General features: G+C 42.4%; 1 long non-coding RNA gene across 7 annotated transcripts; it reads left to right on the top strand.

Annotated features, from left to right (window-relative positions):
* Positions 1-35850: 35850 nt before the first annotated feature.
* On the top strand, positions 35851-55710 carry LOC131396711 (uncharacterized). 7 transcript variants are annotated; one of them, XR_009216665.1, is made up of 6 exons: positions 42976-43288; positions 49425-49527; positions 50245-50366; positions 51454-51595; positions 54517-54624; positions 55389-55710. It is a non-coding gene; the product is annotated as an uncharacterized LOC131396711 (long non-coding RNA). The 7 variants fall into 7 exon arrangements; XR_009216668.1 differs by lacking the exons at positions 42976-43288; positions 49425-49527 and adding an exon at positions 35851-36229; XR_009216667.1 differs by lacking the exon at positions 49425-49527 and having other exon boundaries at positions 42980-43288.
* The last annotated feature ends 16379 nt before the right edge of the window (positions 55711-72089 follow it).

The following is a 72089-nucleotide window of genomic DNA, read 5'->3' as shown; positions in this document are numbered from 1 at the left end:
CCAGAGGCCCACCGGGCCAGCCCCTCCCTGCACGGGATGAAATGACATGGAGGTGGAAATTTAAGAGGAGCTTTTCTTTGATGTCAAGAGATGAGTAATGAAAAAACATAATTTTATTAAGCAGACTATGTTTAAAAGTAACTTGAAGCTGCCTACATATTGGAAAAGAAACAGGACAAGGAGGCATATCCATCAGTGTCAGTCAGAAAATAGAAACCTCTAGGTGTTTCAAACAGAAGAAATTTAATACAGAGAGTCAGTTACATTGGTGATAAAAATACTGAGAAGGCACAGAGAAACCCAGAACTAGCAACAGTAGGAAGCTGCTTCTTCCCATAGAGCTGGCAGAACAAAGAGAAGTGGTGGAGGCCTGGAGTCAAGGCCACCTAGAAGGTGCTGAAACCATGGTGGGCCTGGCGGATGGGAGCTGAGAACAAGGAGGAGACACAGCTGTTGAAGGAAACGCCTCCCAAGGCAGAGAGAGAGAAAATACCTTGACCTCTCCCTTGCTCCTCCCCTCCGTTCTCCTACCAGTGCCTCCTACTGACCAAACTTAGACAGAAGATAGTTGGCAAAGGAGACTGGGAAATTTACTTCCGGTGGTACGAAGCATAGTGAGGGAAAGAACAGAACAAGCAGACAAATGACCAGCCAAAGGGGGAAGTTAAGGATCCTCATTGAAGAGAGGAGTCCAAGGGTGTGTGCCCAAAGGTGTGGGGCTCCTTGTTTCTGAACAAGGAGAAACCTACACCAGTTACAGCCATGTGTGGGGGTGTGTGGAAGGGTTGGGTGGTGGTGGTGGAGCTCCTGGAGTATCTACTGCTTTCAGGCTGTGCTGGTGGTATTACCCAATAAAGGGAAGAGACAGGGAGTGATTGGGTCACCCCTTACCTTCTTCCAAGAGGTCTCTGGGCACCATGTGCAGATCCCCACACTGTTGGCCAGCCTCGTCACAGACAGAAAGATTCCAGATGCGTCCATCCCTCCCACAGCCCTCAGGAGCAGGTCCCATTCCTACCACACCTGGAGATACTGGAGAAAAGACAGCAGCACAGGAGAGTTGGGGTGGGCGGCCAGGGGGGCTTTCATTTCTTAACAAGTTCAGCTGTGATTCAGTTTCCTCCATCCAATATGCGATGATTTTCTCTCCTTCCACTCCGTACAGTTCCAGTTTGCAAAGCTCAAATATCCATGTCTCTTATGAAAAATGTGTTTCTGAAAGATAAGTGTAAAAACAGAAAGGAAAACAGAATTCTTTACCCAGTTCACATCGGAGCAAATTCCAAACTGGATTTTAAGGTGAATCAAAAATGCTTTGGCCCTGGGGCATCTGCTCCAGGGTGCCTGCAGGAGGTCCCACAGTTCCGCTGGAGAAGGAAGACCTTTCCAAGAGCAAATCCTGGGGACAGAACGGCCTCCTGCATGCATACCAGTTGGAGAGTGCTGCTAAAAGTCTGACCCTTTGTGCCTCCTCCAGTCCCTTAGTCCTTTTGGGGCAGTTTTTGTGGCACAGGAAATTTGCTCCATTTAGTTCAGTACATTTCATATTTCATGAGACGACCCTGTCCTCTAACGTAGTGTCAGGCCCCAAGCCTTGAGGAGCCTCTGGGGCAATAGATTCAGAGCGTGCCTGGTAGGAAGAGAGCGGAGGCCTGGAGCCGTCATGAGCTCTCCGGGGGCACTCTGGACAGCGCACCCTCAGCGGCCTTGGTGTTGGAAGCAAGCGGCTTCAGGCCACTTTGGAGAAGAGGATTCCACAGCCACCCGCTGCCAGCCATTCCTTCCCAGTGCTCAGCCTTCAGCATGGGGCTCACTCAGCCCTTCCTAAGTCACACAGGTGCCTTTCCCAGCCCACTCCTCCACAAGTTTGCAACAAAGCCCCATGTTCTATCTGACAGAAGAGTTCATTTAGGAATGAAAGGCTCCCACATTGCCTACAGCTTTGTCCAAAACAGAATATTCAAGGATCTTTACCAATCTGCTTCAACCTACCGTTCTTCCATCCAATGGGTGTCCCTCAAACACGCTGCGGACTTCGTTTCCCTCTCACCTCCCCCAAGCCTCAGACTATTTCATTCCCTAGGAAATTTTCCCCAGGTTCCCATCTCCACTCTTGTGTTTGAGGAATCCAACATTACGTGAGGCTTCACAGCAGACAGGGCCTGCCTCTCTCCACCAAGGCCCAGAAGGCTGGACACTTTCTCCCTCACCCCACAGCTAGGTATGCTGCCGTCCAGATCCTTGAGTCTGGAGGGTGACAAAATGCTCAGGGGTAGCTCAGAGCTCACCCTAGTATATGTGACATCCTTGAGGTATGACTGTTGTCACCTCCAAGCTTCCTATCTATTTTCTGCGCCTAAGTCTCCAGGCTTCCTGTCAGTTCTGGTAAATGTCATTTCTGCTGAAGTCAGCTGGATTCAGTTTTATGCAAGCAAAAATCCAAGCATGACTGGAAGGTCCATCTGAGAAGCCATCCTCTCCAGGAAGCTCTCCCTGATACTGCCAGCTGTATCAGTTGAGGCCCTGACTCCTGGCTCTGTCCCGCTCTATGTTGGCTTAGTTCTGGAACAGCTCTCTCCTGGCGGAGGACGCAGCTCACAGCTAACATCATCCTTGCAGGTGACCTCCTAGCAGTGGCAACTTGAGTTTCCCAGCAGTTCCAATGAAAGTCTTGAGACTGAGATTTCTTGGATCAGCTGGGTCACATGCCCATTCCTAAAGTGGGAGTGAAGAGCAGGTGAGTGGAGCCAGTCCCGTCTCAGCCAGACGGCCTGTGAGTGTGGAGACTCACAGCTCCCGGGTTCCCCAAAGGGGAAGCAAGGAGCTGTGTCCAGAAGGAGAAATGGACTCTGGGCTCACAGCCAACAGAAGCTCTCCGCAGTCCCCTTGTGTGTCTCCCTGAGCGCTCAGCCTTGCCTGCAATGAATTAGTCATGAGTTTCTGTCTTACTCCGTCTTCTGGCCTGAGAGTGCCTTGAGCACCGGACCCGGAGTCTCCTGTGCTCCTGTCTGCCCCGCTCCAGCAGCAGCAAGCACGGGGCCTTGTACCGAGTAGGATGCTGGAAATGCCTGCTGATCAAACAGCAGTGTTCATGGTCCTCAGTTCTCCTGTGAGACACAAAGTCTCCTGAAGACAAATGATGTGAAGAGCATTTTCAGCTCTTCCAAAATGCCCTCATCATACACATGAGGAAAGTCTTGGTGAGGAGCCAGGCCCTCATGAGAGACAGTGACAGGAGTACGGAGAGTGGGCGGTGGGCAAGCAGTGCCAGGGACAGGCCTGCACTCCGTCTCCATTTGAGTTGGGGGAAACCCAGCCAGGACTGTTCACCCAGCTGTCTGCAAGGCCCCCAGCCACCAGCTGCACAGTGAACGTGTGCTCCCACCCATCTCCTCAGGCTGGGCCTGCCAGGTGCCGCCCAGTCTGCTCCTTCCTCAGCTCATACCTCCACAAAACGCCTCAACTCCTGTTCTCTACACTATGCAGGTATCAGACGAGAAAACTTGGAGCCTCGCTCTCCCTCTAATCATGCTTTAATTTCCCTCCAGTCCCAGGACAAATACCTTAAGAGGTGGTTGGCAGTTCTTACACTGGATTATGCCTAAGGCTATTGACATTGAATCAATATTCAGTTGTGTTTTCTGCGTGAGCTCTGCTGTCTGCTTCTATTTCTCTTCCTTTTCTGCTCTTCTAATCTCCCAGGTCTCCTCACACCCTGGTATTAACTTTCTCCCAGAGATGGCTCCAGGCAACTTCCCAGTGAATCTCCCTCATTTTTCAACACCTGCGATTTTTGTTCCTGTAAAAGTCCCAGCAAAGACCCTTAGAAAAAAATCCCTGGGCTGATAGTATGTATTGAACACACACTGCTCTGAGAGAAGGGAGATAATAATATCTTGCTGCACTGCAAGCTGTACAGTTTTATCAAGTAGATTTCCACACTCTGTCTTGTACACTCCTTGAAAAGGCCGTATAGGGCGAGTATTCTTGACCTCTTTGCAGATGAAGAAAATGAGCCAGAGGTGGTAATGCCTTGGTCACAATCGTGTAGCTAAGAAGTGGCAAACTCAAGACTAGTTCCTCCCCTTCTAATGCTAGATCTCCAACCTAGGTGAAGATAGAAGGGGAGTATGCAGAAAAGAGGACAAACCAAGCAGCAGTGGTGTTCAGAGGAAGGCAAGACAATAGGATACAAAGAAATTAGGAAGGGCTGTGAGGGATGAGGCTGCTCAGGGACCAGGAGACGGCAAGAAGTTGTCTCTGGGAGGAGAAGGGGGTGGGTGTTGCAGGTAGCAGTACATTTATTCTAACCAAGAGTTGTACGTGTTTGGGTACAATCTGACCCTTCTGAGAGAGAGAGAGCTGCATAAATCCAGAGGAAAAGTCACTCTGCTTAAAACTCAGAGGCTGAATGCATGAAGAGATAACACTTTTTTCACAATTACGTAAGACTTTGTGGTTTACCACATATTTTCACATAAAGGATCTCATTTGTTACTCACAACAACCCCAGTAAAGTAGGCCGGAGTGTTTTCCCAAAGCCTCTCAACTTCGTACATGAGGAAGCACTCCTGAGTTTGGGTTGATTTGTAATTTTCTTCTATTTTTCCACCCTACAGAATGTCTTGACTGAAATGGCTGACCCTCTCTCTACGGCAATGTAAAATCTCTGACTCACCAGGTAAAGGGAATGGAAGTCATTTCCATCAAGTCAGGGAGACTGGTGTTTTCATCCATGAATGAGATTCCCAGAATGGTGGGATCTGCAGGCCAGCAGAAGCAGCATGGATGGCAGATTTCCATTCTGGAGACTTTCCCTGGGATTCTGCAGCTGGAAAGGAAGAAGAGGGAACAGTGGGGCTTTGTAATCAGGAGTGTTTCATGGATATCATTTGGATACTGGCTTATGAGTTAAAAAAGCCAGCTGATGTCTCTGGACAATCTGCTCCACAGAGGCATCCTGACTGTGCCTTGGCAGATAATTGAGGCCAAGATAAAGCCAGTGCCCTCTGAATGAAATTTTAGTAAGCTTGAGCTGAGATTAGTACAGAATCTATCAGACAATAGATAGTGGAGAAGATTCTTCATGGAGCAAAATTCTCCCTCTGTTCATGCAATGACTGATACCAAACACTCCAAGCAAAAGCCTTAGAACAATTGCTAGAGGGGCCCCCTGCATGCTGTCATTCCAGGCACTGCCCATAGCCCTCCCCAGGACCAAGCATCACTGATAGTGAGAAGTGTTGTTCTCTTCTTTGCATCTGAACTTGCCCGAGACTCTCCCTGTAGTCCAGCCAGAAGCTCCCTTTACAAGGCAAGGGCGAAGAGGAAGAGGGGAAATTAGGAGCCTCCTAGTCTGATGAGTAACAACTCTTAGGGGGCAGAGAATGCTCTGGGCTTTGGAGGTTGAGCCTAGAGCCATGTTGTTGGCCAGATATGCTGGCAGTTGGAGTGGTCACAACAGCACAGACTCAGCAATGTAATAGGCACTGCCAAGGCAGGCCCACTTACAGCTAGGGGAGAATCCTTCACATGAAAAGGAGAATGAAGAGGATCCTCATCCCCCTGCCTGGATACCATAAAGCTGTTACCAACTTTGGCAATCCCAGGCCAGGGCTAGATCTCCATCAAACAACTCTGACCTTAGAAACTGAGATCAACCCATCCCCTCTTCCCCAAAGCAAGTATTGCCTGGTTCAAGCCCTACAGCCTGACCGCCCACCTCCAGTTGCTTTACATCTCCTTCCTCTTTGGTGTGAACCAGCTCGGCACCTCACCACCTGCTCCTCTTGACTTGGCACTGAAGCTTGTAGCCTCATCTCCAAGACCATCTCTCCAGCTCTGCTAGGTACAGTAATGGATGTTGGACCAACACGTTTCTTAACTTTCTTCCATTTCCCCTCAACTACTAAGGGAGATGATATGTTCTATGTTTCCTTCTTGTAATTTAAACCCCCTGCATTACTTTCCTACCACACAGATGCCCCCTTCATCCAAACTGGACTCCTCACCATCATATTTACACTTGAATTTTTTCCTTCCATGTTTTTGAGCAAGCAAGATCTACACTTTGATCTGTCTATAAAAAAATCTGTTGAATCTCAACATTCCCTCAAAGGCTTCCCTGATTCCAGCAGCATGAAGAAATCATTCTTACCTCGAAGTCCTTGTGGTCTGTGAGGTCCTCAGCACTCAGTCTTCCCTGCATTGAACGGCCTGATCATAAATCTGTCTGCTTCTGGCTCTCACACTACCCTGGAAGTTCTAGATGCAGAGATCGGCAGTAGCACAGGGCCAAGCAGGGAACAGAGACTCACCAGATCTGTGTGGGCTCTGAGGAAGAGGAGAGATGATGGCACTGGGTCAGTCTGATGCTCGATTGATTGAATTTTAACTTTGCATCCAATCACATGCACTTTATGCAAAACGCAATATCCCAGATGTTGCAAATTTCCTTTCCCTGTCATTATCCACTAAACTCATATCTGTTTCATCTTGAAAGCAAGTGAAGGATATATGGCAGTTAATCTACAATATAATCCCTGCTTTGGTGTTTATTTTTACTGCAGAGGCAGGCAAGATGACTCATGCAGAGCAGCCACCTTGTAATTCTTCTTATAAGAGATTAGCCAGGCCCCTTTCCTGGGGCCACAATGCATCTTGAAACACACTGACTTTTTAATTTTTTGAGTCCCACCCTTCCACCATGATGCATTGCTACGGAGTCCTCCCAATCCACAGTGCAGTGTCTTTGAGGCTGTAAACTTGACGGAATGTTTTAGAATTGATCACTGCAATTCCCGCATTTGGAAAAGGTGAGATGCTCTTGGCAGTGTATAATGCCTTCTTCTCAAAGGCAATTACCTTTTATGCACAGATCCTTTATACGTTTTGCAGCATCCTACTATAAATCTCTACATTTTTATTATTCTACTCACAACATACAGACTACTGTACTTTGTACATAAATAGCTATGATTTTGCTTTGAGGTTGGATCATGTACCAGGATAAAATAATTACGAATAATGTAGAAGCAAAACTGCGAGAATAACGAATGTCAAAGCGACCCATTTCTTCTCTTTCTTCCATTTCTCCTTAATTGCCAAGGCAGATGAGTTGTTCTCTCTGTGTTTCTCTCTGGCTCGGTGTCTCATTCTCTTGCTTTCTCCCTTGCGATTTGAACCCGCTTCATTACTTTCATGCAAGTTGCGGTCAGGCGTCACTTCTGAATTCACTTCTGAATCTGCCCTTCAGGTTGGTGTAAATCATCACTGATTGCCTTGCCTGAGGACAACTTCTGGTTATTTATAAAAAATGCAGTAACAGCAAATTTGCTGTAGTCTTCTCTAATATATATGCATGTCGGACCAGCCTGGTAAAGAAAGGAGACTGTTCTGAGGGCAGGAGGAAACTGTTATTAAACGGATTGCACAGCTGCATGGTGTTTGCCAGACACCCAAAATATTACTCCAAACTAACTCTAACAACAGTAGGGAAGACCACAGGGCAAAGGGGCATTAAAAGTGACCTTACCTAGAACTTTTTATATGGATCAGGAACAATTCAAAATCAATCTGTATTTAAGGGAGAAGGATAAAGTGAGCCCCATTCCAGGGAATCACCATGTTGCTAAGTAATTCAGATTAACTTCCGGGGAAATGGCTCTGTTGAATTTGTTGAAATGGCTTTGCAGCACTTCAGAAGGAGGCTAAAATATTTTGCTTTGATTTATTAAACTGAAAAAAAAATTGAGTTTGAAATGTCTATGCATTCAAGTGGGATAAATTCTAATTTATCTGCAAAAGTCCCAAGAATTCTACAGGGCTCAGTCTTCTCAGCTGTAGGCGCTCATCACTGGTGTGGGCTGTGTCTGGAGAGAGGCTGCAGGACCACTGCCTGCCCACCTGCCCGTCTGTCCATCTGCAGCTGCGACTCCAGACTAGTCTGAGGATGAGCACAACCTCACCTTTTTCTCAAATCAGCTACAAAAGGGTTTTACCCTTGGTTACTCTCGTGTGTTGCAGCACTAGGCAGGCTGGCCAGCAGCTGTCCTTCCCCGGTCCCTCCCCTGTAAATGCCCTGCTGCCCTGGTTCCCCATCCCTTTGGTAAGGACAAGGTGATGGAAGTAAATGACACAAAGAAAAGAACTCTGGAGTCAGGAGGACTGACCTGGGCTCAAATCTGTAACGTAGTAGCTATGTGGCATTCATAATGTTACTAATTCCTCTAAACTTCAGTTCCTCAAACAACCTTGAAGGATATTTTTGTGGATTGCAAGAGCCAGTACATATAATGCTCCAAATGAGACAGTGCCTGACGTGGAGTAGATGTTCAATACATGGACAACAAAGTAAACGTGGAAGGGCACTGCTCCCCTCCGCTTCTGGAAAACTGTCTTGGACATTGCCAATATGTCCAGACAGAAACTTTGTCTTGGATTTTTTTTTTCTTTTGCTTGTTTGTAGGTAAGAATTTGGGTTATAACACATGAAATGATTTTTTTTTTCATTTTCTAGTTCTGCTATAATGCACCTAAATCTGGCCTGAGCACAACCACACTTGCATTTGGAGATATACCATATATAAATTTTTTAAGTTGAAGTGTCGTAGAAAAATATATGATAAAATTAAAATATGAATGTTTCATTGTTGTTATTGTATCAAAGTTACATGCATGCTTGCTATTAAAGAGTTAAATTGTCCTCTGGACTAATCATGAAAAACAGAAATCCATCCTGTCCTTCCCTCCCAGGTTCTCTCTCTGGCAGAGACACTCCTTTCAATTTTTAGCTATTTATTTTGGTGTTGACACCCACACTTGTAAATAACATGTTCCTATGTTCAGCACCTCCCCTGACTCCCCCTCTGAAAGGTCAGTATTCGCCCTCATTCATCCTCCACCACATGTGCTAACACACTTCCCATTCCTCATCTCCAAACACAGATACACGATTCCTTTTAGTCAAATCTTGAGTGATTATGGGCTGGCCTCGTGGCTTAGTGGTTGGGTGCGGGCGCTCCACTGCTGGTGGCCTGGGTTCAGATCCCAGGCAAGCACGGACGCACCGCTTCTCCGGCCATGTTGAGGCCGCGTCCCACATACAGCAACTAGAAGGATGTGCAGCTATGACATACAACTATCTACTGGGGCTTTGGGGGAAAAAATAAATAAATAAATAAAATTAAAAAAGAAAAAAATCTTGAGTGATTATGTAAAACCCATTGACAAATGGGCCATTTTGTGACTACTGTGCCTTTCTCATGCAATCTGTCCCCATCACCTTCCTGGAATTTATATAAGTTCTTCTTTCTTAGATTTCTATGTAGTTACCACTAATGCATCCCCCCAAATATCAGCCAACTATGTAAATCTCCCCTCGGTATGATTCAACATGTCAGGAATGTCATCAGTATTGTTGGCTTGGAGTGAACTGTCCCAGTGCAAGCACAGCTCCAGTCTGGACAAGCACAGCTTGTCTCCTAGGCCTGGGGCACAAGCGCCATCCTAAGCCCTCCCTTCGCCATCATCCTGTGGATCCTTCATCTCTTTCTTGAGTCAGATCCTCTGTTTTGGAGTCAATGATTTACTGTTTTTTGATTTACCCTCTCATTTTGGATTTTGTTGGAGTGCATTCTCCATTAGCTTCCTGGGGAAGGGGGCAGGGGTAGTTCATTCTTTGAGATCTTATGTCTGAAGGTAATTTAATTTTATCTTTGCATTTATGGATAGTTTAACAGCATATGGAATTCTAGGTTTCATAATTTCCTTCATAATTATAAAGGCATTTCTTCATTGTCTTTTAGCTTCCAGGCTTGTACTTGAGAAGTCCAAAGGCATTCTAAGCAATGACTTTTTGTATGTTATCTAGTTTTTTCCTCTCTGGAATCTTCCAGAATCTTCTCTTTGCCTCAATTGTTCCAAAAATTTTATAGCCTTTATGTGAGTCTATTAACCAGGGGGCTAGCAAACTTTTTCTGTAATGGGCTGTATAGTAAATGCTTTAAACTTTGCAGGCTGAGAGGCAAAATCAAGGATATTGCATAGACACTTATATAACAATTTAAAATGTAACCATTTAAAAATAAATATCCTTCTTAACTCTGAGGAATACAAAAGCATGCCGGGGCCAGATTTAGCAGGGGTTTGCTGGCCACCCGACTAGTTCACTCTTTTTGCTGGGCACTTAAAAACTAGCACCCCCTGTTTTTCACTTCTTTTTCTACTGATTTTCTCTCCTCCAATTTCTCTGTTCTCTCTTTGGAACTCATTATTTGGATATTAGGCCTTCTGGATTCGTTTTCTTAGTGTGTCTCATTTTCCCTCCTGTTTTCTACCTTTTTGTCTTTTTTTCTTTTGATTGAATAACTCGATAAATATGCCGATAAGTACGTAAGTGCATGAATAGATATTTACTCTAATAATTTTGTAATTTGAGTGCCTTCTCTGACTTCCCACGGCTCCCTCGGGAGTTAGTTCTTCTCTGTCTAGTTGTCAGATTCTAATGTTTGCTTTTTCTAGTCTCCTCTCCTATTGTCTTTGTTGGTGGGGGTTTGCTGCTTTTAAAAAATAATCCTTTCACTATCTTGAGGGTATGTGGATAGGATGGGTAATTAGGAAGTAAAGGCAAGCCATCTCTAACCACCATCTCTAACCAGAAGTCTGTAGATTATAAATTATTAAATAGGGGTAAATAAATTACAGATTTAATTATCTGCTAAATTAGTGAACCCTAATCATTAGAATAATATAGATAGCTAACACTTATTGAATTCTTAGTATATAACAGGCACTGTGCCCAGTGCTTTTACATGCATTATCTTTTGTAATCTTCCCCACCTCCAAGATAGTCATTACTATTATTATTATTATTATCTCATTTTCCAAATGAGGAAACAAAAGCTCATAGAGATAAATAGTTTGCCCAAAGTCATATAGCTAGGAAGGGGCAGAGTGGGATTCAAGCCCAGATACTCTGATCCCAAACTTAAAATTAATCATCTTACTACACGGTCCACATCACAAAAGCAAACAAATAAAAACTTTTCTTGATAGATGCCTCTAGCTAGGACTCTGAAAGTTAAAGATGTTGTTCATTGAAAAGGAATGGAGTCTGATTTTTAAAAAAATAAAAGAATTATAGATTAAAAAAATAAACTTTTAAAATATAAAACAGACAACGAAAAGAGAAATTTAAATCGTTTTACTATAAACTTTTATTTTATTATAAGCTGAACAGTTACTAATTTTCAGAAGGCCAAGCATGATACCAGTTGAATAGAAAACATTAGAGTGAATAACATTTGTGTACGCGAATATTTATCAGCATATTTATCCGTTTATTCAATCATTAATGTGCCGCAATTCTCTAGCGGAGCCAAATTAAACGGAGTCAGAGCTGCCTTTCCAGAGAAGCTGCTTTGCTGTCTTGAACCTTGGACTGGGCCCAACCTTTGAGCCGGGCCGAAATGGCAATTGTTTACAAGCAATTATTTGAGACATCAGCAGGAAAACAGACATCCTGGTCACAAAGACACAGGATGGTGGACCTGCTGAAGATGGAATCAATAGTCAATCAATGTATAGCGAAGACTAGCTTCTCCCTCCAACTCCGGTTAACATTCTTGTCACACAACCTCCCTTTCCTTTTAAAAGTTCCAACTGTTACTCCCTAGCAGAATGCATTTTGCGTTTCTACCTGCATCTGTGTCTCCCAAATTGCAGTTCTAATTGCCCAGATAAATATCTGCCGTTTGAATTGTAGTGAATTTTTCCTCAGTCAGCACATGTATTCACTCATTTACTCACTCCTATAACAAGCATTTATTGATAATGCCGTGGCTATGTTGTGCTAAGTGCCGTTTAATTGCTTTTTCAAACTACTCAGCTGAAGGCTGCTTCTCAGAAACAAAGATATGACAATTCTCTGACTCCGAGAGACATTTCTCTTTCAGACTATATTTATTTTTTCCTGCTAAATCAAAGGATAATTATAATGATAATAATATATAGACATGTCTGGACCTAATTTCTCACAAGTCTTTTAATGTTTAATGGGCTTGATTATTTTTTTTTCCCTACGCTAGGGATTTCTTTCCAAAAGTCTAACACATCTTCTCTTCCTAGAAATAAAAATTCAAGAAATCACACCAGTTAAGAGTTTAACAGGAATGAAAATTAATGCAAAGTTGGGGGAGATGGAGAGCAGTCTAACAAAGGTCTTAGGACACAGGTCTTCCATTAGGAACCATGGGGGCCTTGGTCTCACACTAAAACCCCTTATGCAACCATAACTCTGCAGATTCAGGTTATTGAAGAAGGACAACGCACAAGAAAGAGAAAAGAAGCTTCTCTCAAAACACTACCTGAATTTATTTCAAATTTCTCTGCCCAGTTTGTCTCTGGCCTATCCATCACTTTGCAATATCTTAAGATATAAATGGCCTTGATTTCTACACATACACTCAGCTTCGTCTGTGTAGGCTTCTAGCTGACAGCTCCAGCAGCAATAAACCGAAGGGCAGCCTATACTCAGAAGTAGCTTTAAGTGCACTGCAACATCTTATTTTGCTGTGAGTAAAAATGCAGCTAGGTGCACTGGAGCCTCAGAATGTAGAAGAGTGGTTATTTTTACAGGCTCTCAGTGCTGGAGACTCTGGGTCCTCAGGCCTGGATCTGCAAGGGAAGTGTTTCTCTAACACCCTCAAGTGTCTGTTTCGTTCAAGTGGATCCCACTGAGCTAGAAGGTACACGGCATCTCTGTAGACCTCCATTCCTCTCAGAGACTCAAAAGCAAACAGGGCAATGTAATAGGAGGACAAGGTGCCAATAGAAATTTGCGAGGGGGAAAAATTTCTACTCTGGCCACACTGCCACTGCATGTTTATTCAGAAAGACACCGCAGCCAAAAAAAGTCTATCCAGGCATGTACTAGCACAGAGACCAGAGAAGGTACTTGTGGAAGGAGTGGCTGGGAGCAGAGTTCAGTGATGATGCTCCAGGGCCCTGGCAACAGACCCTGGGGTGAAGCTTGGGCTTGTGCCAGAGTCTCTTCTAAAGGTGACTGATGTCCATTCTGTTGTGGCCCCTTTAAATGCTTCGGTATACCCAGTGGCATAGGAATTAGAAAAACAGAACTTCAACAGTGGAACTTTAGTTAATTCATTCAACAATAAGCATTTGTGGAGCACCTATAATGTACCAGGCACTGTGGTAGGTTCTGAGAGCAAAAAAGGCAGGGAAGGTTCCTGCCTTTATGGGGTTTATATGCCAGCGGTGGAAGCTGGACAATAAACAAGTAAACAAAAAAAAACAATTTCAGATAGTGATGAGTGCTACAAAGACAAACATAGTGTTGACACAGAGATGCCGGCCAGAGAGTGGGGCTACTTTAGAAAGATTACTTTGGAAAGGCATCTATAAGAAGGTGACATTTGAGCTGATACCTAAATGAGAAGAGGCTGACCAGGTGAGAGGGACGAGGTAAGAAAATGACAAGTGCAAAGGTCCTGTGGCAAAAATATGCTAGTGCTGTAGGAGAACAGTGAGCATAAGAGAGAGTGGGAAGAAATGAGATTGGTGGGGGACCAGAGTATGAGCCAAGTCTAGAGAACAGGAAGGTATAGAGCAAGGTTTTCTGGAGAGTATAGGAACAGAGGTGGCCCTTAAACCTGGGTCAGATTTGGATGGGTAGAAGGAATGGAGACAGGCTCTCTGAACAGAAGTAGGGGAATAGGGAGATGAAGACCAAGTAGTAAGAATAAATGTGGTCTATTCAGAGACAGGGGCAAGTCTTCTTCTGCTCTTAGACTGGGGACCCTCTCTGGGCCTCAGGTTACCCACCTCCTGGGGTGATAGTACCTTGGGAGACCATTGCAGTTCTCATACTCAGGAAGTGATTCTCACAGGAAGGGTAAGCATTCTGGAGAGTGGTGGGAAATACGATCAAATAGATCAAGTAGGAGGGAAAGATTTAAAGACTTCAGATGCCTGGCAAAGGAGTTGGAACTAGCTATGGAAATCAGAAGCTTTTTGAGCAGGAGGTGGAAGACATCATGAAGGGAGGGACGTTTAGGCAGACTGGCAGTGTGGTATACTGGGAGGCTGTTGTGACTAGACTCAGGACAATCTGAAAGGATTTGCAGAACCCAATGATGGATTGGAAGAGGGAGAAGTGCAAAAGGATTACTCCAAAGATTCTAGTGTGGAGAACGGGTCACTATCAACTCAAATGTGCTAGAGAAGGGCCTGTCCAGGGGCCTGGGAGAGGAAAATAGCAAGAGTGTGTTCTGTTGGGTGCTTATAGATATTGATGAGAAGGCAGATAATTGGAAGTATCTCCTTGATAATTTGGACACAAAACTGAAAAACAGGTGAGACTCACCTGCCCAATGGCTCTGTTTGAAAATATAAGGGTTAGAGAAATCAACAAGATAGACGGAAATGGGAAGAAGAATATATGAAGCCCCTACTCTGTGCAAGATAGGTTCCCTTACTTTAGTCTCATCAAAACCCTAGAGAGATCTAAAATTTAAACTCCTTCAGGGGCAATCCATTAACATAATTGAGTACAGCAGGGCAGGATATAAGGCTGTTAGGAGTATTAAGGCCTTTGATAGATTGGGAACTCAGGATCCACCTAAACACATTCAAATTTAATTATCTTATAATACCATGTAACTGGAAAACATCTCTTGCAAGCTACTTTTGGTTAGGGTATTCTGACGTTCAATTTCTACTATATTAGATAATAGTTTGATGGTGCTCAGGGCAAGCTGCCCCAGGAAGCACCACTCTGGTATGCGGATTATTTCGAGCTGAAGACAATAAGGATATTTGACCTCCCCCACTAACTGCCTAGAGAATCTGGCATGGTGGCTCATTCCTGGACAGATCTTCTATCATGATGGCTATAAAGATAATGTAAAATAGATGTTGCAATGGGAGGGGCACCAAGCCCCTTTTATCAAAAAACTCTATCTCTCCCTGACCAAATTATCAATAGATGACCCTGAAAAGAATTGTCCTTCTGCCCTCTGAAGTCCCAGGCCACTACCCACCCCCAACACGTTCCTTCGCCTTTAGCTGCAATACTTAAGCAAGCAGCTTAGACAGAGGGACGAGTTGCTCATTTCTGAGCTTCTGCCATGTATACATGTTATTAAACTTGGTATTATTTTCTCCTGCTAACCTGTCTTGTTGATTATTTGGCCAGCCAGAAGAACCTTAAGGGAAAGGGCAGAGCGAGATTCTCCCTCTTCCCCCGACAAGTTCCTCCAGTTTATGAATAAGGAAGTGAACTCGCAGACCAGTGACGAACTTGCCCTCCATCACATAGCCAGCAAGGGGCAGAGCAGGGGTAGAACAGAACTCTGCCAGACTCCAGCACCCTACTCTTGTCAATTCTCCTTGTAGACTTCTTGGGGACAATTAGAGGTGTGTGTGTTGGAATGATGGTGTGGCAACAAAAAGTGTGAATATTTTAGGAAGGAGAAGAAGACCTCAGTGGGAAAGGGGCAGAACAGGAGCAACCAAAGCCAGGGAGGATGTGAGGAAATCTAGGAAGGAGGAAGCGCCAGATGCCAAAGTGAGGCCAGGTTGCAAGCTTGTCAGCAGGTCTGGCAAGAAAAGAACCTAAGGACCCCTTAGATTAAGGCAGAAGGAGGAAATAGGAGATGGAGGCAGTGGGTCGCGTCCACCCTGTCCAGGAGCCTAGCAATTGAAAGCAAGCACAAAGGAATACTGGATCCAGGAAGGGGAGCAGGGGAGTGATGGGTCAGCTGGGAGGTCAGGAAAGGAGTCTGGGAGAGGGAGAAGCTACAGCTGGGCCTCATGGACCAGTGGGTTGCAGCTCTTTCTTACAAAATTCTTATTTTGAGAAACAAGAGAAAAATAGAAGGAACTATACATTGTCCCTCCTTTATGCAGATGTGTGACTTCCCATGCCCGGCTTAGAGTATGCAAGCTTAATCAAGATGGAATAACAAATCAATGGCCGTTAGCATATGGGGGAATGAAGGTGCTTGTGATTGTGAACAGCAAAGTGAGTGTGAATCCAGAAAAGAGTGGCTCTGAGGAGTTTGGGCCGGGACTTGATTATCAGAGCAGATATCTGTATCTTCAAAATGACTCAGCAGGGCCTTCCAACACTCACATTGTGGCAAAAGTAATTTGATTTTTCCACCTTTGCTGCGATGACCTGTCAGTTGACTCATGCAGCCTCCAGGAACATCTAGGGAGCTCAGAGAGATGCTGAGCCATCTGAGGGAGATGGGATTAAGGTGGAAATTTGAGGAGTGACATCTCATTCTGAGAGATCTGAAAGATGGGTGACCCCCTTTGGCAAAGCTTTTGTGTCTTCCTGTGGGCTGGGGGAAGAGCCACGAATCACGAGACCCAGAGTCCATTGGCAGACTGGGGCTGGTGGGGAGGCGAGATGATCCGTGTCACTCTGTGAGTTCACTCTGTGAGCATCATTAAAGAGGGTGATACGAAGTTCCCAACTGTGCAGGAATCAAAAACCAGGGATGCCCCAGGCAGCAAAGAAAGCCCCATGGCCACACTGATTACCTGAAGGACAAGATAACAGGTGACAGGCAAGTGGTGAAAGTCAAAAATGCTAGGACTTGAAGAGCCCATTGACCTAAGTAATTCAAATGATACTCAGCACTAGTCATATCACAGAGGATCATGATTAAGAGGTGGACTCGATTACAGAGTATCAAAGAATTGGCTCCTCCACGGACTAGCTGTGCCACCTGGAAAGTCATACGACTTTTCTGTGCTTCCATGCTTCCTCTGCACAATAGAAATAATAATGCTGGCTGCCTTAGAGGGCTGTCGGAAGGATCAATAATACAATGTGTATAAAGTGTTTGGCATTAGTAACTGTTCAGTTAAAATTGGTTTTTATTATTCTTCGCTCTATAATTAGCATTTTATGTATATATTTTAGGGGGAAAAGCAATCTTTCAATATGCTCATCTGTCCTTGTTTGGAAGAAGTTAGTATATCAGACCCCCTCCTGTATCCATCAGACCTCACCATCTGAATGTGCCTGCTGATGTCCAGCTGCCTGGCTTTGCCTCTCTGTGCCTGAGGACCTTCCTTGGAACCACATGTGTAACAGCCAGAAGCGCTGGAAATTCCACACTCTAGAGCAGCCCTCAGCCTATGACTGTTCCCCTGCAGTGGGATAGTTCTGAAACATGTGTTTTTCAATCAAAGTTTACCCATAGGTTTAAGTTCTAGTCACTCACCATTCCCTACATCCCTACTGGTGTTTCCCAATTTCTCCTCCATGTAAAAAGAAACACAGAAACGGTATTCAAAATCATTGTCTCAGGGTTTGTTTTGGGGGAACTCAAAGTAATATAGTCAGCAAGTCACTCAAAGCAGGAGGAAGAAATTTATCTTTCTGAAACTCTGACATCATCCTTTCTTTCTTGAAGCCCCTGACACCTGAATCAACAGGCATGAAGCCTGTGGATAAATTACACAGTGAGAAACTCATATCCAGCAATGAGGCTCATCTCTATGTTCTGGTGACTTTGGTTCCAATGCAGGCAGCTGTGCTTCGATTCTTAGAGTAAACTTGAGCTCCCACATCCACTATGGACCACTGCAGAATGGGATAAGAGAGGATACGTCAGATAAATCCACAGTGAGGACTTGTCTTTGGGTGACTAGGGCTGCACCGAGACAAACTTAAGGGAACAGGCAGGGCTTCTCAGTAACAAGGTCATTGCTGAAATAAAACCTCATCCGAAGCCCCGAAAGTGATGCCTGGCTTCAACGACCCCTTGGAATTGGCTGGCCAAGGAGAAGAAAGATGAGGGCTGCTGTCATAGCTGTGTCTCTGACTTGCTCAGCTTTACTAATTGGATATTTTATCCCTTGAGATTTTTGAACATCTCTCAATCAAACTTGCTCCTTTTATCAAACGATTGTCTTCACTTTTACTTTTACGTGTCTTCTCACCTCTCTGATCACTTTGGACGTGCTTATCCATGCAGCTTTCATATACAGAAAGCTCCACATTATTTTCAGATCCGTGGAGGATTCTACACAAGATTTTGCAGGCTAACCAGCCTCACCTATAGGCACCTTTAAGACCTTCTGCCATCGTCTCTGCAAAGAGTTGCCATTGCCCCACTGAGGTCTGGATTTCACCAACATTATCTTATTCCTTCAAGATGAAGTCCTTACCTAGGGGAAATAGCATTCAGATGGGTAGATCACTTCCACCACCCCAATCTGTACCGCAACCCCCATGTCCTGACCAATGTCTCTCTAGGATCCTTTTCCATGCTAGTCCCTCTCTCAGGAATGTCCTTTACGATGGGAAAATTCCCGCCCCCCCCCCCAATATTCTACTAAACTATCACTTTATCTACCAACATTGTTTAAATTGTAATTCTTGCAAGCTTCTTTTTCTCTCTCTCTTTGCTGCCACGTGTGTGTGTGTGTGTGTGTGTGTTTTAATACTATGTGTTTTAATATATGTATAATGTGGCTCAATATGACTCCACTATACTTGGAAATGTGTGAAACTAAAGTGCTCTATTTACCACGTTGACAGGTCTTGCTAAGAGAAGCCTGAAGCTTATAGATCCAAGCTCTGGCCCTAATGCAGACATTTTCTACTAGATTTTCTGTTCTCTGATGTACACATGGATGGCTGGATGTCTGCCTATGGGTCTTTCCCACACTGCACACATGCAAGGCTGGCCACTCAGCAAATATTAACTGAATGTAATGTTATTTGCTTTCAGCCTAGATCTCAGGTGGCACCATCTCTATACTCTATTAGAGTTTATTAGTGACGATCACAATTTTTATCAGGGATTGCTGTGTGGTTGGGACTATCAGAGGCTGTTTTGGAGTCATAATTAATCTGTCTATAAATAGTGGAAATGTGGTTTGAGCAGCTACTGGCTGAGGGGCAGTATTGTTTAGGGGTTGGGCAAAGGAGCAAACTGGACTTGTGTTATATCTATCATTAGCTGAGTTACATTGCTCATGCCACTTCCTATCTCTGAATCTCAGTTTCTCTAACCCTTTTATATCATAGCTAGTTACAAGTCAAAATGGAAATTTTAACATACCTTATAGATTGTATAGGGCAGTATATATAAGCAGATCTTTTATTATTGCCATTGCTTCTGAGATCGCCCAGTGTATTCTTTTTGAGGCAGTAAAGTAAAATTCCTGTAAAGGTTAGGTAAATAAGTGAACTTCACCAGATTTACGAAAATAAAATTGTTGGAGACCATGAAAACTGAAGTATACATACCCTGCCTGAAGAAATTCAAAAAATTGACAATACTGTGCTGTTCAAACAAAATATGACTTCAGTACAAATTATGCTAGTGTGTGATTCTTTTGAGCTTGCCCCAACATGTTTAAGAAAGTGCTTTTCAAGACATAAACCCCATTCCACCCCAGAAGAAGAAGATAAAGAATTTTGGATAGATGGATGAATGAAGTCATTAGCTAAAGGCTGATCTTTTTCTCAGACCTGAAGACCTGATTTCCACGCCTTGCAGCAACAAACAGGACCATCAGAGCTCCTTAGCCACATCATGATACAACATGGCTGCCCTGCTGGGAAAATTCTCCCCTAAAAGCAAGGGACTAAATCCTGCCATGGTCTCCATGCCAAGCATCTCTCATTCCTTCAATTCTTCAACTCCCGACCCTGGGATGCTGACTGCAGCACTGTCAGCTGTGTTGCTTCAGCTAATCTGTCCTCCAGATCCTCCTGACACGTGCCGGGGGGTGGATTTCTTTTCATGGTACCACTTCACTGAGCTAAACAAGGACCACACCACTTTCCTCTCCCTGGAAATCATGCTGAAGCTCCTCATTGACAACCTCCTCCTGAGGGCTCTAATTGAGCTATGATCCCCCTACCGCCTACCTGCCTTCAGGTTATACACTTACACCCTTTTCCACACCTGCCTCCATGCCTTGCCTCTAGGAGCCTCGCTCAAATCTTACTCACTGGATTTAGTTAGTTCCAATGCAAATAAAACCTCCTAAATATATCCCCCTAACTTTCCTCTTAAGTCCTTTCCTCCCACCGCATCATATGTCAAAATCTTTAGGCACGTATATGCAGAGGTGCTGCATGCTCAACAGCTGAGAAGGGCTAGGTGCCTTATAATAAGTGAAACAAATATAAATATAAATAAATATAAAATTAAACATATATATAAATAAAGTGTAAATAGATGAAATAGTCCAGGTGAAGATGCTGGGGAAGATTTCTCCTCCAGTCTATAAAGCATGAATGAAATATAGACTGTCTTGCCATGTCTTCTAATTGTTCAAGAAAAGCAGGAAATTCAAAATTTTAAATGTAAACAACAAAAATATGCAACCAAAATATGCGGGAGAATTTTTTTTATTAATTTTTTTATTGATGTCATAATAGTTTATAACATTGTGAGATTCCAGTTGTATATTATCATTTGTCAGTCACCATAAAATGTACTCCTTCACCCCTTGTGCCCACCCCCAACCCCCTTCCCCTCTGGTAACCACCAAACTGTTCTCTCTGTCTGTATGTTAGTTTACTTACACATCTGAGTGAAATCATACAGTGTTTGTCTTTCTCTGTCTGGTTTATTTCACTTAACATAATACCCTCCAGGTCCATCCATGTTGTTACAAATGGGATGATTTTGTCTTTTTTATGGCTGAGTAGTATTCCATGGTATATATATACCACAACTTTTTTTTTCTTTTTAAATTTTTTGTTTATTGCAGTAACATTGGTTTATAGCATTGTATAAATTTCAGGTGTACATCATTATACTTCTATTTCTGCATAGATTACATCATGTTCACCACCCAAATACTAATTACAACCCATCACCACACACATGTGCTGAATTATCCCTTTTGCCCGCCTCCCTCCCCCCTTCCCCTCTGCTAAACACCAATCCAATCTTTGTCTCTATGTGTTTGTTTGTTGTTGTTATTATCTACTACATAATGAGTGAGATCATACGGTATTTGACCTTATCCCTCTGACTTATTTCACTTTGCATAATACCCTCAATGTCCATCCATGTTGTCACAAATGGCTGGATTTCATTGTTTCTTATGGCTGAGTAGTATTCCATTGTGTATTATATATACCACATCTTCTTTATCCAATCATCTGTCAAGGGACACTTGGGTTGCTTCCACTTCTTGGCTATAGTGAATAATGCTGCAATGAACATAGGGGTGCATAAGCTTCTTTGGATTGTTGATTTCAAGTTCTTTGGATAGATCCCCAGTAGTGGGATAGCTGGACCATAAGGTATTTCTATTTTTAGTTTTTTTGAGGAATCTCCATACTGTTTTCCATAGAGGCTGCACCAGCTTGCATTCCCACTGGCAGTGGATTAGGGTTCCCATTTCTACACAGCCTCTCCAACATTTGTTATTTTTTGTCTTGGTGATTATAGCCATAGGAGAATATTTTTTAATTTTGTCTAATAGAAGAAAACATTTAGAAGAAAATGTTATAGAAAATATCTTCAACAAAACTAGGTGGCAATATATCCCTTTGAACTCAAAATTTGAACAGATGGGAACATACTTTTGGGAAAACCTCAAGGTGTCAACATCTGCATGAGAGAAAGTGGAAGAAATGTAACCAAGCTTCTGATGGTCCTGAGAACAGGGGGTTAGTCAACATTACCAACAGGGACTCATACCAGTGCACGTCAGGCCAACCAGAAGCAGCTTCTGAAGATGTGAGGAAGTTTCTCAGGTACCAATTTATAGGGAAGGCTCCACACTGAGGAGAAACTTTTGGAAGTAGAATCCAAATTGACCAGGACAGAGACAATAAGTTCCAGATCAAAGTGAAACAGAAGATACAGATTTCATGCAAAGAAATGAAGAAGTAGCTTTAGAGCTATGAAGCTAGAAATACTCGCCTAACACTTCTGATATAACAGAAATTAAAGCAATACAATTTTCACTTCCAAATGAGAAACAGATAATAACTGCAGTCAACCTCAAAGTTATCACAAGAAAAAAAGAGAATATGAAGTAGAATAATGTCTCTATAAACAATGAAAACACACCAAACAGACATGCCCACAAAAAGAGGAAAGTATAACCTATTTCCAAATCTGTTAAATGAATTGAGAAAATTATAGAAGCTGTGAAAGAAAAGCATAAATCCAATTTAGAAAAAAATAGAAATGAAAGTAATTGGGTAAAAGGGATATTTGAAAAGGTAAGTGACAGAATTCAAGAAAGAATGAGAAATAGAAAATAATTTTAGGGGCCAGCCCCATGGCTTAGTGCTTAAGTTCAGTGTGCTCTGCTTTGGCAGCCCAGATTTGTGGGTTCAGATCCAGGGTGTGGACCTACACCACTCCTCAGCCATGTTATGGTGGCGACCCACATACAAAACAGAGGAAGATTGGCACAGATGTTAGCTCAGGGCAAGTCTTCCTCAAGCAAAACAAAAGGAGGATCAGCAATAGATGTTAGCTCAGGGTGAATCTTCCTCACCAAAAAAAAAAAAGAAAAACAAACCCAGCAAAAAAAAGAAAAATAATCTTAGAAATGTTGTACTGTAAAGAACACAAGAGGAAATAAATACAGTGGACAACGCCTTAAGAGCAATTGAAGATGGAAAATATGACATTTTTTAAAAAACAGAAAGAAATGAAAAGTTGAAAAGAATTTGAGGGAAAAATGATAAATAGAAAAGAAGACAAAAAAAATTCAATGTACATACAATAGGAATCTCTGAAGGAGAAAAAAACAGTAGAATGTGATGAGAAATAAAGCTATAAATCAAGAAAATGTTTTGAAATTAAAAAAAAAAACTCAAAACTTCATAGTGAAAGAACACACTGTGTATCCTGGAATATTGACCCAGTACTGTCAGCTCTAAAACATTTCTAGGTAAACAATTTAAAAAGAAAAGAAAAAATATACCCTTAGGGCATTTGGGCAAAAGGATTAAACCACATATAAAGGAAATGGATTCAGGATTCAGGTTGTCTTAGGCTGGGTTGCCTGGAACAGACGACACTGAGACAGATTTATATGCAGGAAGTCTATTGGGGAATAACCCCAGGGTCAACCTCTGTAAGGGAGTAAAGAAAGTAGGATTGGGCGGAGGAAGGAGGTAAACTGAGTCATCACCAGGCCTCGGCTAATCTCACCTGTACGTGTGGAGCTGGGTGGCCCTTCAGAGTTGTCCCACCTGTGAGCAAGGGGGCTGCCTTTTTATCCCCACCTCCAAATTGGGCAGATATTGGATGCGGACGGTCCCTGAGGAGGACACACGCCCCTGGATGAAATGCCTCTTTGGCAGAGGGTAATCCCCAAAGAGGAACTCTACTGAAAGTGGCCAGCTGCCCAGACTCCCACAGGCTGGAGGAAGGACTGGTCCTGAAGGGGACCTGGATGTCGCATCTAAGCATCTACCACAGACTGCCATGAGGCTTTTGAAAGCCGTGATTTATGCCAGAAGAAGATTAACAATCTATTCAAGATACTCAAGGAAAGAAAATGTGAGCCAGGGCAATAACCAAAAGTGGGGGGACAACAAGGGATATTATAAAGTATAATTAGTATAAAACACTAGTACAGAAACATAAATCTTCCTTAAGAATAAATATGCCCAGAAAAGAGAACAAATTACTCCAAAACTTAGCAGCCTAAAACAACAAACATTGACTATCTTCCAATGTACATAGGACAGAAATCCAGGCATGCCTCTGGCTCGGGAGCTCTCATAAGGCAGTAACGTGTCTGCCAGCGCAGGCTTCTCAAGGCTCAATCGGAACAAGACTTATTTCCAAACCGTTGGTAGGCTTCAGGTCCTCTGTCTGGTTGGCTGAAGACATCAGTCTCTTGACACATGGACCTCTCCATAGGGCAACTCACAATGCAGGAACTGCATTCCTTCAGAGGAGGTGCGGGAGAGGCCCCAGGATGAAGGCACAGACTCCTGGTAACCTCAGCTCTGCAGTGTCATTCCATCACTTTTGCCGTATTCTATTTTTTCAAAGAGAATCATGCATTCTGACCCAAAATCAAGGAGAGGAGATTATACAGTTTGTGAATATCAAGAGGTAGAGATCTTAGTGGTTACCTGCCACACTTGTAAATTAAAAGAAAGAATCGAACGTTTATTCTGCTTTTTTAAAGTCACACTGTATTTAGCTATTGAGGATAGCTAATTGGTCAATAAGAGGACGAGTTTCTTTATAGACAGTTAGTAAATGAAGGATTAATGTTAGATTTAGAATATCCTCACATGGCAACCTCCAATGAATGAAAGAATTGATGCAGTGCTCGTCAATGACTGCTAGCATCACAGTGAAGAAAGGCAGCCTGTGAGGCAAGCCCCGAAGGAGATGCACAGCCCTGCCCGTGATGCAGTCTTCAAAAACAAACATGAATCTAATCAAGTCTCTGGATCTAACTACTAGTTTACAAGAAATATAGAAAAGAACAACACTATGAGCATGTAATCTGCAAAATTCAGAATGTGGGAAACTACAGTAACTATTGATTTCTTCAGCAAATAAATTTCGTGAAAAAAATAAAAGAGAGAGAAAGAGATAGAGAACCAATATATCAAAAGAGACTTAAGAAACACTTTAACCAACTGTGATATGTAGATTTTATTTGAATTCTAATTCAAACAAACAGACATACATTTATAAAGCAATCAGGAATGCTGATTATTAAGAAATTACTGAGATTTTTAAAGTGTAAAATGATACTGTGATTATGGACTTTTAAAAAGCACCTATCTTTTAGAGATACATTTTGATAGTTACAAATAAAATAATATGATGTTTTGGATTTGCTTCAAAAATCATCTGATTACAGGTGACTTGGTGGAGGAAGTTTGGCCATGAGTTGATAATTGTTAAAGCCGGGTGACTAGAACGTGAAAATTCATTATACAATTCTTGCTACTTTCGTAAAATTCAAAATTTTCCATATTAATAAAATTGAAAACAATCAAACACACAAAACCATTCTACTGGAGGAAAAAATGTCTATGTATCAGATGTGGCCAGTTGTTTTATATTTTGTGATCTTTGGTCTATACACATAAGATGGTTTGAAAATGTGAATTAACCTATACCACTCAATTCGTTAAACATTTAGTGCATGCAAATCTTTGTTAAAATTGGATTAACCCTATTGCACTTCCAAAAGTTTTTCAACTCTATACGGTTACTAATATTGTTAACAACAAGTTGTGTTTTAAATACCTATTCAACTGAGTTCACATACTTCTTTGAGGAGCTAAAGCTCGTGGGTCCAAGTGAGCACAAGTCTGTAAAATTTCCTAGGAAGAGATGTGAAAGGAGTAAGAGGTAGAGAAGGCAAGAATGTATGAAGAAAAGTAAGAGTGAGAAAAAATTGAACTGTTTACTTAGAAATGCATTGGATATTTTCCATTTGTCCTCCAGATCCAGTCTCTGCCCTGCTCTTTGCCCAAGGATGCTGACTACATGAAATATATCAAGGGACTCTCTTGCCAGGTGGCTTCTGCCCTTGGGAAGTACTGTCAGGAAATCGGAGGAAGAAACAACAGGCTATTGGGGTATGATCGTTCTCATGGGTCCCTCTCTGCAGGGTTACTTTGATAGAGGGCTGGCTGCCAGCCCTGTGAGGTGGACTCTGGAGTGTCATTTGCCTAAGGCAGAAGAAGCACTTAGAGAAAGGAGTTAACATGACATCAAGTGAGGACGCGATCTGATATTAACTCTGCAATACCTCCTGATGGCTAGGTATCTCTGATTCATACAGCAGATCCCACTGCTCCCTTCCTTACAGTCTTAGCTTTTAGTTATTCATATTAAAAGAGCTCATTAAAAAAAGATAACTGGGATAACTGAGAAGCCAATTGCATTTGAAAGTTTAAAAGTCATTGGAACAAAGGGCTTCATAAAACCTGTAAGAATATAGCCATAACAAGAAGAAACCATTTAATGCAAAGGCTCCCAGAAATTATCCTGAGCATCATAAAAGACCATTTACTTAAGGGATTTCAAGATGTCCACAAAGGTATGAATCTTGTCCATAAGGATGTGATCCGTGTTTTTACAAATACATGATTCTTGAACTTGAGATATCATAATATACATATTGTTAGTTCAGCCCCTCTTGTTCTCGGAGGCATTTTGTAGTAGCTACAATTGAGAACAGATATAAACTGGTATCAAAATGCTCACTAATCACTGCAAGTCTCCACTAGAAGGCAGCTGGGTGAAGCCACAGTACAGGACTGTGCCCATCTCGAAGACACCCTGGACATAGCTCTACACTGAGGGCATCAAGGAACACAAAAATCCAATGGAATCAGTCCCGTGTTCCATTAGATATCACCACCCACAGATTAAAACTATTTTATCTAACTTCACAATTAGGGCCAGAGTTGGTGCATATGTATAAGTTATTTCAAATTATATCAAGGATCAGGATCACTAAGTTTTCAGACATACTTTTTAAAGCGTAAATCACTTGTAAATTAGGTCTATACAAACTATGTTATCTGCAAACTACATGGTATTATTTGGTCATAAATGTTTTTCTTCCCCAATTTCTACCTCGGGGATTTCCAGCTAGGAAGGAGCGTCTTGCCTCCTTTCTTTGATGTTGGAACACATCACCTCCCCTACTCCCAGCAGTGGTATACACAGATTGCATATATTCTTGTTTCTGTTAAAAGTATTTTTATCTTAAAAAAACACACTTCCTCTTAAGTTAACTTAAGATAAATATTATTGACACGGGTCTATTACCTGCTCACTAGATGTCTAAAAAGTCCAACCTAAATGTAATATCTATATTTACGCAGTCTATTAATAAGCATCAGATTATACAAGTAATTTGCAACTCCCAGGTCCTCTGTGTAATACAAATATATCTATGTATATCTTCTCATCCTCTCTTGTTCTCAATTTCCCTTTGTGAAATGTCAAGATTTAGTACTACCAATTCTACATTATGAATATCTCTTGTGTGTGACTCCTTCACTTCATTAACACTGCTTTTGCCTTTCTTCATGTCATATTCAGATTATTACAGTAGTCCCTTAACTGCCTTTCATGCTCTTCTATTGCTCTGTAATCATCCTCTTTACCCATGCCAAAGCAATCATAGTAAAATATAAACTGATCATGTCATTTCCCTGTCAACATTGTGCCCAGCATAGAAGGTCTCTGCCCACACACTGTAGCAATTCAAAGTATTTGCTAGGCACAGAATATCCATATCCACACTCACATTTGAATTCTTGATTAATCTATGCCCTCTGCCTGAAATGTCATTGCCCATCTTGTTTCCTGACAAACTTCTACTCATCCTCTAAGATTCAGCTCAAACATCGTCCTCTTTGTGCCCTCTCCATGTCCCATTGTCCTAATCCCCATTCCCCATTACTCCAAGTCAGAGTTATTCATTTTCTCCTTGTTCCAAACTTGTCTTACTTTTATCTATACTGTTCCACACTTAACTACACTCTGTTTTAATTTCTTGTTTATTTACCTGCTTTTTTGTGAATTCTGGGATAGTATCTGCAAGATAGTCACTGAGTAAATAGTTAACGTGCTAAATAGATCAACAATTAAGCAATTTATTTGGAATTATAAATATTGCTCAAATCTATTGATTATCAACCTTCATAAGGCATGAAGATTTTGCAGAACAGAATAGAAAAATATTTTGAGATGTATAGGTATATAGTTTTAGAGCTGGTATAAAATTGTCACACACAAATGAAAACAGTCATTCTTCTGAGGCATGATTGTATAGTTTATGCTGTAATGTCTACCTTATTTCTCTACTCACATAAAGTCCAATAGGAGTCACTTATAGATACTGTGACAGGAAAGACACAGATGAAGAAGATAAACCAGCTTCGAGCTGCCTCATACTTCAGTCCAGAAGTGACACATGTTACCTCCACTAGTGTTCCAGTAGCTGGAACTGGAAATACTATCCAGTCTAATTGCAGAGGAAGCTGGGATACAGGAAAGCATGCAGCTGTATGGGAATACTAAATGTTGCCTCTACAGGTAGTGGTATCGTTTTCTTTATGAATCAAAGATTAATTTAGATCTTGACTGTACAATTCTTAAAACATCTAGTTGGAAAATAAAAATTTTGTTTGTAATCTCACTACCTTTTTATTTGTTAATTCAGTGGAAATGGAGTCTAAACCTTTCTGTTTATATAGGGACTGTCAGTATTTTGCTTTCCTTTTATGAAAAAAAAATGGTACATTTAAAAATTATTATGTCTGAAAACTTTGACCTTCTCTAGATGCTCTTTCAGCACTGAGTATTGACAGAATCTTAATTTGCTGCAATAAGAAGTCATTGCTTCTTAAATCACTATGAGAAAGACAACAGCTATTTACCAGAAAAAAAGAAACATTTTTCCATGACTATGCCATTAAAATAACAGGCTACAGAGAAGTTGGTATAAATACTGTATATAAATTATGAAATTAGATCATATGTGGTCAAGTCAACTGATCCTTGTACAACTTACATGATCCTTGCGTAATCAAAGCAAGGGTGAAAATACCAGGACACACACATGGCTGCATCTAATAGTTACTGTCACACAATAAAGTAAGAAGCAGAAGTTAGCCAAGGTAGGGATTCACCAGCCAATTCAGATATTTCTGGTTCTTTGGCATGGTTGCCCCTGAATTACCTTTTCTGGCCATAACTTTACCAACTGCGTTAGATAACGGCAAGCTACTGATGTCCAGTCGTCTGTGTATGTTTCAGTTACATGAGTATGCAATATAGAAGGTAAGCCAGAAAGAAGAGATCAACAAGTCACATCAAAAAGGCAGCAGTCCTATGCAGTTATGCTGACCAGGTGCCTTGATTTAGTGCTGTCTAGCCAATACATTCAAAACACTGTCATGGCTTGTTTTGAGGCAGGTGATCACAATAGGTAGTAGATGGGCTTTGGGGCCAGACCACGGCGGTTTCCTCCTGGCTCCTCCCTTTGTTGATCTCGAAACACTGGGTCCTCACTTAACCTGTCTGCGCCTCCATTCGCTCGTAGGAGCTTGGCGTTAATAGTACCGTAGTTGTTGTAAAAACTGCATGTATTATTTCCCTCGAAGCACACACAATAGGCCTGAATAGAAGAGTTGTTCATTTAGTGTTAACTCTTCCTCTGCCTTTTTCACATTGATCACCCTTTTATAAGTGAGCCAGACAGAAAAAAAGAAAGACTCTTCTTCTTTTTAATTTTTTTTTAAATTTTGCCAGCCCAGAATGTACTGTTACAAGTATTAAGTGAAGTTATCAATGCTATTGCCAGAATGACACTTCCAGAAACTCAGGAAAAAGACGTAAGCCTCCAGGTCTCTGCTCTCTGCCCAGAAGACGATATCTCTTAAGCAATTGTATTCTACAGGAGACCTGATTACATAATTCCCTATGCTATGAGGCAAGTTTAGATGCAAAATATTAAGATTCTCACATAAGAAAATCACAGTTTGAATTTTACTTATTTCAACATTTAGACATCTAAGAGGAGCAAGATCCAGCTAAAGCAAGCTATAATTATTAATAAAGAAATGAATCATTAATGCGTGTGTTGGGATTACATAGTTGTAACTAGGGCAAAGAGGCTGCAGTCCCAGGTTCCTTCAGAAGTTTGATTTTCTTAACAGAAACTTGCTAATGGTGACCAGATTTTAGAGGCTCCTAGCCACAGTGACAGCAAACCCAGACCATGTGCCTGATTATGTAAAGAGGCTAACAGAAGATGAGAGGCGTGCATGAGACTAGCCCAGACTGTCTCCAACACCTGCCCCTCTCACACTCACTGCTTCGTAGCTTGACTCTCATGGACGTGCGTGCTGGTGCTGAAACATCAGTCCTGGGTCTCCATCTCACAGGGCTCTGGGGCGTCACAGTTATGACCTCTGAATGTACTGGGGGGAAGATAAAGAATCCCAATCTCCAAACTTTCAAATCCACCTTATTATTATTGTAAATAATTATTGTAAATTCTTCTAAAAGAGTTTAATCAACTAGCACTCAGAGATCAAAAACTCGGGAAATTAGCACACCCTCCCCACAAGTGAAAATATTTATGGCTGTACCAAAGATCAGGAGATGACAGCAGATGAGGGTGCCCTGCAGTGCTGGTCCATGTGCCAGCCCTGCCCCTTCTGTTTGTTCATCAGGCCCTGCAAGGCGCTGTGTCTGGTATCAGAGACCGTCCTCAGATCCGTTATTCTCCAGCCTGCTGGTGCCTTCCTCCCCTGACGATTTTGACCTTGATCCCTCAGAACTTGTGCCACACTCCTTTGCTTTAAACCCATCTGGCTAAGACCTGATTGTGCTGCCCAGTGCCCAGCCCTGCCCGAATCTGCTATCCCTCAGCCCCAGTGCCTGGAGAATTGTAAGATTAAGAATTTATTGTGGGGGCCGGCCAGGTGGTGCAAGCGGTTAAGTGAGTGCACTCCGCTGCAGTGGCCCAGAGTTTGCCAGTTTGGATCCCGGGCACGCACCGATACACCGCTTGTCAAGCCATGCTGTGGCGGCATCCCATATAAAGTGGAGGAAGATGGGCATGGATGTTAGCTCAGGGCCAGTCTTCCTCACACACACACACAAAAAAGAAGAATTTATTGTGGACCCAAGTGGCCATAGCAAGCTTCTGGGAAAAGATAGGATGCACCCTTGTCATTAAAGAACTGGCAGCATTTCGGTAACAGGAAGAAAATGGAGACTTGCTAAGGGTTATTTTGAATTTAGTATATTATTTAACGATGGGCTTATTCCTCTAAGTGCTGTGGCTTAAGAAATAGTCTCAGATGTCAGTGAAATGCCATGCAGCAAAAAGGCTGTGGACCCTGTGCACACATTGGATCTGTTTTAAGCAGGGCCTGTCTGATGGGTAAGATGAATGTGGCTCTATAATCCCTCAGTGTTTGGCACAGCCAACGGGAAGGGTGAAGGTTAAAGAGGACTCTGACTGGCAAAAATATGTGTTTGATGAAGAAACACCACTAGATTCTACGAGCCAATATTCTATTTGTGCACTACTGCAGTGTAGAAAACTACTAAGCAAGGCTAATGCTGTACAGATACTCTAGGGTTTGAATATTGAAATCCTATCAGATGTAGAAACTAGTTTATTCAATTTCTATCTTCAGTTTTTACTGTTTTTATCCTGCTTTTGCCATACTTCAAATTTCAAGGGATCAGCTTTGTTCATAATAGCCATAAACTGGAAAAAAACAAATTTCCATCATTTAGAAAGTGGATAAATAAATTGTAATATTTTCATACAATGATATATTCAGAGTAATAGAAAGAATAAACTACTAAGACACACAAAAACATGGATGAATGTTAAAAATATAGTATTGTGTAAAAGAAACCAAAGACCAAAAGTTGGATCAGTATCATTCTATTGATATGAAATTCAAGAATAGTCAATAATATCATTGATGTGATGGAAGACAGAATAGTGGTTATCTCTGTGGGATTATTAACTTAGGGGAAGATGCTGAAAAAATTGTATTCCTCGATCTGGTTGGTTGTTATAGAGATGGATACTTTTATAAAAATGTATTATGACTGAGAAATAATAGAAAAAATATATACTGGTCTCTGCCCCCAGTTCCTGGCACAGAGCTCCTAAAATCTTTGTAATTTCCTAAGTGATAAGAGCACCAGGAGCATCTTTTGTTCTGATGTTTGGTCTGTGACTCTTGTACCTGATACAGATCAATTGTTTGTGATTTAACGATCAATCGTGCCTACATGATAAAGCCTCCATAAAAATCCCAGAAGTTTGGGGTTCGGAGAACTTCCAGGTAGGTGAACACGTGGAGGTGCTGGGAGAGTGGTGTCCTAGAGAGGGCGAGGAAGCCCCACACCCCTTCCCCACTTTCTTACCCTGTGCATCTCTTCATCTGTATGCTTTATTATACCCTTTACAATAAACCAGCAAACGTAGTGTTTCCCTAAGTTCTATGAGCCGTTCTAGAAAATTACCGAACCCAAGGAGGGGATCATGGGAACTCTGATTTATAGCCAGTCGGTCAGAAGCACAGGTAACAACCTGAGACTTTTGACTGGTGTCTGAAGTGGGGGCAGTCTTGTGGGACTGAACCCTTAACCAGTGGGCTCTGACGCTAACTCCAGGTAGATAATGTCAGAACTGAACTGAATGAGAGGATGTCTAGCTGGTGTTGCAGAGAACTGCTCGATTTGTGTCTGACAGCTGGTGTCAGAAGTGTTGTGAGTGGGATACTAGTACCTGACTAAAGGAGACGCATAGGATAGTTCTTCCAGCTCAGTGACTTCTGGTTTCCTCTCAGAATGTAGAGAGCTGCCAAGTACAACTCCATCTTCCCAAAACCTAGGGACAACAGGCGCCTCAGGGAGAGGGAGACGAACACGTGCTTACCTGGGGAGAACAGCCAGCAGGACCCATGTAGGAACTCAGCCAGAACAGCTGAGGTGAAGGGCAAGTGCGGGCTGGCAATCAAGAGCGAAGTCCCTGGGGGTCACAGAGTTGGGGAGGGAGGGTTGCGCCCTCTTGCTGGCTTTTTCTCCACAAACCTGACCAGGGGCTAACAGGGGAGACTTGGGAGCTTCCTAAGAAAGCTCCCACAGGGTACAGCTACTGTGGGAGGGGAATACACCTCTGTCCAGACCCATCTCCTTCTGTCCTCTATGGAACAAGAGCATTTATCTGCAGGGAGAAGAGTCACAGACACTGGGGCACGACAGCACTGCTGAAAACCCATGGCAGCTGGGGAAGCTACCAGAAAACTCCTCCACCCTGGGAGAGGGGCAGGAATCCGTAATGGACCAGAAATACTGCTGAGGGAGGGGCAGGGATACTTGGAAAGTCCACATCCCCAATGCCCAGAGACAAAGTGCCTGCCTGAGACTGATGCTTCACCAGAACCTCAGAGGAAACCTGGCCTCAGCCCTACCAGCAGGCTAGTGAGTCAGGGGATCCTGATGGGAGGCTGCCCTAGACAGACCAGGGCAAAGGGAAGACAAACTTTCCAGCAAACGAGCCCCACCATAGGCACAGGATGTAGACAGAGGTCGCTAAATCTGCAGTGCCTCAAGGATGACACAGCCACAACACACATCAGGTCCAGCGCCACAAGGGCTCACTTCCCGGAGGAGCTAGAGCACCTGCAGCAGCTGGGGTTTAGACCAAAAGTGAGCGCTCCGCCGTCTAGTGAGCAGCCAGAAGATCTCTCCCTCCCTTACGACAGCAGCAAAAAGAGGTGCACAAACTTTGAGTTCCTGTCTTTTGTTTTAACCCATCAGAGAACTCAGGTGGCAGAGCAAACAGCTAACAAAAATCTGAGGCAAGACTGCCCCCTGCAGGGAGAGAGGAGATGTGAGCCCTGTTACCTGGGACGGGTGCAACTGGAGAGCTCAGCTAGAAGTGGAGGAAATCCTGACAGCCCAGTGTGGGCTGGAGGACAGGCATGAAACCCCTAGGAACTGCAGAAATGAAGTGAGTTCACACCCTCTTTTAGGCTCATTCTCCACGAATCCTAATGAGTGGTTACAAAGAAAAGAAAAGAAAAACAGAAAAAGCCTTCAAGTTTCCCTTATAAAGCAGAGCTGGGGGAGGGGAGCAGCAGCTGTTCGGGAGCGCCCAGAAACGGCCAGAGCCTTCCTCCCATCTCTCTATGGAACAAAACCTTAATCATGGGGAAGAAGGAGCGGGTATAAACACTCTCACCCTAAAGGGACTGGTGAAAATTTATTGCAGCTGAGGGAAGGAAACAGGGAAAGGAAAAAAACCCTATTCCTGGAGGAGGAGCAGGAATATGTGCTGCACTCAGAACCATATGGAGGCAGAAACAAGAACCGAGGAGAGCACAGCTCGGAGAGCAGGGGGCACAGGGCCTGCCTGAGACCAGCCTGACCAGAACATCAGAGTGACCTCCCCAGCCCCACCACCCAGCTAACTTTCTTTGGGCTCTTTTCTGGGGTCACCTATTGGCATTAGTGGAGAAAGAGCCTGAAAGAGGGTGAAGACTCACTATTTCTTTAGTTCCTGGGGGCTTCCGATATCCCGCGGGCCGTACTCAGCTTTCCCCAGTTCCCCATTCCTCCAGCTGAGCTCTTGGCCAGAGGCCAGGGGCATCTGTGCTGGGTGAGCAAGGCCTCGCGACTCGCCTCTGCGTGTGCCGGTTTTGCGCTGGTCCTTGGCTCTCGCTCTTCAGCTTGCTGATGGCTTCAAACAGTCATCAGTTTGAAGTTCGGCCAGCTGAAGTAGCTACATTCAAATCAGATACAGTAGACTTTAGAACAAGAATACTGTTTTGACAAAAGAGTCCACTATTCAAGAAGACTTAATCCTAAATGAACATGTGCTGAATAATAAACCTTCAAAATATAGGAAAAAAACCCTGAAAGAACTTATACAAGGAATGGAAGGTCCACAATTACAGTTGTAAACTTTAATATTCCTCCGTCAGTAATAGATAGGCAAAAAGTCAGTCAGATACAGAAGACTCGAACAATATCCACCAACTCGACCTGAGACTTACTGAGCACTCTTCCCAAAACGGCAGAATATACATTTTTTTAAATTTAATATCGAATATTCACCAACATAGACCATGTTCTCGACCATAAAAGAAAGCTTAACAAGTGTAAAATAGTAGAAATCATACAAAGTATATTCTTGGATCATAATGGAATTAAACTAGAAATCGATAACAGATATATCCCAAAATATCTGGCAATTAAATGCATTTCTTCACATAACTGAATATCACTCAGTCATAAAAAGGAATGGAATACTGACACACACTACAAGTAGATGAACCTGGAGACAATACGCTGAGTGAAAGAAGCCAGACACGGAAGGCGGCATCTGACAGGTTTCTATTCCTATGCGGTGTCCAGGATAGGTGAATCTAGAGACAGAAAGTAGACTAGTAGTTGCCAGGGGCTAAAGGGAGGAGGAATGGGGAATGACTGCTAATGGATACACGTTTTCTTCTCAGAGTGATGAAAATGTTCTGCAATTAAATAATGGTGATGGTTACACAATTTTATGAATATATTAAAAACCACTGAATTATACACAAAAAATAAAAAGTAAACTAAAAAACATGATCTAATATTTAGCAACTTGGTTCATACATACGTGCTCTTTCTGACTAGGCCATAAATTCCTCAAAGTTGTATTTTTCTTTCATCCTGAGTCTGGTGCATTTGCCTGAACATTTAAGGTTAATAAAAATATCCCCTGCTGCTGATTGGGAAGGATTCTTATCAGTTAAACTTACAGAGACCACACCTGCAGAGACACGGTGTTCATTGTTGAGGTCTCTGAGGAAGCCCATTGAACCGTATCTCTCTTCCCTGTCCAACTTCTGAACAAACCGTAAAACAAAGGAAAGGAGTGTCAATAAAGTATCGCCTTGAGCACTGCTGAAGGCTGGGTGGAGGAAATGGCGTAGTGGGAGAGCCACCAGGCCTGAAAACTGGCGCCCAGGACATGACAGAGTTACCTGTCCAGGCAGATGGCGCTAAACTGGGGTGGCCCACATGTTTTCTTCATGCAGATTACTCTCAAGAAAAGGTAGGAATGAGATGAAGATAGCCAGTTTATTCTCTCACGTTTTTACTATCAGGTCCATCATGGCAAGCACCTTAAGAGAGAGGAGGGGTGAGTGACATGGCAGGGTGCTGTGGACAGGGTGTCAGAGAGAAGAGAAGCAGAGTAGAGAGATCAGGAGCTTTGCCTGTCTTCCCTTGTTAATAAAATAAGGGATGTCATTCAATAGAAGGAATGAAACTGGCAGGCAGCTAGAGAAAACGTTGACGTACTGATTTGGATTGTTGTGAAAGCCCCTTCTTTTCAGCCAGGCTTGTTCAGAACGCAGTCTCCTTGCGTATTGTAGGAGACACGTGGAACCAATGAGACAGGTTTAAAACCTGTGAGTCAGCCAGTCTTTGTCTGCTCTTCAGGAAGCCCTAATCACAAAAGGCCACAGCAGCGAGGGTGTGACACCAGGATTTGTAATGCTCCCACACAAAACGATCAAACAGGCATAACAAGGATATGATGAAAGTCTGAAGACGTTGCCTTCACCCTAGTGGAAGCATCCAAGGAGAGACGAAGCAGAATTGCCTCTAACCTCAGAAATCTTTCTCAGCTGAAGATGTGAGCTCATCCCAAATTGCTGCTCTGGGTAGGTAAAAAAAGAGACAAAAGAAGAAGAATTTAACAGTAATCTTTATTCAATTTTTATTAAAACAAGCTTTTATAAATATTTGTTTTGTATAAGTCTCTATTTATAGACGCCACTATTAGGAGTTTCATTCATTCACTTATTCAAGAAATATTTATTGAGACTCTGTGTCAGTGTCAGCACTATGTAGTTTCCAGAGATGGAATGGGGACCAACATGGTGGCCTGGCCCCATGATACTTACCTTCTAGAGGAGAGGCCTATCACTAAATAGTCACTTTAGTAAATATACAATACAGAAATATTTTAGGTGCTGGGAAGGAAATCATAAGGTGCTCTTAGGGAGAATTATTTAGACTTGAGTTAAAGACCTCTTTGAAGAAATGATACATGAAGAAGGATGATTAGATTAGTGAAAATAAGTCATTTTGATTGTAGCCATTCTAGTGGCTATGTAGTGGTATCTCCTTGTGATTTTAGATTACATTTCTTTGATGAATAATGATCTTGAACATATGCTTTTTGGGCATTCCTTTATCTTCTTTTATGAAATCTCTGTTCCCTATTTGCCTATTTTTTTTTATTGATGTTTTAATGGTTTCTAACATTGTGAAATTTTGGGTTGTACATTTTTGTTTGTCCATCACCCCATATATGACTCCCTTCACCCCTTGTGCCCACCCCCCACCCCCACTTCCCGGGTAACCACAGTCCAGTTTTCTCTGTCCATGTGTTGGTTTATATTCCACATATGAGTGAGATCATACAGTGTTTGTCTTTCTCTTTCTGGCTTATTTCACTTAACATAATACGCTCCAGGCCCATCCATGTTGTTGCAAATGGGACGATTTTGTCTTTTTTTATGGCTGAGTAGTATTCCATTGTATATATATACCACATTTTCTTAATCCAATCGTCAGTCGAGGGACACTTAGGTTGCTTCCACTTCTTGGCTATGGTGAATAATGCTGCAATGAACACAGGGGTGCATAAGCCTCTTTGGATTGTTGATTTCAGGTGCGTTGGATAGATTCCCAGTAGTGGGATGGCTGGGTCATAGGGCATCTCTATTTTTAATTCTTTGAGGAATCTCCATACTGTTTTCCATAGAGGCTGCACCAATTTGCATTCCCACCAGCTGTGTATGAGGGTTCCTGTTTCTCCACATCCTCTCCAACATTTGTTGTTTTTTGTCTTGGTGATTATAGCCATTCTAACGGGCGTGAGGTGGTATCTTAGTGTTGTTTTGATTTGCATTTCCCTGATGATTAGTGATGTTGAGCATCTTTTCATGTGCCTATTGGCCATCTGTATATCTTCCTTGGAGAAGTGTCTGTTCATTTCCTCTGCCCATTTTTTGATCGGGTTGTTTGTTTTTTTGTTGTTCAATTGTGTGAGTTGTTTATATATTATGGAGATCAACCCCTTGTCAGATGTATGTTTTGCAAATATTCTCTCCCAGCTGGTTGGTTGTCTGTTCATCTTGATTCTGGTTTCATTTGTCTTATAAAAGCTCTTTAGTCTGATAAAGTCCCACTTGTTTATTTTTTCTTTAGTTTCCCTAGTCTGGGTAGGCATGTCATCCGAAAAGATTCCTTTAAAACCAATGTCAAATAGTGTGTTGCCTATATTTTCTTCTATGAGTTTTATAGTTTCAGGTCTCACCTTCAGGTCTTTGATTCATTTTGAGTTAATTTTTGTGAATGGCGATAGCACATGGTCCACTTTCATTCTTTTGCATGTGGCTGTCCAGTTTTCCCAACACCATTTATTGAAGAGACTTTCCTTTCTCCATTGCATATTCTTAGCACCTTTGTCGAAAATTAGCTGTCCGTATATGTGTGGTTTTATTTCTGGGCTTTCAATTCTGTTCTATTGATCTGTGTGTCTGTTTTTGTACCAGTACCATGCTGTTTTGATTACTATTGCTTTGTAGTATGTTTTGAAGTCAGGAATTGTGATGCCTCCTGCTTTGTTCTTTTTCTTTAGGATTTCTTTAGCTATTCGGGGTCTTTTGTTGCCCCATATAAATTTTAGTATTCTTTTTTCTATTTCCGTGAAGAATGTCATTGGGATTCTGATTGGGATTGCATTGAATCTGTAGATTGCTTTAGGTAATACAGACATTTTAACTATGTTTATTCTTCCAATCCACGTGCATGGGATATCTTTCCATTTCTTTATGTCATCGTGGATTTCCCTCAATAATGTCTTGTAGTTCTCATTGTATAGGTCCTTCACCTCCTTGGTAAGATTTATTCCTAGGTATTTTATTCTTTTTGATGCAGTTGTAAATGGTATTATCTTTTTGAGCTCTCTTTCTGTTAGTTCATTATTAGCATATAGAAATGCAACTGATTTTTGTAGATTGATTTTGTACCCTGCAACTTTGCTGTAGTTGTTGATTGTTTCTAACAGTTTTCCAACAGATTCTTTAGGGTTTTCTATATATACAATCATGTCATCTGCAAATAGTGAGAGTTTCACTTCTTTGTTACCTATTTGGATTCCTTTTATTCCTTTTTCTTGCCTAATTGCTCTGGCCAAAACCTCCAGTACTATGTTGAACAGGAGTGGTGAGAGTGGGCAGCCCTGCCTCGTTCCTGTTCTCAGAGGAATGGCTTTCAGTCTTTCCCCGTTGAGTATGATGTTAGCTGTGGGTTTGTCATATATGGCCTTTATTATGTTGAGGTACTTTCCTTCTATTCCCATTTTACTGAGAGTTTTTATCATAAATGGATGTTGTATCTTGTCAAATGGCTTCTCTGCGTCTATTGAGACGATCATGTGGTTTTTATTCTTTGTTTTGTTGATGTGATGTATCACGTTGATTGATTTGCGGATGTTGAACCATCCCTGCATCTCTGGTATAAATCCCACTTGATCATGGTGTATGATCTTTTTAATATATTGTTGTATTCAGTTTGCCAATATTTTGTTGAGGATTTTTGCATCAATGTTCATCAGCGATATTGGCCTGTAATTTTCTTTCTTTGTATTGTCTTTGTCTGGTTTTGGTATCAGGGTGATGTTGGCCTCATCGAATGATTCAGGAAGTGTTCCATCTTCCTCTATTTTTTGGAATAGTTTGAGGAGGATGGGCATTAAATCTTCTTTGAATGTTTGGTAAAATTCACTGGAGAAGCCATCTGGTCCTGGACTTTTATTTTTTGGGAGGTTTTTTGATTACTATTTCAATCTCTTTACTTGTTATTGGTCTATTCAGATTCTCCATTTCTTCTTGGTTCAATTTTGGGAGGTTGTATAAGTCTAAGAATTTATCCATTTCTTCTAGATTGTCCAATTTGTTAGCATATAATTTCTCATAGTATTCTCTTATAATCCTCTGTATTTCCATGGTATCCATTGTAATTTCTCCTCTTTCATTTCTAATTTTATTTACTTGAGCCTTTTCTCTTTTTTTCTTAGTAAGCCTGGCTAAGGGTTTGTCTATTTTGTTTATCTTCTCAAAGAACCAACTCTTTGTTTCATTAATCCTTTCTACTGTTTTTTTGGTCTCAATATCATTTATTTCTGCTCTGATTTTTATTATTTCTCTCCTTCTGCTGGCTTTGGGCTTTGTTTGTTCTTCTTTTTCTAGTTCTGTTAGGTGTAATTTAAGGTTGCCTATTAGGGCTTTTTCTTGTTTGTTAAGGTGGGCTTGTATCGCTATGAGTTTCCCTCTCAGGACCGCTTTTGCTGCATCCCATATGGTTTGATATGGCATGTTATCATTTTCATTTGTTTCCAGATAGTTTTTGATTTCTCCTTTAATTTCATCAATGATCTATTGGTTGTTCAGTAGCATGTTGTTTAATCTCCACATTTTTGTCACTTTCCCAGTTTTTTTTTCCTGGTTCATTTCCAATTTCATAGCCTTATGGTCTGAAAAGATGCTTGTTATGATTTCAATCTTCTTAAATTTATTGAGGCTTGCTTTGTTTCCCAACATATGGTCTATCCTAGAGAATGTTCCATGTGCGCTTGAGAAGAATGTGTAGTCAGCTGTTTTTGGGTGGAGTGCTCTGTATATGTCTACTAGGTCCATCTTGTCCAGTTTTTCATTTAAGTCTAATATTTCTTCATTAACTTTTTGTCTGGATGATCTATCCATTGCTGTAAGTGGGGTGTTAAGATCCCCTACTATTATTGTGTTGTTGTTGATTTCTCCTTTTAGGTTTGTTAATAGTTGTTTTATGTACATTGGTGCTCCTATGTTGGGTGCATATATATTTATAAGTGATATGTCTTCTTGATGGAGTGTCCCTTTTATCATTATATATTTCCCTTCTTTGTCTTTCTTAACCTGTTTTATCTTGAAGTCTACTTTGTCTGATATGAGTATGGCAACACCTGCTTTCTTTTGTTTGCCATTAGCTTGGAGTATTGTCTTCCATCCTTTCACTCTGAGCCTGTGCTTGTCTTTAGTGCTAAGATGTGTTTCCTGAAGGCAGCATATTGTTGGGTCTTGCTTTTTAATCCATCCTGCCACTCTGTATCTTTTGATTGGAGAGTTCAATCCATTTACATTTAGGGTAATTATTGAAATATGAGGTCTTAATGTTGCTGTTTTGTCACTTATTTTCTGGTTCTTTTGCATTTCCTTTGTTTCTTGTCCCATTTGTTTTGGACTGCCAATTCAGTTTGGTTGTTCTGTCTTATGATTCTTCTAGTTTTCTCTTTGTTTATCATATGTGGTTTTAATTTGATTATTTGTTTAGTGGTTACCTTGAGGTTTGGGCAAAAAATCTTCATTATCTGATAGCCTCCTATTTCCTTATACTAAGTCAATTCAGTCACTTTCCTCTTCCCCTTCTAAGTTGCTCTTGTTATACCTTATTCTATCTTGTGTTGTGGCTGTGTGTTTACAGTGATGAGGTTAAATTTATTTTTGGTGAATTTCTTCCTTTGATCTTTGAGTTTAGTATTTAAGTGGTTGCTAACCTATTCCGGTAAAGATCTACTATTTCTCTGATTTTGTCTACCTACTTTTCTCCTTACTCCAAGCTTTGTGTTCCCTTTCTCTTCTTTTTTTCAGGCCTGAGGGCCTTCTTGAGTATTTCTTGTAGTGGGGGTCTCGTGGCCATGAACTCCTTTAGCTTTTGTTTATCTGGGAGAGTTACTATTTCTCCATCATATTTGAAGGATATTTTTGCTGGATAGAGTATTCTTGGCTGAAAGTTTTTGTCTTTTAGTATTTTGAATATATCATTCCAGTCTCTTCTAGCCTGAAAAGTTTCTGTTGAGAAATCCGCTGAGAGCCTGATGGGAGTTCCTTTGTACATTATTTTTTGTTTTTGTCTAGCTGCCCTTAATATTGTTTCTTTGTCGTTGACCCTGGCTAGCCTTACCACTAGGTGTCGTGGTGAAGGCCTTTGTCTGTTAATATATATAGGCGTCCTGTTGGCTTCGCTTACTGGTATTTCCTGCTCCTTCCCCAGATTTGGGAAATTTTCAGCTATTATTTCCTTGAATAGGCTCTCTGTTCCTCTTTCCCTCTCCTCTCCCTCAGGAATACCTATAATTCTTATGTTACATTTTCTAATAGAGTCAGATATTTCTCGGAGTCTTTCTTCATTTCTTTTTAGTCTTAGTTCTCTCTCTTCTTCCATCTGGAGTATATCTGTATTCCTATCCTCTAAAGTACTAATTCTTTCCTCCATATTGTCAGCTCTGTTCTTTAAAGATTCCAGATTCTCCTTTATCTCCTCCATTGTGTTCATCTCCATCAGCACTGATTGGTTTTTCTTTATGATTTCAATCTCTTTTGTGAAGAAACTCCTAATCTCATTTAATTGTTTGTCTGTGTTGTCTGGTATTTCGTTGAGTGTTTTTATGATAGCTATTTTGAAATCTCTGTCATTTAGTTTATGGATTTCTGTGTCTTCGGGGTTGATTTCTGGGTGCTTGTCATTTTGTTTCTGGTCTGGTGATTTCATATATTTTTGCATTGTGGTTCCTGTGTTGGTTTTGATTTTCCTCATCCTGGAATTCTCTGGTTGCAATTTCCACCTGCCGCCACTGTCTGGTGGTAAAGGGCTGTGTAGTCTAAGCCCCCTGCGTTCTGCCCCAGTTTTTCTGCTGCGATCCGCAGTTTTGTTTTGTTTTGTTTTGTTTTGTTTCCCCACTGCGATCCACGGGTCCAGTCCAGTTTGTTCAGGTCTGCCTTGGATCGCTAGGTCTGGTCGAGCTGCAGACTCCGGGTTGCAGGGAGGGGGGAGCTCTCTCTTTTGCCCTCTGGGTCCCTGACATGGGAGGCTTCTCGTTTGCCCCTCTTTATCCGCTCTCTGGGGTGCTCAGATGTTGATGGTAGCCCTGTGGCTCCTCTGAGCCCTCTGTGCGGGCGTTTCCCACTGGCTGAGAGAGCCCAAAGAGCTACAGTTTCCCGCCGAGGGCCGCCCCTCCCCCCTCTCTGGGAGCCGCGCGGCCGGGATCGCTGATCTGATGGGGAGGGAGTGGAGTTCTCCTTACCTCTCCCCACTTCCTCCGGGGGCGCAGCACGTTCCGCACTCAGATGTGCGGCAGTGTGGATCCCTCCGCTCTAGGTTTTCACTGTCTGGGATTCCGTTGTTGGTCTGTGGCTGTTGCTTTTGTTGTATCTTGTGGGGGAAGGATTCATGGGAAAGCTCACTCCGCCATGATGCTGACGTCACTCCCTATTTGCCTATTTTTATTGAGATATTTGTCTTTTTATTGAGTTGTAAGAGTTCTTTAAATATTCTGGAATCAGGTCTTTTCTTTTTCATATATATATTTTGCAAAAAAATTTTCTCCATCTGATATTGTCTGAATGTGCCCCCCCAAAACTCATATGTTGAAATACTACCCCCCGAAGATGATGGTATTAGGAAGTGGGACCTTTGGGAGGTGCTTCAGTCATGAGGATGGAGCCTAATGAATGGGATCAGTGCCTTATAGGAGAGGCTCCAGAGAGATCCCCAGCCCCTTCCACCACGTGAGGGCACAGTGAGAAGGCGCCAGCTATGAACCAGGAAGAGGGCCCTCACCAAAACACGATCATGTTGGCGCCTTGATCTTGGACTTCCCAGCCTCCAGAAATGTGAATGATAAACTTCTGTTGTTGATAGGCTAGGCTACCCAGTCTGTGGTGTTCTGCTATAGCAGCCTGAACGGACTGAGGTACCATCTGTGGCTTGCATTTTCATTTTCTAAATGGTATCTTTTGAAGAACATAAGTTTTAAGTTTAAAGTCAAATTTATCATTTTCTCTTTTATGGCTGGTGCTTTTTGTGTTCTAATATATCTTTGCCTATCCCAGGGCTGAAAAGATTTTCTCCTATGTTATCTTCCAGAAGTTTATAGTTTTAGTTCTTACATTTAGGTCTATGATCCATTTTAAGATGATTTTTCTGTATGATGTGAAGGGTTGAGACTCATTTTTTTACCATATGTATATCCAGTTGTTCCAGCACCATTTGTTAAACATGCAAGGCTTTCCCCACTAAGGTACCTTGGCAACTTTATTGAAAATCAATTGACAATATATGTGTAGGTCTCTTCCTGGGCTAATTAATCTGTTCCATTGATCTACGTCTGTCTTTATACCAATACCACACTGTCTGGACTATTTTAATTTTAGAGTAAGCCTTGAAATCAAGTAGTGTAAGTCCTCCACCTTTATTATTCTTTTTCAAAATTATTTTAGCTATGCATTGCCATATAAATTTCAGAATCAGCTTTTCAATCTCTATGGAAAGGCTGCAAGTGTTTTGATTGGAATTGCATTGAATCTAAATCAAACGGGATAGCATTGGCCCTTTAAGATACCAAGTCTTTCAATTCACAAGCCTCTTGATTTATTTAGATATTCTTTAATTTCTATCAGTACTGTTTTGTGGTTTTGAGTCTACTGGTCTTGCACATATTTTGATAAATTTGTCTTTAAATATTTATCTTTTTATGGTAATGTAAATGGAAATTTTAATATCATTGTAAAATCTTTCAATGCTTTTGATTGATTTTTTATTTCAATAGAAATAAAATTGAGGGCTGGCCCCATGGCTTAGCGATTGAGTGCGCGCGCTCCGCTACTGGCGGCCTGGGTTCTACTGGCGGCCTGGGTTCGTATTCCGGCGCGCACCAACGCACCGCTTCTCCGGCCATGCTGAGGCTCGTCCCACATACAGCAACTAGAAGGATGTGCAACTATGACATACAACTATCTACTGGGGCTTTGGGGGAAAAAAAGGAGGAGGATTGGCAATAGATGTTAGCTCAGAGCCGGTCTTCCTCAGCAAAAAGAAGAGGATTATCACTGATGTTAGCTCAAGGCTGATCTTCCTCACAAAAAAAAAAAAGAAAAGAAAGAAAATTGATTTTTATAGTTTGACCTTTTACCCTGTAACATTGCTAAATTTATTATTTCTATCAATAAGGACAGTTTTACTTCTTCAATTCCAAACTGTATGCTTTTTTCTTGTCTCATTGCACTGGCTAGAACCTCCGCTACAGTGTGGAACAGAAGTGAAAGCAGACATCCATGCCTTATGATCTCAGGGCAAAAATGTTCAGTCTTTCGCCATTACGTATGATGCTAGCTGTAGACTTGTTATAAATGCATTTCACAGGTTGAGGAAATATTGTTCTACTCCTAGTTTGTTGAAGTTCTTCTACTCCTAGTATTGTTAGTAGGCATTAAGTTTTGTCAAATTATTTTTCTGCATCTACTGAGTAAACCTTATCAGTTTTTCCCTTTACTCTGTTAATATGGTAAACTACACTGATTGATTTTAAAATGTCAAACCAACCTCGAATCCCAGAGTAACCCCTCCTTGGTCATGATCCATCTTATATTTTGCTGGGTTTGACTTGCTAATAGTCCATTAACAGATATTGGTCAATATTTCATCTTTTTCTGATTCTTGTAATAGGGCAATGCTGGACTTATAAAATGTACATTCCGCTCCCCATCCCTTATCCACAGGACATATGTTCTAAGACCCCCAGTAGATGCCTGAACCAGCAGACAGTACTGAGCCCTATATATATTATGTTTTTTTTCCCATACATACATGCCTATGATAAAGTTTAATTTATAAATTAGGTACAGTAAGAGATTAACAATAATAACTAATAATAAAATAGAACAATTATAACAATATGCCCTAATAAAAAATACCGTAGATCTTAGCAACCTCAGCATACATTTTTTTTTCTTTCCTTACTAAGGCAAGAACTTTCACCCTTTCACTTTTATGAGTAAGCACTTTATGGCTTCTCTTTGGCACATCTGAATTGCCAGCATCACTGCGCCTGTGCTTTGGGGTCATTATTAAGTAAAATAAAAGTTACTTGAACACAAGCACTGTGATGCCATCACAGCTGATCTGATAACCAAGATGGCTACTAAGTGACTAATGGGTGGGTCGCATATACAGTGTGGATGCACTGGACAAAGGGATGACTCATGTCCCAGGTGGGGTGAAGTGTGATGGCACGTGATTTCATCACACGGCTTAGAATGGTGCACAATTTAAAACTTACGAATTGTTTATTTTTGGAATTTTCCATTTAATATTTGCAGACTGCTGTTGGCAATGGGTAACTGAAACATAGAAAGCGAAACCACAGATAAGGGAGGACTCGTATTGGGAAGCTCACCCTCCTCTTCTATTCTCTGAATGAGTTTGTGTAGGACTGGTAGTATTTCTTCTTTAAATTCACAGAATTCTACAATGAAGCCACCTAGGCCTGGAGTTTTATTATGAGAAGGTTTAAATTCACATTCTTTAATAAATATAGAGATATGCATATTTTATATTTATTCTTGAGCCTTTTTGCTAATTTGCATCATTCAAGGAATTTTTCCATTTAAAAAAGTTTTTTGGGCTGGCCCCATGGCTTAGTGGTTAAGTGCACGCACTCTGCTACTGGCGGCCACTGGGTGCGCACCGGCGCACCGCTTCTCTGGCCGTACTAAGGCCGTGTCCACATACAGCAACTAGAAGAATGTGCAACTATGACATACAACTATCTACTGGGGCTTTGGGGAAAAAAAAAAGGAGGAGGATTGGCAATAGATGTTAGCTCAGAGCCGGTCTTCCTCAGCAAGAAGAGGAGGATTAGCACAGATGTTAGCTCAGGGCTGATCTTCCTCAAAAAAAAAAAAAAAAGTTTTTTGATTTACTGATAAACTATTTTGTAGTATTTCCCTATTATCCTTTTAATGTCAGGAGTGTCGATGGTGATATGCCCTCTTCATTCCTCATATTGGTAATTTGTGTCTTTTTTTCCTCTCTCTCTCTCTTTTTTGATAGGTCTAGCTAGAGTTTGGTTAATTTTATTTGTCTTTTTAACAACAAATGATGTTTGGTTTTATTGATAATTTGATATTATTTCTCTGTTTTCTATTTAATTGATTTTTGGTTTATCTTTATTATTTCTTTTATTCTGGTACTTTGGGTTCAGTTTGCTCCCCCTTTTTTAGCTTCTTGAGAAAGAAATTTAGATACTTGATTTTAGATATTTCCTTTCTTTTAAAGCTATACATTTTCCTTTAGTCCTATTTTACTGGATCTCAAAATGTTTATAGGTTGTGTTTTCATTATTATTTAATTCAAAACATTTTCTAATTCTGCTTTGGGTTTCTTGGTTAACCCATTGGTTACTTAGAATTATGTTGTTTAATTTTCAAATACTTGGGAATTTTTCAGTTATCTTTTTTTTTTTTTTTGGTGAGGAAGATTGGCCCTTCGCTAACATCTGTGCCCATCTTCCTCTATTTTGTATGTGGGTCACCACCACAGAATGGCTTGATGAGCAGTGTGTCGTTCCGCGCTTGGGATTCAAACCTGCGAACCCTGGGCCGCCGAAGCAGAGCTCACAAACTTAACCACTACGCCACTGGGCCAGCCCCTTCAGTTATCTTTCTATTATTGATTTCTAATTTAATTTCATCAAATCAAGAGAAAATACTTTGCATAATTTCAAGCTTTGTAAACGTATTGAGACTCACTTTATGGACCAAGATATGATCTAATGTGGTAAATATTTTATGTATATGTGAAGAGAATATGTATTCTGCCATCATTAGCTATGGTACTCTATAAATATCATTTAGGTCAAATTGGTTGATAGTGTTGTTCAAACTTTTTCTGTTTTTAATCATTTTGTATCCACTTGTTCTATCAATAACTGAGAGAGAGGTGTTGAAATCTCCAACTATACTGGTGGATTTGGCTGTTCTGCTTGCATTTCTGTTGTTTTTTCCTTCATATATCTTGAAGCTCTGTTATTAGACACTTTTAGCTCACATCTTCCGAAAAGCAAACATTGAGACATGAATATACGTACAAAAGATTTATTGGTGGAAATGCCTGTGAAAGGTGAAGAGGAGAAGGTGTGAAAATGCAGGGAGAGTCTTCAGACCATGAGATGGTTCTAACAACTGTCATGAAGAGAGGAGAGGAGGAGGCATGGGGTTGAAAAAGTCTTGGGCAGCTGTGTAGTACCTAGAAAGGTTCAACGAGACTGATGAGGAAATCCTTAATCCAGTGTTTCCCACTGGAGGAATTCTACATTGCACAGGAATGGGCTTATCTTAAATCCTCTGCTATGCTTAGTCATTGGCTTGGAGCAGTCTCAGAAAGCATGGTCTCAGTGCAAGCAGAGAGGTGGGTCCAGGGAACAGCAGCTGGGGCCTACAGTCAATACTATGGGGCATTTTCCTCTGGTCTGCTCTCTTATCTGCTAATTACAGCATCTCTGTCATTTCTGAGTTTGTTTCTATTGATTTATTTTTTTCTTGTGCTTATAGGTTACACTTTCCTGATTTTTTGCGTTGCTAGTAATTTTTTTTTTTTTTTTGTGAGGAGGATCGGCCCTGAGCTAACATCTGCCATTCCTCCTCTTTTTGCTGAGGAAGACTGGCCCTGGGCTAACATCCATGCCCATCTTCCTCCACTTTATATGGGATGCCGCCACAGCATGGCTGCCAAGCAGTGCATCGGTGTGCGCCCGGGATCCGAACCGGCGAACCCTGGGCCGCAGCAGTAGAGCATGTGCGCTTAACTGCTTGCGCCACTGGGCCAGCCCACATTGCTCGTAATTTCTGATTGGATACTAAGTATTGCAAATGTCACATTGTTGAATGCCTGGAATTTATTATTCTCCTTTAAAGAGTGTTGATATTGGTTTTGGCATTTCTTGTAAATCAATTTGATCTTTTCATGGCTTGTTTTATGGTTTTGTTGGGGAAGATCTAGTATGGCCTTGACCCTAGTTTGGCCCTAGTACAAAGGTGTGAACCCTCTGGGGCTCTACAGAATGCCTTTGGTATTCAGTAAGGATTTATCCCTCTGACTCATGGGAATTCAAACATCTCATAGTCCCATATGAAGTCTGGGAATTGTTTGGTTTAGATTTTCATGATAGTTGTTCTTTGCCCAATCTCATGGCATACACAGATCCCTACTCATCAAAGACACAGGAGGACCCCACGCAAGTTTCTTGAGTTCTTTTTTTTTGTGTAACTCCCTCATCTATGGTTCTCCACTCTGCAAATTCCAGTTGCCTAACTCTTTCTGAAATTCAGTCTTTATCTCCTCGACTCAATGTGATCACCTTGATCTGCTTGGGTTTTCCTCCCTGCACTGCAGTCTGGAACATTCCTCCAGCTGGGGCATAGGGCTCGCCTCACTTGTCTCCCTTCAATCTGGAACCATAATCTTACACTGACTGTTTACCCATGCCTGAAATGTATTTTTCCACTGTCCTCATCGTTTATCACAGAACAGTGAGTACAGTGCCCTAAACTCTGTCATGACCTAAGAAAGAAATCTCACTTAAGGATTTTCCTCAAGAGAATGATATGACGTCATTTGTTACAATTCTTCTCCCTCATTGGCGGCAGGAACAGATATTGACACAGTTAACACAAGTAAAACTAGATTAAATGCAAAATAGATACACAAACAATACATTTTGGTAGCTGTTAAACCATCCATGTACTATCTTGTTCCTTACTTGCCTATGTGTGACAGGCTTATCAATCTTGCCAGGTTGTAGGGTTCTCAGTCCTTCTCCCCTTCAGTGCTACTTACATCCCAAGGAACTCAATAGAGACACACAAGTAGATAGATTGTGCTCAGCTCAAGGAGTTAGCTGTACAGTCCAGTGCTGTGAAAGGAGTCTGGCTTCTCCTTGACACTGAGTGGATTATCACTACCTTGGAACAGCAGTAGCAGCATCGGAAGCAGTATGATGGAGACTACAAGAGAAGCCTTCCAAGGTCCTGAAGAGAAAGCCTCCACATGTGAGGCACCATGTGTTAAATGAAGAGTGAGTACAGCCATCACAGAGTGAACAGTTGAATCCTCATCTGTCACATTCTGAATTAGAATACAGTAATGTAGCTGTTATTACCTTTTGATTATACATACCACACACATCCTACTGTATCATCCAGCATAAAACATGCTGATTGAAATGAGAACATTTCACTTGAAAGTGCTCCTTCAGGCATGGTGCCCCACACAAAACAATCACCTTCTTTCAGCCCCGGTAATTCATATCTTAAAGGCATTTATTCAAAATCTCATGGCATTCACTGTTCCATTTCTTTTTATTATCAGCTCTGTAAGTTGGCTGGGCCAGACGTGGTTACTTCTGTCTGGTCTCAGCTGAGGAACCCCGAGTTCAGCAAATTTAAAAGGTGAATTTAGCCAGAACTACAGCTCATAAACAGTAGAGATCCTGGCTCTTACTCTTCCTTATATTAGAGGTAAAGATAATAGATGCCCAATATAGATTGACTTACTGGTTGGTAACTGATTGATTCAGTGCCATGTGGTAAATTATATGCAGATCTAGAGCCAAAATATTTGTTGTCTCATTTTAAACTTCAAAAATCTAACCAAAATTACTTACCTTTCTCCCACAACAGAAACATTTGCACCAAGTCTAGGCTATACATGGGTGTACTAAGAAACAAAGATGAAATTGTCTTCTATTAATGGTGTTTTTATGTTTCTCCCTTTGTCACCTCCATTTAAACAGAGATCAAAGTGGAAACAGGATTGAAGGGGATAGAGATAGAAAACAGAGAGAGAAGTGCGTAGGTTCTCTCTTCTCAGTCTTGGCCCACTTCGTATTTGTTCAAGGACAGAGTTCACAAGAGAGTAAGTCAGAGCCTCTGTCTTGCACTGTAAACAGACAGACAGTGGGACTATACTTTGAAAAAACAGGTCTATAGAGCTGTTCCATTCTTAGATAGCTAGTGTCGAATTTTCATCCTTTCAATTTGTTGTAGTCATTCCATATGAAGCCTGTAGCAGGGTCCCAGCTTCCCGAACTTCTGTCCAAGGTAGAGGGCTTAGCCTCCACACCTGTCCATGAGGCTTCCTCCATTCATTCCTCTGAACCCTACGTCCTCAGTTCTGATGGAAGATTCTTATTAAGTATTAAAGAAAATTTATCTCTGGTTATTATTTTGTTCTGAGCTTATGCTTCATACTTTCAGCTAATGCTCTTCTCTGCTTGTGGTAGATTTATTGAAGAAATAGCTCTGATTCTTCACTCCTTCAGAAAAGAGGCAGAGCCTATCCTCCATTCCTTAAATCTGAGATGACCTTGTAACTTGCTTTAGGCAATTGAATGCAGGGGAAATGACATGGTGTCATTTCCACGTCTGTGTCTCAAGAGGTGGTGCATGTTTCCTCTTGCTCACTATCGAATCCACCTCCACAATGAAAGCAAGCCTGAGCTAGCCGGCTGGAGGAGTAGGAGAGACATCAGAGAGGGCTGAGGCATCCCAGTCACCCCAACTAAGGCCGCCCTAGAGCAGCTGCCTAAGGAACACAGCTGACCTCAGACTCAAGAGCAAGTTCGTCCAAGATCAGCAGAACTACTCATAAGGCCCATCAAGTCATGAACAATAATAAATGGTGGTTGTTTAAGCCACTATATTTTAGAGTTGCTTGTTGTACATATCCTTAATTATAGCAACAGATAACTGATATGCTGCCATCATCGTAAGTGTTTAGAGATTCATTTATCTTTATGGATATATATATGTATATATCACATCTAATATAAATAATTTCCTAATTTGTGATACCCACAAAGATAAATTTATATTCACCTGTAATAGTTTCAAAAACATCCTGATTAAAGATGGAAATACCACACATGTGCATTGGGCAAAACAATGGGGCCTCTGGTGAACTGAGGATCATTCACAAAACCCTTTTATTCCTCTTTCCTGAGTATGTCATGTGCTCATTCCCTCCTCCAGCGATGTTTCTGAAGCACCCACAGCGCGCTCTACCCTGAGTGTGGCACCGCCGTCTGTCCCGAATCTTGCTGAGGAGATTTCAAGCCTGAGTCTGCGACTTTGCCAGAGGCAGAGGTGAGTTCAGGGGAGCTGAGCTACCTGGTTCCTCGTGGTGCTTGAGAATGTCAAGGAGAAGACAGGGAGGAAGCTCTCCCTCGGTCACATGGCATTCATCAATCACACACTTCCTTAGCTGAGTCCTCTCAGCAAATCTTGAAGGTAGTAAAATATATAGAAACAATTATAAAACCAGAAGCACTAGTATTAAATAGCAAGGAGCCAGCAAGCCGAGGGAGGCTTTAGATCACAGAAGAGACTTAAATCCCCTTGATACCTCACCCTACAAGTAAGCTAACGTCATAAAGTTCTTCAGATACTTTTCCGAGAAGTTAGTCTCTCCTGCCCTGCTGAGTGGCTCACACTCTCAGCACTGGCTCCAGTTCCGTGTGGATTGAGGCAGTTTGAGCGGGGAGTGTGTTTCCCTGCAAGTCCATTAGAATAACGAGTGTTATCCTTGCCGAGTAACAGGGCAACTTACCCTGCAGACCCAGAATCTGATGCACATCACAATTCTGAGGCAAGGAAAAGGTATTAATCCTTTTCTCTAGTTAAGAAACATGAAAGGTTTCTGTTGTGGAAGATCAAGATTTGGCCACCCTGAAATATATCTCTTTACCTTGATTGTTTTCTCTGACGGACATTTGACCTCCCCCACTAACTGCCTAAAGAATTTGATATAGTAACTCCTTCCTGGAACAGATCTTCTATCTGATGGCTGTGATATAACATAAAATAGATGTTACAATAGGAAAGGCACCAACAAGCCCATCTTATCTGAAGTTCTGTCTCTCTGGCCACATTCTCTAAATGGCCCTGCAAGGAGTTGCCAGACAAACATTTACGTTTATAAGGGAAATCTCCATTTGTAAAGGTATCTCCCTCTCCGTATTGGGAAGAGGGGGGATGACCTCATTTCTAGAAACTTATCAATGTGGAAGGTGAGGCCTTAAATCTGCATAATAACCGTACTCTTGTTTACTGTGCTTTAGTGGTAATCTCCTGTAACTGACTCCCCCCACCCCCAACATCCTCCTGTGTCTTTAGCTGAAGATGGTATTTAAGATGAGAATTTCTGCTATTGTGTTGAGAAACACAGTGTCCCTGGTTTCTCCCATGTATACATGTTATTAAACTTGGTATTATTTTCTCTGGCTAACCTGTCTTGTTAATTACTTGGCCAGCCATAAGAACCTTAAGGGAAAGGGCAGAGGGGGATTCTCCCTTTTCCCGTACACTGTAATAACTAATACAATGTTTAATGCTTGTCTGCTTACAGGCAAGAGGCTCTTTCTAATTGGAAAACAGCTAGGACAGCTAGTGATGTACTTAACTCAAAAGAATTTAAGAATATCCCGAGTTAAACAATGTTCTTGAGAGAGCCACATCTGCTCTGCTATCTCTAACAATCTCTAAGTATATCTTCCACAATCATCCTAAAGAGAGCAAGGGTACATGTGAGCCTTTAAAAAGAAAAATGTACCGATTGTATCTTTCAATCAGTTTTAGCAAAGATAAGCCTGAAAGGTAGGACTCCAGAACTTATTAGACTAGCCACAACCCGACCTGCCAACCCCAAGGAAAGAGTACATTCTGTGATTCACTCAATGCAAATGTGGGGTCACTGGGAGTTGTCTTTGGAGGAAAAGGAGATTCTGGATGTAGCCTACTGGTTTGGAAAATGAGCATAACCAACCTCAGGAGTAGATCCACTTTTGCTTTGTGTCTAAGGTACTAGATGGGGTACAAAATTGGATTTCTATGTGCCAGACATTTTAGAAGCATTGTCTAATTTAATCTTCCCAAAAATCCAAGGAGATGGGTCTAAATTTATCCCTGTTTTAAAATATTAGAAAATGGAAACTCAGAGATGTTAAACGGCTTGTCCACGGCCACACAGTAAGAAATCAGTCAAGCTGGTATTCATATCTTATCTCTTGCCAGCCTGGAGTCCTGACCACTCTGTTGAATTGCTTTCTCCATGTCACCTAATATCTAGCTTTTTAGCCTTAACCCTACCACTCTTCCCTGTGCATATGTTTCCCTTCCACATGCACGTGGGTCTTGCCACTTCTGTATGAACAGACGTTACTTTCGTGCCTGTAAGTTTTGCTCATGCAGGTCTTCTCATCCGTCACTACATCCTTGCCTGTCAGACGTCTTACCCACTTCCCATTGCCCCGTTTACACTCCGTCTGCACCATGGAAACGTTTCTATCTTCTCTCTACTGTTGGTTCCCACAGTAGTTGGTCAGGTCCACTTTATAATTTAGCAGAGCATGGTATTTCTGTAGAGTGTCCAAAGTTTTGATATTCTGTTTACCTTAATAGATCATCAGTTCTTGAGGTTAGGGTCTACATTTGATTTTATTATGCTCTCTTCAGCACAGTGTCATGTACATAGTAATTGCTCATGAAATATCTGTTGAATGGAAAGCAAACAGGTAAGATTCAGCCTCACAGCCATCAAAGAATCCCTTACTCTTGAACCTCATCTGACTTGTTCACCTTGGTATCCTCAGAGCCCAGCACAGTTGTTAGTACATAATAGATGCTTGTCAAATGTTTGTGGAATAAATGAATGAATTTAATTATCCTGAAGGATACAAACATATTACCGCAGCCCTGTGGTTAAGATTACAGTTACACTGATCTGGGTCCTTGGCCCGGCCTCTTATTACTTTCAGACATTAACCTCTCAAAGGCTCTGATTCTTCATCTGTGAAATGGTGGTAACAGTGGCATGTCCCTGGCCAAGACAGTGGTGCTCATTAAGCAGCTCCCATGCTCCCCTCCATTTCCCAGCCTCCTCTACAGTTGGTCTGGGGCATGTGACTTTCTAGCCAATAGTTTGTGAGGGGAATTAAAACATGCCAATTCTGGTCTGATAGAGATAAGAGAAGATGTGAGTTCTTCACACTTTGTTTCTAACTATACAGACAGAAGATCCAAGAACCTAGAGATGAAGCGTGGCAAGATGGGAACAGCCTGGATCACTTTGTCACTATTGGAGTAGAATGACCAAGGAAATGACAACAGATTCTGATGTGAGTAAGGAACAAACCTTACCTTTGTCAGGTCATTGAGATTTCAGGGTTTATTTATTACTGCTGTCTGACCTGTCTTATTCTGACTAATATCTATCCTCTAGAATTGTGAGGACTAAAGTAGATAATGAATATCAACTGTTTAGTTCAGTGCCTGGCACATAGCAAGTACTCAATACATTATAGTTTTTATTGCTATTACTATTATTATTATTACCAATTACTGTGGGGACCACTGTTTTTCACCTGGATGTCTCTGCTCTGTCTCTCTGTCTCTGTCTCTCTCTCTCATCTTTCTCGTGCATACACACACATACATGCACATGGGGATGAACGAAGTTGCAGGGTGTTGCTGCAGTTTCTGATGCATGGGGCTGATGGCTTTATTGGGGGACACTCGCACAAGTCAAGAACTAGAAAGCAGACAGAGGTTTCAGAGATTTAGCAGAGGTTAGCAGAGGTTTCTACACATGAAACCTCTGGAGAACATCCCTTTGGAACCACCTGAGACCTCAGCTCACAGTTCCCTCTGTTTCCTCTGATAAATAAATGGCAAGCAATGGGATATATTGGAGCACATGAAGAAGCCATTTGGGGTAAAACTAATGCAGTCTGAGTTTGTTTTTCCAACAGGGCCTGTCACCTTTAAACATGCATTGTGTATCTGCTTTGCCATGTCCCGAAGAGAAGAGTAAATGCCCTTAAGATAAGGATGCAACTTCCCCCACATTGGCATTTCTTTAATGATAAGCATTTATCCCTAGGCTAGGATTTGATTGATGCACTCATCCTGTGACCACCCAGCTCGAGATGACAGACCTGACACCAGCCACGCCCATCGAGACAGCAGACCTGCTCCCCGCTGTGTCCATCAAGAGCTATTCTGACAGGGCAATCTGGCAGGGCGATCTTGTGGCTATTGTAAAATGGACATTGCAATCATATGTGATACATGCTCTTTGAGGGTATATAACCGCTCTGTACACCACACTTCTTTGGTGCCCTGCCTTCCTCGGGGAAGGAAGGCCCTGGGCTATGGTCCACAAAAGTTGGCTCATAATAAACTCACCCCAATTTTGATTTATAGATTGAGTATGAGTTATTTACGTCGACACCTCCTTCACAAAAGCACAGAGCTGGCTTTCTGGTTGATATAATAGATTTTAAAGAGTTTTGTGCTCTGGATGTGTCCTCAGAGGCCTCTGAAAAATAAGCACATTTTTAAAAACAAAAAAGAATAAACAAGAGAAAATAGCTCAGCAAGAGAAAGAAAAAAACATAAGCCATTGCTTCATTACAGAGCCATGGGCAGGCCCCTCAAAGACAGCAGCCTTTACAAATGATTTCTTGGAAAAGCTTTTTTTGCCTTCGAAGTGTTTCTAAAAGAAGCTAAGTATTTATGTTGGTATCTCAGGAGAGGGATAGCGAAAAGGCAAGGTCACTAACAGGAGGTTTTCTGAGCTCATATTTATATGGTTCAGGCATGAAAAGCCAGCTTTGGAAGCTACTTCAATGATAAATCATCCACACACATGCTCCCATCTCCAAACACTGCATTTTTCATTACATCAGGAAGTTAATAAATATCATCTTTTATTAATGAAGGGCAGCACCTTTGACTCAGAGACTTTTATTATGGAAAAAGACAGTTAAAAAAAAGCTTTGCTTTGGAATCTTTCTGAGATACTGAATCATTTGTGGAAAATAAATAGTAAACCACATAACCCTGGCCTTAGAAAGATAGTAAACAGCAATCCTTGAACAAATTGTTTTTCTTTGCCTTTTCTTTTTGGCCCCTTGGGTTGGATCTCCAGGAAATTGTGACTATGGATGATGTTGTTACCACACAAAATTGGGGTTCTCTGCCCGATGTGCATAAATGAGCCAATTAATTATGGCACCAGCCTTTGAGGGGCGAAATCAGCTTTGTATTCTGCAAGATCGATCTCCAGGGAGACAGGGGGTGTGTGCCCTCAGATCTGTCTCCCCGATTCAGGATTTGGGACAAAATTTAAGAGGTTAGAGAGAACAGGTTGGCACGCAAAAACGCTGGTGGGGCAGGTTTCGATTGGTGGGCTTCAGGTATTTATGGTAAGGTTTTAAACATTTATGATGAGGTTCTAAACATTTATGATGAAATTGGGAAGGAATTTTAACACCAGATTTTCCTGAATGAGGGACCCCTCGCTTCTGATACTAGTCTGGCTTTCAAGTTCTGGTCACGTTCGGGTCCTTGGGTTCTGTAGAAGGAGGCTCTTTGGTTCCGAGATCATTTCAAGTCATGATTTCTTTTCTTGCGCATGCCCTGGCTGTGTGATTTTGCAGTTTTTCTGAAAGACAATCCTTAATCACTTTGTTGATAAGAGATGGGGTCTGTTCAAACTGGCTGTAAATGGGCCCATGGTTACAATGTGTGTTTGGACAGAGCTAAATGGAAGAAAGGGGCAGTGTAAGAAAATATGATGGCAGTGATTTTCAAGGGATCTGAGGAGATGGAGCCTAGGTTTGGGTTTTTCCCAATACAAGATGAGCCTGACCCTCTTGAGCTGCAAACTTCTTGAAGACATGTTTGTATCCCCTGTTTCCAGCACTTAGTTGGCCTAGCACAGAGTTGGTGCTCAGCAATTATTGGTTGACTGAATACATGAATCAATGAGGTATTCCTGGGAAGCCATCCATAAATCAGACTGTCATGAAACTAATCACATTTCCCCACAGGAACAATGCCTTTACGGGAGGTTCGTCCTGATCAAGGACTCAACGTCCAGTAAATCAGAGCTGTGACCAAACTGTCCTAAACACAAATATGCAGTGGCTGCAAATCTCTCTGGTCACTGAGAACAGTACTCTTGTGCCCAGCTCCTATAAAATGGGCATTAGCTACGTTGTTCATCTTGATTACGCAAGAGGACCTGTGTGTGACAGAGTACACAAGCAGCTATTCTGCACTGTGATGCAACTGACATGCCAGCTCCACTATAAAATTAACAAACAGGGAATCATCGTATTGTTGCCCTCAGAGAGGGCAGGAAGGTTGGAGGGGCAGATTTAGATTGAAGGGCTGAAGTATCTTAAAGATGCTTTGCAAGAAAGGTGTTTAAAATTTACATCTGTGCCACACCACCTGCGTCCCAGTCCTCATCCTTCCTTGCTGAACAATCTTACTATTTCCCTGACTGGTCTTGCATTTCATGTCTGCTCCCCTCCAATCCATTTCCACATGGCAGCTGCAGTGATCTCTAAAGAATGCTAATCTGGTCTCACTCATGGCCTGCTTAAAATGCCTCTCCTTTCTGTTAACAGCCTCTATGACCTCCTCCGCCTGGCCTTTGAGGTCCAGCGTAATGTAAGCCCTGCGTGTCTCCCTCTCACCTGGCAGCACTCTCCTCCTTTTGAGACTCCAGCTCTAAACACGTGTCTTTCTTTTATTTCATTCCTCAAACACACATCTGTCAGTCCTTCCTCACTCTTACTACTGCCTAAAACTCTGCTACCTTTTTTCTTGCCAATTCCTAGTCACCTTCAGATTTCTAGCCAAATAAGAGGCCTTTCCCGATTTCTAGGACAAGTCAGGTTGCTCTGTTAGCCGCACACTCAGCACCCTGACCTTCATAGCAAATGGCGTCACTGGGATTAAATAATATATTTTAGGTTTTCTTGTCTAAATCTATCTTTCCTTAGTTACTGTAAGTCTTATGATCATGTCTTCCCGGCTCAACACCATATGTTCAGCAACTAGGATAGTACCTGTCCCAAAATAGGTACTAACAACTGTGCGTGCAATAAACTCACAGAGACCTGACAAAAAAGAAAGATTTAGCTCAATGCAAACTGGATGTGCCTTGGGGCAGCTTTTCACCTGGAAATCCCATTGTCAGACGTGAGGCAGATGGCTTCTGAGCCCATTGCAGTGGTTAACAGAAGGCCTATTCCAACATTCTCAAGCCCACCTGCAAATTAAACCCTTTCAACTCTCAGATCCTTAAAATAGAGAGAAAGGCCTATATGTTGGGTGTATGGATTTAAAGAAAAAGAAGGAATTGGCACCATTCCCCCAGGCCTCACCTTCCACCACCACCACCTTGGCCCCAGGGTTGAAGACTTTTACTTGGGGCTTTAGTTTTTTGCCTTGGGATGGCTGTGGCTCACAGTGGATGAAATAGACTATGCCTTAGATCCTCAGGTTCCCATAATTTGCCTCCTATGAAAAGCCAGAGGAGAAATCTTGACTCTCTCTTGGGATATGTTTCCAAGTGGGAGAGAATTTAAGCTTTATGAATGAAGGACTATTAGCCTTAATCACAATGTGTCCCCAGCACTTAGCATGGTGCCTTTAAATGTGATATAAATTAAAGAAATATTTATTTTTTTGAATTAACTAACTTCAGAGCTCAAGACTGTGTTCAGAACTCACACCTTGTCCAGCAATCTCCTCCGCCCATATGCACACACGTACACTCCTGTACATAGAAGCTGAACCAACTTCTCCATTCCCGCAGTCAAGGGGAAGTGGGGGAGTTTATCCTTCTGACTTGATTTATCCTAAAGCTCATTAGGGAAGAGATGTCTAACTCCATTGGCTCAGCCATTTTGTCATCATTTGGAAGGTAAGATTAAGAAATCCAAACATTCTTTTGGCTGTATTGTGTTGAACTGAGCCAAGTTATCTTTGATTCATGATACATTTTGAATCAAAAGTCCTTGCTATCTAAATACTGATTATATCAATATTACTATTTCCATGTTCATGTCGGAGAGGAGAAAAATATCTACAGAGGAAAATCCCTACACAAAAGGTGACACCTGGTTTGTCTCCTTTCATCTCAATCTCTGGATTTAAATCATCACAAACATAACTTTTAAGGAATGTCACTTATAGTGATAAATAACTTAACACTAATGTTAAGTTTGTGTAACTCTGATTCTTAAAATAGCTAGATCTTTTTCTCAGCAATTAAAGATAATGATAAATTCAAAAAGATGTTTATGGAAGAAAGAGATGGAGCTAAAACCATCTACTCTAATCCCATTTTCTATGACCCAAACCAGAAAGGCGAAATTCAACATAGCAAGTCAATTATTTGCTCTTGGTCGTGACCTTCAGTAAAAACCTCCAAACTACCAGCAAAGGCTGCAGCTGTCACTCAAGAATCAGCCACCTCAGGAGAGAGTTACAGAGGACCACTTGACCTGCTTTAACAGGAGAACAAGTGGGGACAGGATAATTTACTCTGCAAACTTCAGAAGCCTCTAAACACGAAGTAACAAGATCTCTGCAGCCCCTGTGGGTGAAGTCCCAGCCTGGCTCTCAGAACTATGTTGTAAAGATGTCACAAGTGCAGAAGACAGACAGCAGCAGTGGGATTCGGCCTTCAGCACAGACAGGTCTGGGGAGACACAGAAGGAGGGCTTCTTTATCATGGTATCTCTGTGCACGCCAAGGCCCTTATCAGCCTGTTCTGCATTGGGTCTGGCTATGTATTTTAGAGAATTGATTCCCTCACCATCTAGACATAAAATTTAATGTTCAAATAAAATCATGAACTGGGTGAGATAAGGTTATGAGTCTTGTTCACCAACAAATCAGTCTAACTTTAAAGGCTGAATGCTGACAGTTTGGCCTCAGACACTCACTAGGAATGCGCAACTCCCATCCTCTAACCAGTCATTTCTCCAAAGTGTGCACAAATACACATTTCAGGTGACATATTACTTTTCTTATTGTGTGGTTCCTATGCTTTTGGCTGCAGGTAATGGAAATCCAGCCAAAAGCGGCTCATATAAGAGGATTTAATTCCTCACACAAATGGAAGCCCAGAGGTCTTTGGTCCCAGGGCTCAACAATATCCTTGTTGTAGTCAAGAGCTCATGCTCTGGAGCAGGACTGTTTGGATTCCAAAGGCAGCCCTGCCACTTAATCTCTTAACATCTTAGCCTCAGTTTCCCTTTCTGTAAAATGAGGTAATATCTTGGTCCATTCAGGCTGCTGTAATAAAATACTATAGACTGAGTGGCTTATAAATAACAAATTTATTTCTCAGAGTTCTGGAAACTGAGAAGTTTAAGAAACTCAGCAGACTGGGTATCTGGTGAGGGCCTGCTTCCTAGTTCATTTATCATTTAGGCTGAAATCCCCTCTCATTCCACCCAGGACAGAGTTTCTAGTGTCTTACACTTTGGAAAACACTGTCCCTGGTCTGGGAGCTTCCCTGGAAGGCGGTGATCAGGCTTCATCCAGCTCTATATGTCCCTGTGCCTGGCACATAACAGAATAACCATGTCTGGGTAGGATAAACATCGAGGCCATCATACTATACTGAATGGGCTGACGCACACTGGCCAGAGATCATGGGTGCGTCTTACTTTACAAATGCAGTCACCACATTTACCAGAAAATCATATGTGTATGTGTGTGCCACTTAAAATACAACAATTTTTAAAACCTCAAAGCAAGTGAGCATCTTGTTGCTAAATGGCATTGGAAAAGGAAAGCTGAGTAGAGTCCTTTGCGAGCACTCACAGTTTCTGTCTTTGCAATGTAGGGGAGCGAGAAGGCAGGCCTCAGTGCATCCTCAGATGCCACCCTCCACTGCATAATAAACTGCATTCCACACAGATGGAATTCTGCCATTATGACCTGTTGGAGGACCCTTGATAAGTTTTAAATAGAACGTTAAGTTCTTTTATAATTAAGAACAGTCCTTATGTGTATTGTCTCATTAAAGAATATTTTTAAGGACAAAATATCTTGTTTGTGTTTCTGAATCCATGGTCCGGACAGAAAACATTTCAATTTAAAATCTTGTTGAGGGGCTGGCCCAGTGGCTTAGAGGTTAAGTTCGTGTGCCCCAGTTTGGCAGCCCGGGGTTTTCTGGTTTGGATCCTGGGCACAGACCTACGCACCGCTCATCAAACCACGCTGAGGCGGCGTCCCACATAGAGCAACTAGAAGGATGTACAACTATGACATACAACTATCTACTGGGACTTTGGGGAGAAAAAAGGAAAAAAGGAGGAAGATTGGCAATAGATGTTAGCTCAGGGCCAATCTTTCTCAAAAAAGAAAAATGCTGCAGTAAACATCCTTATAAAAAATAAAATAAAATAAAATAAAATAAATAAAATTTTGTTGATAAATGATGGGAGGAAAAAACAAGCAAACAAAAAGCAGAATGAGTCCTACATATTTGAACTTCAAAGCAAGCCCTTACGAGCCCAAGGCAATGGTGGGATTGTTTCTTCCAAAGATGCCCAGTCCAGACCCTGGAGCCGGTCTCTGTGAGTTGAGGTAATCTTTACAAGAGGGTGACTGCTCTGAGCTCTGGTCTGGATTTAACATGGAAACCCAGTAGTTATAAGTTCAAGCTTTGACCACACAGAGCCCAGACTTTTTTTTTTTTTTTTTTTGAGGAAGATTAGCCCTAAGCTAACATCTGTTGCCAATCCTCCTCTTTTTGCTGAAGAAGACTGGCCCTGGACTAACATCCGTGCCCATCTTCCTCTACTTTATATGAGACGCTGCCACAGCATGTCTTTGACAAGCTGTGCAGAGGTCACACCGGGGATCCGCGCCTACGAACCCTGGGCCACTGAAGCAGAGCGCGCAAACTCAACTGCTACACCACCGGGCTGGCCCCGAGCCCAGACTTTTAAAACCAGGCCCCAGATACACACCTTCATTCACTGGGTCTCAGTGTTCTTATCTTTTAAAATGGAGATGACAGCATCTTCCTGGTGAGGAAATGTATGCAAAGGACTTAGCACAGTGCCTGGCACAGAGCCCCTGCTCAGCCAGAGCTGGCTGTTGCTCTGAGAGATTGTTATGGCCGAATAAAGCTGAGGAGTCTCAACAGAGCTCTAGAAGCCGGTCTGCTTACCCCATGAAGACCGTGGGGCTTTCTACAGTGACAGGAGGCTGGAGAGGAAGAAGCTCTCTGATTGGACTTTGGCCCCACTGAAGTGATGAAGAAAAACCTGAAACATCCCTAAAATTAGTTAAGTACAAGAGGAAGATTTCACCACCTGGTCCTGAAAAGTCCTGAAAGACGAGGCTCTGAAGGGCAAGGCAGCCCTGCTCCATGCTTTCCCCTTGAAGGGCAGCCTTGCTTACAAATTATTGCACTCCACTGGAGGTTAATTAATTGTTGCTACTGTGTTGCTGTTTCTGCAAGCCTCTGCTCTTTACTATCAAAAAGGACAATTGGACAGGGGCCGGCCCGGTGGCGCAAGCGGTTAGGTGCGCGCGCTCCGCTGCGGCGGCCCGGGGTTCGCTGGTTCGGATCCCGGGCGCGCACCGAAGTACTGCTTGGTAAGCCATGCTGTGGCGGCGTCCCATATAAAGTGGAGGAAGATGGGCACCGATGTTAGCCCAGGGCCGTCTTCCTCAGCAAAAAAGGAGGAGGATTGGCGGATGTTAGCTCAGGGCTGATCTCCTCACAAAAAAAAAAAAAAAAAAAAGGACAATTGGACAAATTAAGCAAGGGTATGTTATTAAATTAATATTCAGTGCAATTTCCTGAACACCCACTATGTGCCAACGTTCTCTAAGAGATATGAGGAGACTGAGGTACACCAGACTGCCTCTGATCTCAAATGCACTGCCTGGTGGGGAAGATTGGAGTGTAAACAGCCAACTTTCACACCAGGCATGGTGAGATAAGCTCTATAACTCAGGGACTGTGGATGGGGGTACAATTCATATTCTCTGATGGAGGAGGCATCGATTGAGTCAAACCTTAAAAGACAAATAGATTTCAACAGGTAGAGAGAAGAAAGGCATCGCAGGTGGAAAGAACAGCACAGGCAAAAGCCCAGAGATGGTTATGTGGGGAAGAGGGGCACAGAACTACTCTGTGAATTATAGGGAGTTAATCCCAGAAAAGTGGTTGGTTTGCAGATTTCAAAGGATCATGGTAATGGATGATAGAGACTCAGGAGACAACACCTGTATACCTAACTAGAGGCCGTATGTGAAGATGTTCCACCCTGTGCACTCCCCTGGCACAAAGCCTGACCTATTTATGTTGTCTGTGTACCTTGGTCTGTCCCAGGAGGTTGTGGGCTCAAGAGCAGGGACTGTCTGGTCCTTCACCATCTGGGCACAGGACAGGCCATTTAAATAGGGCTATGAGGCCTGGGAGAATGCATTGTCCACCTCCAAACAAATGAAAGCAGCCGCACCTTCACTCCTCCTCCAGAATCATTCGTAGTGGACGTTGGTCTGCTTCAACATTGACTCCAAGCAACTCTAATATCCATCACCACCAACCTCTCTCCTTCCAAGCTGATCAATCTCCTTACTCTTGTCTGGACTATTGCAGTAGCCTCTCACTTACTCTGAGCCCACACCCACCACCACTACCGCCAGGAAACAGAGCATGACACAGCAGCTTACACGCATAAATATATAAGGGAATACAATCCTAGGGAACAAGAACCTGGCACTAGGAAGAAGAAAACAGGAAATGAGGGTTAGCCAATGTAAGTCACCAATGTGGGCAATGCAAATTCAATTCTACTAGGACCATCTGAGGAGCCCTTTAGAATATACCGCAAATCATTCCAGCCAAAGGACAGAGGAAGCATTTACCTGCTGTCTTCAGCCTCCCATTGGTCAAGGGCTGCCCCATGGGGCTGTTACCTCCCTCACACTTCAGGGCACACTTGTAGGTGCTCTAGGTGGTTCTTACAGACACCTCATAGTATCAGAGAAGCACTGGGGGAAAGAGAATAAGATATACATGGCACAGGCAAGGCAAAGTGCTGGCTGTTACACCTGTGAAAGACTAGTTGCTGCAGCAACACCTGGAGTAAAAAGTAGGCTGGGAGGATGCAAGGTCAAGTAGTGTCCAATATACCTGCTAACTAGTCTCCTTACCCCTGGAGGGGAGGATGGCTATTCCTCTACCCTTCATCCTTCTGGCTGGTCTAAGAATTAAATTGACATGAGACAGAAAAACAGGAGAAAATCAAACAAAGTTTAATAACTTGTATACATGGGAGAAACCCAGGAAAACTGAGTAACTGGCCAAAATGATGGAAGCGATCACCTTAAATACCATCTTCAGCTAAAGGAGGTTGTTGGGGGTAGTGGTTTGGGATTTCAAAGGGGAGGAAGGCAATTTACATGGAGATGGAAATGCAAATATTTGATAAACAAGTGTTTGCAGGGCCATCTATAGACAATGGGACCCGAGAGACAGAACTTTGATAAAAATGGGCTTGCTAGTGCCTTTCCGTCTATCACACCTAGTTTACTTTACACTGTAGTTATATTATGGTATTAGCTCCTTCCTGGAACAGGCCCTTCTATCTTCAATTCTTTAGGCAATTAAGGAGAAAGTCAAAGTTTCTTTCAAAGTCTTTTGTCCTTAAAAATAATCAAGGCAAAGGGACACATTTTGGGGTGGCCAGTTCTGTCCCCCACACCCCCAGACCAGTCAATCTGGCACGAAAGGCCCCTGCCTCATGAGGCTGCGTCCATCTCAGTGGGCACTAGTCCTATGCCTCCTCCCCAGATTCCAGCCAAAGGGGATGTCCCCAAAGACATCTCTTTGCTTTGGTCAAAGCTGTTCTTATTGCTTGAGTGTTCTTCTCCTCTCTACCTAAAATATTCTAGCCAGACTTCAATTTATTTCAAATAATACCCCCACTGTGAAGCCTTCCCCTATGGGGACAAAAACAGTCACATGTTCTTGACTCCATCAGTATTTTTGATGTTGATGATAACCAAACAGAGGTAGGGATTTGGTTTCATTCCCAATTTTAATAGCACTTAGAGAGACCCTAGATTTTCAGTGAATATCTCTGGTTCTCTGACATCAACTGGATGTCCAACAATTCAATTCAATTCTGACACTATCTACGTAGAGTTAGCTTCAGATCCCACAAGTTAAAAGGCTCAGTCCCACAAGACTTCCCCCACTTCAGATGCCAGTAACAGTCCCAAGCCACACATACTTCTGACTGACTGGCTATAAATAGGGGGTTCCCATGACCCCTTCTTCCGGTTCAATAATTTCCTAGAATGACTCACCTAACTCAGAAAAACACTTTACCTACATGTACTGGTTTATTATAAAGGATACAACCCTGGAACAGCCAAAGGGAAAACATGAATAGGGTAAGGTACAGGGAGGGTAGGAGGTGGGCAGAGCTTCCATACTCTCTCCAGAAGTGTCACCCTCTCAGCACCTCAAAGTGTTCACCAATCTGAAAGCTCTCCAAACTTCATCCTTTAGAGATTTTTAAGGAGATTTCATTACTTGGGCATGATCACTTAAATCATTGGCTACTGGAGGTTGAACTCAATCTCCAGCCCCTCTCTTCTCCCAGGAAGGGGTGGCGCTGAGAGTTCTAACCCTCTAATCAAAGCTCGGTCTTTCTGGAGACCAGCCCTACTCTAAAGCTATCTAGGGATTGTCCGACCTAGGTGTCAGACCTAGGTGACTCAGGTCTGGTTGGAAGAGGCTTATTATGAATAAGGAAAGATGCTCCTATCACTCAGGAAATTTCAAGAGTAGTGTTACCATACCAAAAATGGGGTTCTCCTACCCAATGTGCATAAACAAGCCAATTAATTATGGCATCAGCTTTTGGGAAAAGAATTCAGTTTATTCTGCGAGATCGATCTGTGGGGAGACAGGGGTGTGTGCCCTCAGATCTCTCTCTCTGATTCCGAATTGGGGCAAAATTTAAGAGGTTAGGGAGAACAGGTTGGCATGCAGAAACACTGGCAGGACGGGTTTTGATTGGTGGGCTTCAAGCATTTATATTAAGGTTCTGAACATTTATGATGAAGTTCTAAACATTTATGATGAGGTGGGATCACTGGATCTTCCTGAATGACGGACCCCTAGCTTCTGATAAGAGTCCAACCTTTACGTTCTGGTCACGTCCTGGAACTTTGGTTCCATGAAGAGGAGAATCTTGGGTTCCATGGTCATTTCAGGTCAAGATTTCTTCTTCTGCACATGCTCTGGCTATGTGACTTTCCACATTTTCTGAAACACAATTTCCTAATTATGCTGTTGATAAGAGATGGGATCTGTTTGAACTGGTCCTGGGGGGCCCATGGTTATAGTAGGAGCTCTGTGCCAGGAACCAGGGACAAAGATCAAATATATATCTCCTATTATACCACAAATACCTACCAAGTAAATGAACAAGAGGAAGGAGGGAAGGAAGGAAGGAATTATTTCCACCAATAATGCTGCCTCTATCAGCTAGGCTGTTTTAGATCTCTGATAAAAAGAAAACCACAGGCCCAAAATGGCATCACTCATGCTAAAGCCCATGATACCAAACCTAGATTTATTACCTGATCTAACTGCAGTTTCAGCCTCTCCCAGAAATGTCACCCTAATCACGAGTCTGGAATTTTTCTAGTGGAACACCAGTAAGGTAATCTGTCACTTGGGCTCTCTCCAACCCCCAGAAGCAGAAGAGGCAATCTGCATGATAAAGACCCTGGCATTGTTCCTTTCCCTGAAGAGGAGATGGCTAGGCCTAAAAATAATCCTTTCTTTTCTTTTGCTATTAGTTCCCTTGCCCCACCCTTCTTCCGTTTGTACAATCCCTCAGAGCAACTTCTAGTTGCTAGATGGGATGCTGTCAATTCAGGAATCATTTAATAAAGCTAATTAGATCTTCAAATTTACTCAGTTGAATTTTGTTAACCATCTCCCAGACTAAAAATGTTTGGCCAGCACTAGCTTAGAAGCTCCCTCCAAAAATGCCTTTTCATCAGCTGAGTGAGTATTGTGACTCTCAAATAAACCCGGACAAAAACAGACCTAACTGCGTGTTCCAGCCCACAGACCAATTGTGACTGCTCCCGGGCTCAGAGCTGGCAGGAAAAAAAGGGACTTGCGGTTGGATTGGCTTGGACTGAGCAGCTAGAGCAGTTTGGGACTGGATACGCGTTGGCTGCTCCAGCCCTCTCTTGCCTCCGAAATGCAAACTAGCCCCAGGTGGAGATGTGGTTGGCAGAGCTGGGGGTAATCCAGCTCATTACTGGGGAGCATCACTAGGCCTCCTCCATATAACCTCTTCCATAGGCCCCTTAATCTAGATATGGAAGCAATGATGGTTTAGAGGAATGGACTTGTTCCTGTACACCTACAAAAAAGTCAGGAGAATAAACAAAATGCTCTGTCTGTGTGTTCAACATCTTCCAATTTCTTAATCAATTAAAGTTAGAATCACCTTTATTCCACCACCGTTCATCTTTTCCAGAGTGGGGGCAGTTTCACAGTTTGCACTTCTGTATGTGGCAGCAATTAAACATCATCTGGAAGCCAAAATGAATAGCACTGCAGAATTGTAATGTAAACAAACCCAGCGCAAATTCCTAATGATGTCATTTCTCCTAGGGGCTATAGGCATTGCAAGAATCCAAGAGGCGGAGGGAATTATTTTAGTCACACAGCAGCTGTCCAGTCAAGTTATTCTCAAACTACTTTTGTGCCAAGACACCTCTGATGGATGATGTTCATGCATCATGATGCAATTTGGGCCATGGGCAGCAGTATAGGCAAGATAGAGTGGGAGCTATGTACAATTTGTAACACTATCTCTACCCTTTCTCTCCTACTTCTGGAAGTGAATCAGAATACATATGGATGAAAATAGTGTTGCTATAGGGAACAACTCAAATCTGCTTTCATTTACACAAGAAATAAATCATTTACAAACACTAGTACTTTATTACTAATAAATTTCTTGCAACAATCCTCACAGCTGTTCACAATAGCATTTTCTTATTGAGACAAAATTGACAACTCTAGCTTAGAAATACAAACCAGTTATCATCCAACATCTCCTTGACCTATAAAATCCAGAGGAAATAGTCCCTATACCATGCCCTGAGGAAAGCCAACTCCTGCCTCACGTTTCTGCAACTGTGCAGGGAGCTTCCAACCTGTGGTCACCAAGGTCTCCGACTCCTGCCTCTGGCCTGTGTCTTGTTCCTCTGGCTCTACTAACATACACACAGATGGCCTTTGAGTAGATAGTATATTAGCAGAGGAAGTGATTAAGAGAGCAAATTCTGGAATCAGAGCACCTGGGCTTGGAGATTAACTCTACAATTTACAGCTTGGTGACCTTAGGCAGGTCATATCTTTCCAAGCTTCCATTTCCTCATACTTAAAATGAGAATAATAGAATACTCCATTCCCATGGTTGCTGGAAGGACTGGATGAGACAATATATGTAAAATATTTTGCATGGTATTTGGCACTTAATAAGAGCTCAATTAATAATAACTTTATCATCATCATTCTGATTGAAGTTTTGAGAAGACAAAGGAATTCCATTGCAATGCAAACAAACTTTAAAACTCATAAACATTCTTGGCCTTGAGTGCCTTACGAAGTTACTCAGCCATCCCCCTGCCCTGTCCCCTTTCCTCCTCGCTTTCTCCTCTACCCTACCCCATTCTTTGCTCATTTCTGATGCATGTCAACTTGTTTTCTATTTTGAAGTCTCTTGCCAACCAGTGTCCTATGGTCCTACCTTCTTCCCCTCACAATTTATTAAGGTATTTGACTCAACAAAGGCAATAATCTTTCAGCTTTTGTGATCATTTGTTTTCACCATACTCCAGAAGTTAAAACCCAAGAGATGCTTGTTCTATCCATCTTCCAGCTGTTAGACACAAACTCGCTGTGCTTGTTAAGAAAACAGACTTTTATTATTTGGTTGTAGTTTACTGTTGGCAGTAACGTTAGCTGCAGGAGGGGAGGAGGGTACGATGTGTAAGACACCAGCCACTCAGTGCGGAGATATGGCACGATCACCACGCCACCCTCGGTTTTCCTTCTCCTCTTGTCGATCTGCTCTTCTGCCCATGAGGTAATGCCCATTCCCCTCCCTGGAAGAATAAGAAGCTGACTGTCCTGATGTCCCTTAAATTTCCTGACATGCCTGGACAGACTCTAGTCACTACAGGGAGCCCATCAGGAGACAAGGCCGCACTCTGCCCCAAAGCCCCTGCCAGCTCCTGCAGTCACTGCTCGTGGACAGGACCCCACAGCAGGATCCCCTGGGGTCTTCTTTTATGCAACCTCCTCTTGTGTACAACCTTTCAGGCAGCTGGCTGAGCTTTTCTGCCCCAACAGTCCAGTTTGTCCAGGCTTCACTCTGCAAGTAAAACCAGACTCAACTCTTAATTACCTGACAGTGAGGACAGGATTTGCCAAGTGGGTGAGAAACGTGAAACTCAGAGATCCAGAAATCAAGTCTTATGATCAAAACTTGTGCAGAGAAATCAGCATTTAGGAAGAGGGCAGGAAGGGGCTCATAACACCCCTCGCCCCTGGGCAGCACAGCAGGGGGACCCTTGCACGCGCGCAGCTTCCTGTTCAACTTCAACCCCCATGTTCAATCAGTTTGTAAGTTCCATCCAATTTTCACACATTGTCACAGACTCTTCCTCTCATCTCTCCCAACTGCTTCTCATTCCGTGTTGGCGTTGCTGCAAGCATGTTTTATGTGTCAATTCACGTCCTCTCCACTTCGCTGGCCTTTGGGGTTGCAGCCTGACAGTGCCCTGCCTCGTTTTCAGAGGCTTCCTTGTTGACACTAAGGCAAGAGACATGTGCCCCTTTCCGTGCCTGCACATGAGCAGTCTGGAAGTGTGCAGAACTTACTGCTCCCCGGGGCCAAACTTCGACCAAGGAAAAAGGGGTCCAGCAGACAAATTTTTACCCATCCTACCCTCAGATGCACTTCCTAAGAAGCTGTCACTTATATGGTCTCCTGGAAGATGACACTGCAATGCTGAACAGTGTGACTGACACAAGGTGGTGGCAGCTCACAGACACATTCACTTATTGGTTCTCCTCTTTCCACTGCCTCACCCCCCTTGCCTCACTCCTGCCCCCGGCACTGCTCCCTAATGATATAGAAGCACATGAGGCTTTGCCTCACGTTCTGCTGTCTGAGAAATCCAGGATGTGGGAATTGTGTACTCCCTTACATCTGGGCCATTGCAGAAGCTTCCCAAGCAGTTTTCTTAACTCCAGGCTTCCTCTCTCCTTGCTTTTCCTATGATAAATTCTGTCTCCTTCCCATCTCCATGCCGAGTTATTCAAATTTTCCCATCTTTCTGCATTTCAAGGCCAATGAAGTGGAGATCTTCCCAATACCTCTCTGCTTTGGGAACTACTCCCACCCACCCACCACCCAGCTACAACAGGAGCCAGCATGTTCGTACCTACGCCATCCCCACGGCCCCTAGTACTTGGTTCTGAATCAGGCCAATCAGAGCTCTTGCCTGAGATATTTCACAAGGGAATTAAAAAGAAGTTTATTTCCTCTTCAGGGCCAGAAATTATAAGATTTGAGCCTCAATAGCTGTCCGCAGTCATATTTCGTGCCCTGTGAAGAAAAGACCCATGGTGAAACAGAATGATGCTTACACACAGAAAGGAACAGAGGAAAGAGACGGAGAGAGTCCTGGTAGCATTCACGCTCCTGGTTCCACAGGCCCTGCCACCCCTCTGCGTCATCTATGCCTCAAATGTTCTACGCTTCCTGAAATTATACAAGATACTGCAGTATCCCTCAAATAATTTCCTTTATTTGCCTATGCAAGTTCAAGTTCAAGATTTGCTTCTCTCATTTCAATCTTTCATTCAACAAATACCGATTAAATGCCAGGCATTGTTCTAGGCATTAGGGTGCTAGGGAGAGCAAATCGGTCATTGCTCTTATGTGGAACATACTTTTATGGGAGGAAATAGCCAGTTAACAAGTTAGTGAAAGAACAAAATAGTTTACAGCAGTGACAAGCATTAGGGAGAAATTCGAGAGGGGATGAAGGAGAACTGCTTTATTTAGGCTGGTCTGGGGAGGCCTCTCTGAGGAGGGATGGATCATGGATGACAGGAAGAATCCAGCCATGCACAGGTAAAACCAAATGTAAAAGCTATGAGAAGGGAACAGACTGGGTGTGCTCAGGAACAGAATGGAAGCCAGAGCAGCTGAGCCCAGGGCAGGAATTCAGGCAGAGGCCAGAGCTTTTACTGGGCACCCTGGCGGACACAGTGAGGAGTCTGGTGTTCTTCCAAGAGCCGTCCTCAGCCCAGTGCACTGACCGCAACTTCCTAACGCTGCCTCCCATGTCCTTTGAACCGCTCAGCTTAAGTGCAAAGGTCACCACAGTGAGAGTGGAAGGAGGTCAGAATCTGTCTCTGTGAGAACCAACTTTAGCCAAGATTAGTCCCAAGACATTTGAGGCCCCGGATTCGGCTCCCTGCCTCACCACACCAAGCCCGGAGGACACCCCATACTTTACCATCTTGTCTCCTCTTGCACTATCATGTCGGAATTTCATTTTAAAAATTCCTGCAGCTACATGATGCCTCAAACTTGATTGTAACAGGCAGAAATATTCATTCACTTGCCTGGTTCTCCATCTGTGTCCATTTAAAAATGAATGAACATTATAGAAACACACA

This window comes from Diceros bicornis, chromosome 34 (genome assembly GCF_020826845.1).
Source record: "Diceros bicornis minor isolate mBicDic1 chromosome 34, mDicBic1.mat.cur, whole genome shotgun sequence".
Classification (NCBI taxonomy): domain Eukaryota; kingdom Metazoa; phylum Chordata; class Mammalia; order Perissodactyla; family Rhinocerotidae; genus Diceros; species Diceros bicornis.
Note: the sequence above shows the minus strand (reverse complement) of the source record. Positions and strands in the feature narration are given on the sequence as shown.